Source organism: Triplophysa rosa, linkage group LG10 (genome assembly GCF_024868665.1).
Source record: "Triplophysa rosa linkage group LG10, Trosa_1v2, whole genome shotgun sequence".
Lineage (NCBI taxonomy): Eukaryota > Metazoa > Chordata > Actinopteri > Cypriniformes > Nemacheilidae > Triplophysa > Triplophysa rosa.
The window spans coordinates 12,733,815-12,805,903 of record NC_079899.1 but is presented as its reverse complement, the minus strand read 5'-3'; the positions used below and the strand labels follow the sequence as shown (position 1 = coordinate 12,805,903).

General features: G+C 37.6%; 4 protein-coding genes across 6 annotated transcripts; all 4 read right to left on the bottom strand.

The window, feature by feature from the left end:
- Positions 1 to 3,917: 3,917 nt before the first annotated feature.
- LOC130560327 (sterile alpha motif domain-containing protein 3-like) lies at positions 3,918 to 10,917 on the bottom strand. 2 transcript variants are annotated; one of them, XM_057344042.1, is made up of 5 exons: positions 10,642 to 10,917; positions 6,091 to 7,162; positions 5,858 to 6,013; positions 5,303 to 5,395; positions 3,918 to 4,977 (listed from the first exon to the last, which is right to left on the bottom strand). In XM_057344042.1, exons 2-3 carry the CDS (start codon positions 7,150 to 7,152, stop codon positions 5,909 to 5,911), a joined length of 1,167 nt encoding a protein of 388 aa, XP_057200025.1. In that variant the 5' UTR covers positions 7,153 to 7,162; positions 10,642 to 10,917; the 3' UTR covers positions 3,918 to 4,977; positions 5,303 to 5,395; positions 5,858 to 5,908. The 2 variants fall into 2 exon arrangements, with proteins under 2 accessions (XP_057200025.1, XP_057200026.1); XM_057344043.1 differs by having other exon boundaries at positions 3,918 to 4,970.
- Positions 10,918 to 12,480: 1,563 nt separating this feature from the next.
- On the bottom strand, positions 12,481 to 29,603 carry kcnk2a (potassium channel, subfamily K, member 2a). The gene is made up of 7 exons (XM_057343129.1): positions 29,336 to 29,603; positions 28,216 to 28,526; positions 24,729 to 24,846; positions 20,195 to 20,355; positions 15,752 to 15,938; positions 15,348 to 15,487; positions 12,481 to 13,877 (listed from the first exon to the last, which is right to left on the bottom strand). Coding segments are annotated over exons 1-7 (1,239 nt in total). The 5' UTR covers positions 29,337 to 29,603; the 3' UTR covers positions 12,481 to 13,556.
- Positions 29,604 to 36,162: 6,559 nt separating this feature from the next.
- On the bottom strand, positions 36,163 to 54,173 carry cenpf (centromere protein F). 2 transcript variants are annotated; one of them, XM_057344659.1, is made up of 20 exons: positions 53,704 to 54,173; positions 52,977 to 53,182; positions 52,689 to 52,885; positions 52,426 to 52,538; positions 52,236 to 52,327; positions 51,888 to 52,143; positions 51,566 to 51,768; positions 48,749 to 48,874; positions 48,510 to 48,638; positions 48,278 to 48,400; positions 47,971 to 48,106; positions 44,716 to 47,867; positions 42,549 to 44,522; positions 41,581 to 41,733; positions 41,344 to 41,478; positions 40,781 to 40,942; positions 40,426 to 40,588; positions 39,845 to 40,276; positions 39,502 to 39,677; positions 36,163 to 37,495 (listed from the first exon to the last, which is right to left on the bottom strand). In XM_057344659.1, exons 2-20 carry the CDS (start codon positions 53,136 to 53,138, stop codon positions 37,304 to 37,306), a joined length of 8,076 nt encoding a protein of 2,691 aa, XP_057200642.1. In that variant the 5' UTR covers positions 53,139 to 53,182; positions 53,704 to 54,173; the 3' UTR covers positions 36,163 to 37,303. The 2 variants fall into 2 exon arrangements, with proteins under 2 accessions (XP_057200642.1, XP_057200643.1); XM_057344660.1 differs by having other exon boundaries at positions 39,845 to 40,273.
- Positions 54,174 to 54,456: 283 nt separating this feature from the next.
- smyd2a (SET and MYND domain containing 2a) lies at positions 54,457 to 64,530 on the bottom strand. The gene is made up of 12 exons (XM_057344653.1): positions 64,160 to 64,530; positions 63,493 to 63,556; positions 61,632 to 61,742; positions 58,199 to 58,259; positions 57,693 to 57,817; positions 57,288 to 57,355; positions 57,048 to 57,150; positions 56,586 to 56,696; positions 56,137 to 56,260; positions 55,592 to 55,766; positions 55,393 to 55,501; positions 54,457 to 55,161 (listed from the first exon to the last, which is right to left on the bottom strand). The coding sequence occupies exons 1-12, from the start codon at positions 64,414 to 64,416 to the stop codon at positions 55,078 to 55,080; spliced, it is 1,392 nt and encodes a 463-aa protein (XP_057200636.1). The 5' UTR covers positions 64,417 to 64,530; the 3' UTR covers positions 54,457 to 55,077.
- Positions 64,531 to 72,089: the final 7,559 nt, after the last annotated feature.

Here is a 72,089-nt window from a genome sequence, read left to right as displayed (position 1 = left end):
CTATTGCAAGTATGCTTCAGGTACACTTTAAATGTCTTGCATTGAAAATTTGATTTTATTTAAAAAAATCGTAAAATCCTTATCAAAAGTGACATTAGAACACATTTTTATTTAAACACAGGCTTAATATGAAGAAATGTGCATTGTGTATAAATAGTACTCCAAATAAAGTTTAATTATAATTTTATATCAGTAAGGAATGTCAGTAAATATGTTAATACATTTAAAGTATACTTAATAAATGCATTTTAAATGAATTGTTTTTTTCTAGGGCAACTACTAGTTCTTTAGTAACTATTCAACTAATTATATGCAGCTGGCACCAGAAGACAAAGCTGATACATAAATGAGACATGTAAGAGAATAATCAGCCGTTAGTACCCTGAACTAAGATAAATCCCTATCAGAAACGCTTTGCTTAGTAGACAGAGTCTGAAGGGCATAATTGACAAGCGTTTACTTTCTCGTCGGGAGGAGCTTGTCTGAAGTTTAAACTCATTGGTGTACCCGTAAGCCAATCACATAACGTTTGGTTATGACGTATGTTATGCGCTGGCTCAGCCGCCTCGTGCTTCCGCTGTAAACACAGGTATGTGCGGCGAAAACAAAACCATCGAGCGAAATACCGGAGTTAAGATGGCTGTGAACGACTCATGTGAAGTAAATCTATGCATCCACGGTACAATAAGTGCATCTAAACTAATATTTGACAGTAGAGACAAACAAAAAATATTTGCAGCCAACTGTCAAAGTTAGGATTAGTTCTTTTAAACACAGCTCTTCGTTCATTTCGAGTCTGTCGGAAATGCTGCAATTTAATTGCAAGATTACAGCATGACATGACAATATTCAAGGCCTGGAAAAGAAAGGAGACACTGACCTGTCAAAAGGGTGCCAGTTCGAGCTCGACAGATAAAAGAGACCGAGACACACCCTCTAAAACTCCAAGGAGCCGAGGAAATCACCTCCATTCAAAATGTGAGCCAAACACTCTTCTTGTTCGGGCTTCAGTTGGCAAATGCCGGGAATATTCTCCACAACAGAGCGAATAGCATCCCGTGTCTCCATGTCCGCTGTCGTTTTAGATTTCCCTAACTAACTACAATCTTAAATTCGGCGCTTAGCGTCTACGTCACGGCTCTCAGCCCGCCCTCTGTTCGTTGGTTGGGCGGCTGGTATGGAGCCGGAGATGGTTTGCTATATCAGACTGAGTACAGAACCGAAATTGAGCGAAAGTACGAAGTCTGACGTAGTCAGGCTAACCTCAGGCAGCATGAGTTCGAATCCCAGCTAAAGGTGCTTTCCTTTTCCCTTTCTGTCTCTCGTCCTACGGTCATGTCCAATGAATGTGAAAAACAATATCATCATTATCATAAAAAAGCACAACAATAAACAAAACCTCTGTTGCATGATGTTGGCTCAGGGTAACCCCTCTTGCTTTTCTTTGCATGTGCATGATATAAGAGACGGCAGTGAAATGGTTAATAGGTGACTAATGATTTCAAATGAAGCATTACAAAACGTTTCTGGGTAACACTATGTCATTTTACAACAGTGTTTTTCTGCTGTGGTGCACAATATGGACAGCACATATTTTTGTTTTCACCAATCAAAACTAAAAATCACACCTTAGAGAATAAACTATGTTTACTGAGAATTGTCTTAAATGTTAAAATGTTTCCAATTTTGTATGATAGTGGTATAGATATAGATGCAGCCACTGTAGAGCATATTACATTTTAGGATATTTTTGTGTGTATATTTATATTATAAAACATACATAATGTGAATATATATATTTATAAAGACATATTGGTAACACTTTACAATAACGTTGTATTTGTTAACGAACATGAACTAACAACGAGCAATATAGTTTTTCAGCATGCATTAATCCTGGTTAATGTCAATACAGTTATTTCATTGTGCATTAACTAATCTTAACAGTGACAATGTTAGATTTTAATAATATATTTGTAAATGCTGAAATTAACATGAACTAAGATTAATAAGTGCTTTAGAAGTATTGTTCTACATTGTTATTTCATAGCTAATGCGTTAACTAATTGTTAACAAATACATCCTTATTATAAGTGTTACAGTAAAAGTTAAAGATAAACATTAAGCTAGGAGTGAATTATAATACATTCAATGTAGCAATAAATGTAAAGTGTTTATAGCTACATTCAAGCTGTACTTTATGACTAATGTATGCACATTCCTTGGGAATTAAACCCAAGACCCCAATTTTGCAAACAGTCTTCAATAAGTAGAGATAAAAAAATCCACTCAATATTGCCACATTGGTTGTTGTACTAAAACATCAAATACCTGGAGAAGCCCTCAGAGGTATCTCTCCCTTGGTCCATGAATTTGCAATTTGCCATGCACAGAGTACTGGCTCAGAATATTGGCCTGTAAGAACAATACTTGACCTGAATGCAGCATCCCTTTGTAAAACATTTCGGACTAAGGTGCTGGACCATTATTCATTTGCTCATTTCTATGCTCCTCAGTCCACAACAGGTTTCCCACACAGAAGCCTGATATAGACCTATCTAGATGTTTTTAAAGCACACGAGTTCATACATGGCAATATATCCGACTTGAGTATTCCTGAGTCTTATACACTCAACCCAGGGCAATTGAATTACACATGAGAGGAGACATATGCAGCTTGATATTTGGCATCCCCTTTCTTTCAACATTCAGCCTTCATCTTTGTATATTCCTTCCTGATGAATGGATGATGGACAGATAGATCATAGTTCTGTTTACAGATATAAAGTGTACTGGTGTTTTCGTTCTGCTGGGTATGTTGTTCACCATTTTACCCTAATGGCACTATAGTGGCATAGCAAGAGGATTTATTGAGTGGGAATGTTCTTTCACACTGCGCTCTTGTTTTATTTGGACCTTCAGACATGCTTGCATAACATCTGCTCATATTTGAAGTGCACAGTACTGATTGGCTCATCATGACGGTAAGATTTATTGTCAACTGACTGTATCAGGCTCCTTGGTGCAATGAGTATGGGAGATGTCTGAGAGTGTGTATGCTGTAGTTGCAGTAGAATCAGCACTTGTTTAGGGTGGAATTGATGTTTCCCACAAGCTCTCAATCCTCAGCAACCTTGGAAGCTGAGTGGGATTGATTTTGCTACAGAAATGATAAAGGCATGACCACTGCAAATTCCTAAATCACCTTAAATCTGCAATTTAAAAATATTGTTTTTAGTTGTTGTTCTGTATTCTGTTTTACGTGCAAACAGTAAGATGTAAAACCATTTCGAAACATTACAAATCATTAGAGATGCACCAATACAGTAGGGGAACATTACGTGACAATAATATTTCAGTTGTAAGAATACGTTCCCCCATCCATCATGCACAAAGGTTGCAATAAAAGGTGGGAAATTTCAGAATTTTTGGGTAAAAACTCAGCAGTGTAAGTTTGATACATGTATGTAGTGAGACTCTACAGTCTGTACCACACTGAAAAAAATGATACTTTAAACTTTATTAAATTATGGACAGTGGTTCCACATAACCCAATTGGTTTTTATTAACATTAAAGGGTTGTTTTCAATCTATGTCAAATTCTTGTGTTGCTGCAACACAATTGAATGATGTAGAATTCATTTGAAATGGTAATGTTAAACAAAATCGGCTTAATTGCTTCCCCTTAACTTAAGATAATTAAGTTTTCTGAACATGTGTTTATTTTATAAAAACTCATCAAATATTTTTTGTTTGTACAACTAAAGAATATTTAATTTAAACAACTCATTTAAATTATGGACAGTGGTTCCATCCAATTACTTTTAGTTACTTTAACACAATGGTTTCTATTTCAAGTTACATCACACAGAAAAGTATGGATTACTGCACAGATTGTGACAAACTGTATATAGCATTCATTTTATTTATAAAAGAATTTCAGACACCAGTTCTTCAAGCAATGTTTATTGCACTTAAATTACAGATACCCTAAAGGATAATTGTAATATTCAGTGACAAATGAGATGCACTGATCAACTTTTAAGGCTTGCAAAGTTTTTTCAAATTGGACAACAATGGAACAACATTACAAACTTTTAACATTTACTGACAAATGAAATGCACCAATCACCATTCAGGTGGCTTCCAAAGTTTTTTTTCAAGAACGCCAGATAATTACAATTAAACATTGTAATAGCATTACACAACTGTAATGTTTACTGACTAAACAAGATGCACTCCGCACCATTCGGGGAGCTTGCACACGGCTTGCAAAGCTTTTACAAACTTTGGACAATTGAAAGTAAATTCTGTAAAAACATTACAAAACTGTAAAGTTTATTGCAAATAAGATGCACTCAGCACCTTTCTCGGAAATTTCACAAGGCTTGCAGAGCTTTTTCAGGAACTTTGGGATAATTACAGTTAAACGTTACTGTAACAACATTATAAACGTTAACATTACTGACAAATTAAGATGCACTCAGCACCATTTAAGTACAGCTTACAATGTTTTAACAACTCTGAATAAATCTAATTAAACAATACTTTAACCTCATAAAATAAATTTAAGACACTGCTTACGTTTCTGAATGTACTGCCATTTTCTGAAACATGGAATTTACATGTGAAAAATTACAACATTCCTTACTCATAAACATCTGAGAATAGCTTGGTCTTCAGCGTCTGAACTTTCTGAGATAGTTTCTTCCCATCTAGCTCCAGAAACAACTTCTGCAGTACTTCAAAAGTGTACCTGAGTTCAGGAGGGTAGCTCAAGTTCAGTGTATATATCAGTCCCATCAGCATGGCTGTCGCATACGATACGTTGTTCAGGTCTTCAAGAACTCTCACGCCCTCCAATACCACTCCAACATCTGCTGGGCTGTCTTCGATGTCTGAACCTTCAATTTTTACAACAAACACTCCCATCACAGTCTTCTGGATCGCCTCCTGAGTACTGGGTGCATCTGTATCCTGCAGGTGAGAATAACAATGGTAAAGTTCCTTAAAATTAATGTCCTTTATTAAGAAGTTCACAAAAATCTATTATTTATTCACTATTTAATGTCATTCAAAACTAATATATCACTTGATTCTGTACAACAGACAAAAAAAAGTCAATGGGGCCCAGTGTTGTTTTGTTACCAACATTATTTAAAATATCTTGTTTTCTGCAGGAGAAAGAAACTCGAACAGGTTTGAAATGACATGAGTGGGGAAAAGATTAAATAAATTAAGTTATTCCACACAATTTCACTTCCTTGATAATACAGCAAAGTATATACGCACATATACTTACCAAATACTCATTCATTAGATTGCTCGGGTCTTCATTCAGGTAGACACAGAGAGATCGGAGTATGCACTCTCGCCTCACATCAATGTTGTCTGTCTAAGTATAAAATAATTTTAATGAATTGTAGCCTTCACAATCTCAGGTAAACATTTACTTTTATTTTTAGATTTTTATGCAAAATATCTCATGTAAGTGGACTTTAAATGTGACGACTTTTTCTTTTGTTTTCTAAAGGCGGGGTGTCCGATTTTTCTTAGCCGTTTTTGATGTTCAAATCACCAAAACAGACACACCCCTACCCCCATCTTTTGCTTTTGTCAGCGCTCGGCTCGACGAATGTCCGTCCTGTGCACCTTACTGCAGATTGGCTACAAGGTTGTGTTGTTACTCGGCCCGACTTTGTCTAAACAAGCGTAACTTGGAAATCGGACACCCCGCCTTTAACTGTGACTATGTTTCTTTCTTTAGAACTTCTAGAAAACTTCTAATTACAAGCTGTGGCATTGATGCAGAAATGAAGCTATACTACAAGGTTTTGATGAGTGCAGTTCTTCATACCTGTGTTGTGGGAACCAGCAGGTTTTTAATTCTTTGTCCATTGATTCCTCCTCACTTTGCATAGATCTTCATAAGTTTAGCAGAATATCGATCCATCTTCGCAAAGTATGTAGACACCAATGGGACTGTTGTGATTCTTTCAAACTCTGCACAAATCTACAAAACACAATGAATTATTGTTACCACAAAACCCATAAAGTTGAACATAAATGACTCAAAAACGTTTCACCCACCTCTTCTGTTCTGAAAAGAGCAGGCCATCTAGTTTTGAAATCTGCTATTGGAGGTGATTCCTTGACCACCTCATGTCTCCGGATTGAAAAGGTCTTGTCCATCAGCATTCGTAATGTTTTCTCATTGTTCTTCTTTTTTATTTCAGACAGAAGTGTTACTCTGACTTCTTCAAGTGTTTCGGGTGTTTCTCCTAATGGATGGGAAGGGCAGTAGTTCACCTCAGCTTTGCGAGGTTTTTTTATATTGTAAGCAGGACTGGAAATTCCAGCTGGTTTGTGCTTGAGCGAGTTGACTGTAACTTCAGTATAGCCAATGTTTCTTAGTTTTGTTCTATAGTTGGCAAGTTTGTACTTTAAACTTGCTTTCCATCCGCTGTAACCATTGGCAGAACCCCTTTCTTTTAAACAAGGGTGCTTTTCAATGAGGGCTTCAGCCACCTGATTGAACTCTGTATTTGTAGGGTAGACTTTGTATCTCACAATTTCTTCAGCAAGCCCATCTAGTATTGATATTTTCAGCTTTGGGTCAGGACTGAGAAAAGTGCCGTGTGTTTTGAAGGCTGCATTACCTTGATCTAATTTGAGCTCAGCGTCATATGCAAAACGGGGAACAGTGAAAACGGCTGGCCATGCAGAAGACTTAATTCTTGAAGATGACTCAGGAGACACACTTGCAACACAGCCAGAGCTTGCTGAAGTAGATGGGGATGACAAAATCAGTGTGTCACAGGATGAAAGTGATAGAGCTGGGGATGAGCAGGTACTCCTACTTTGAGATGTATCCAGTTGTGGTGTAGGCGAGTTGTCACGGTCACTTGGTGTTGTCGGAAATACCACTTTTAGGGTACTTTTGTCTTGAATTTCAGATGTGGACATGAGATTCATAAACTCATTGTCAAAGTCAGGATCCATGAACTGCAGCCTAAAATGTCCTTTTAGGTTACATTGTTTTTCGATTTCCTTTGACAGGTCACTCAGTGAAGTAGGGATGCCATGCTGAAGGATCACCTTTTGTGAGTTTTGCTCTCCAAGAATGATTCTTAGCCGGACTGGAGAAGTCATTGTGGTAAGACTGTGAAAAACAGGAGAAACGTAGTTAGTTTGTGAAATTAATTGTGAGTATGGTAATAAATAAAAAATACCATGGTTAAAAAAAATCATTAACTTGTGAAGTGTACATTTTTTAAATAGAAAATGAAAGCATATATTACCATCTATGCGTGGACTTGTCTTTTCAAAGTCACTAAACGCAAAGGACCAACCATATAATCAACCAATGGATAATCGTCAGCTAAAGCACAGTGTTCTACAAAGAACACTTCTCTTGTTGGTGAGGCACTTAGCTCAAATGCCCTAAAGTGCTCCCTGTACCAGCCACACAGTCGTCTCATTATGAAGCACAAAGTCTTTTGAACAATACAAATCTGGACAATTTCTCCAAATTCCGGGAGGCCACTTGTCATTTCATGTGCCAGGATCATACCATTTCGGAATTTCAAACCCTTGCTAGCGACACACTTAGCAATATGAACTTCCAAAACATCTGGGTACTTTTCTTTGATCACCTGAGCTACCTCTGTTCGCAAAACATCAAGAGGAACTGTTGAGGCATCAGAAACATCCAGTGTACATTTTTCAGTAGTTTTCAAGTGGTATGAAATCATGAGTTGATGTTTCACAGCAAGTGAGAGGGGAATGTTTTTAAAGCAATTTGTGTGGCGCACAATCTGCTTAAAAAAGCTGTGCTTTGCTTCGAACCGCATGGTCCATAAACCAACAAGAGGACCAAAAGATTTCAACATCTCAGGGTAATGTTCCAAGTAATGGTGCTTTGGAAGAAGCTTGACACCAGGGAAAAGTTCCTGGTACCTTTGGCGGTGTTCAGAAATTTTCATCTCAAGGTAGGCTATGGACTCATCTGTGTGTACTGGTGAAACCACCAACTCAACAATATCCTTGAGGTCCATTAGGACTTGCCATGCAGGATCATCTTCAGGCACAACATGCCCAATGAAAAATGGAAGAAACCTTATCAAACTCCAATTTTCATGGGCATTTCCACCGATTGTATTGCGTCTTGAAAATGTACAAGTAATTGCATGAGGCTTGTTTTTCTGGTCTTCCCACTTGTAGGGGAATTTAAGAATACATTTATTGAGGCTTTCCAATGTAAAGTACTTCTTTGATATTAGCAAAGTCAGGCAACGTGCAAGTTCAACAGGCACCACACCCTCTAAAACATCATGCAGCACATCTGGTGGATAAGCAGACAGCACATTGAAATGAGAAAGGTGCTTAGTAAAAACGCATTCTCTTTTCACTCCACAACAGTGTGTGCCATTTTCCTGCGCAGTTTTCACATGATCTTTATGAAGATCTTTATTTCTGAGGCTGAATGCACCAGACCCAACTTCTTTTGACTGCACATCCGAACTATTCCCCAAACAAAACCGACAAAAATATTCTCCTGAAAAGCTTTCAACAAAGCCAGCCATACCATGAGCTGCCAAGTTGTCTGCCACCACGCAATAAACAGTACCTTTAACAAAGGTTCCAAGTAGAGGAATGAATACACCATTTTGCTCGAGAATCGAGACGTCAAACAAAAGAGGCTCCAATACTTTCACATACCCATAGTTCTTCAAATCATCACTTTTGCAAAGGAGTGCCAAATAGATTGATGTGAGTGATGAGTGGGAACCAGGGGGCAAGTTGCTCAAAATCCAGTAAACTGCAAAAAGCTTGTGCTTCTTTCGAGATGTGCCTAGAGGGTTACACACCTCGAAATCATCTGCATATAAAGTCAATGAAATTGTCAAGTCTTTCCCAGACAGTAAATTATTTTCTTTAAAATATGTACCATCCTGAAAAGACCTATAACATTGGTTGTCGTGACTCACAGGACTAGTCCTTGCTTTGTGATTGTCAACAACTTTGTCTATAAAGTCTTTATTAGCAAAGACCTGTTGTAGAGATTTCAAAATTGGAACATACTGAAAGGTGTGTAGCTGTTTTTCATCAAGAAAGTATTCGATGGGTTCCACAACATTAAATTTGTCCTTGTAAAACTGCTTGCGCTTATGAGCAGTACCTAAGGGGCCATCTTTGCCAATGGCTGTGTGTAAAGGGTTAGATGTAGAGATGGTAGTGGTCATTTCCTTCATGACAGATTCATCAACATTTATATTATGTTTCTCAAGTACATGCTGTACTCCGGCAACTGAGATAGGCACTGACACAGACTTTAACAGGTAATGCAGTTCACCTAAAAAATCATCAATAGCTGAAGAGGGAACATGTGACAGATGCTCTAGTTTTAACAACAGTGAACCTAAATTCTGAACAACCACATCTGTTAAGTCTTCAGGCATTTCACTTAAGTCCTGTACTAAAGCATCACTGGCCACATCACTGGCCTCATCACCATCAAAACCTTCGGGGTCCTGTAATACTTCAGCAATGGTAACTATACCAGGCTTAAAATCACTCAGTGAATGCTGGTTGTGTTTTCTGTTTTTGTGTGATTTAAAAGTTCCATAGACATTTGATTGGTAATCACAACCAGAAAACATGCAATGGACCGTTTCACTCTTCTTTAAGTGACTGTTTATGTGAGCAAAGTATTCTTTTTCTGATGAAAGTGCACTGCATGCACACAAATGACAAGTTAAAGTGGGCCTTTGTCCGTCATGTAATTTCAAATCCGTAGCATGATTTCTACTTAAATGAATAAGTAGAGCATTCCATGTCTTGAATGTATTTGGACAATTGGAATATGTACAAGGATATCTCTGATATCCATAACGCACGTGCTGCAGTCTGTAATGTTTCAGTAGTTTAGATCGTGCTGAAACCCCAAGTCCACAAATTTTACATTTCCACATATCTTTCAGAAAATATTCATTTAGAGTTAACAAAAACTAAACTTTAAGAACCGCTTGAGAAAAAGCACTGACTAAACTGAAGCAAAAGACGTTTCAAAAGCACCACGATCACCCGAAAAAACGTTCAAGGCTACCAACTAAACACGACGGAAAAGCTAATTTAAACGCACCTCTTGCTAACATAAAGCAATCCATTAATTTTGAAACGCACAAATCCTACACTTTACATCACTACTGCTTAAAACACTAAAAATGACTCGACACTGAAGAACAAGTTCAATACGGTTTAAACACAACAGAAAAGCTAAATGCACCTCGTGAAGAATTTGAAACTAACAAATCATAAACTTTACATCTCTGCCACATAACACACTAAAACGTAACTTATCCAAAAATAGAATAACACGTTCAATACTTATTAAACAAGATGGAAAAGCCAAGTAAAAACGCACCTCGTGCAACCACGAAAAGCAATATGAATTGTAACACGAACAAATCTCACACTTTAACGTTACATCACTGCTGCATAAAAATTACACAAGTTAAAGAACAAGTTCAATGCTACCGCGTGAAATAATCACCATCAAACACAACCCTGGACAGCCACATAACATATAATTGTGTTTTAAGATGGACTGAGGAAGAAAACAATCTTAAGATTTCTTACCGGATACTTCACACCATCTCATGCGCCCGCCGTCTTCTCGAGATTCGCGCCGTCTTCATGAGAGTCGTTAGAAAACGTCACATCCGGTTGTTTTGAATTGCAAAATTAAAACAGTTACGTTAGTTTAAAGATTGGTAGTTAAGTAAACCAGAGAGTAGAACAATTTGATTTAGCATAACACAATACACTTATGTTTTGTCTTAAAACGAAATATGTATGTGTTATTGTAACAAAAAATATTTGGGTAAAATGAACACTGCCACAAAACCCATTTTTTGAGTGCAGAGGGGAAACGGTATCTGACAGTAACTTTCTCAGCTGTCAGATACCGTTGAAATGAGATATAGCAAGCTCTAAATCCAAGGACAGCCTTGTCTGATCTCCTGTGGTACATTTACATTTATGCATTTGGCAGACGCTTTTATCCAAAGCGACTTACATCGCATTATACTATACATTTGAGTTGTTAGCTGCTGTGTGTTTGCATACTAGAGGTCCTAGGTTCTGAGCCTGGTTTTCTGACCTTTCTTTTCTGACAGTAACATTTTAGTTGTCAGAATACGTTCCCCCATCTATCATGCACAAATGTTGTGATAAAAGGCTGAAAATCTCAGAATTTATTTGTTTTGGGGTAAAAATTCAGCATTGTTAGGTTGAGACATTTATGAAGTGTAACTTTAATGAAACAGAGGGGGAACGGTATCTGACAACTGAGGAAGTTACTGTCAGATACCCTTCACCCTCTTTTTCATGTTGAATTGATCATCCATTATGCACAAACGTTGCTATAAAAGGTTCAACATCTCAGAAATTACTTGTTTTGGGTTAAAAAAATCTGCGTTGTAAGTTTGAGACATGTATGAAGTGTGAATCAAATGAAACAGAGTGGAACAATATCTGACAGCTGAGAAAGTTACTGTCAGATACCGTTTCCCCTCTGGTTCCATTGAATTCTGTTGAATTGAGACATAGCAAGGTCTAAATCCGTTTTTTTCTGGTCTTCAGTGGTTGAGTGGTTTGCTTCTGTGTGTTCATGTCACAGAGGTCCTAGGTTCTGGGACTGGTTTTCTGACCTTTTTCTCTTTTAAAACATAGGGGAACCTTGTTTGACTATCGATCATGCACAGATGTTGCGATAACAGGTTCAACAGGTCAGAAATGCATTTAAGAGAAAAGCTCTAAATGCAATGAATTTGTGCTCTGTATTTAGGAAATGTTAAGAAACATCACCAGTTTGATGTTCAATATTAAAAGTCATTATATGAATTACTAACATTCATAAAGTTAAGAAATAATCTTCAGAATCGGTATTAGCAGATATCACATCGGCTATCGGTGGAGAAATTTAGTATCGGTGCATCTCTACAATATATTGTCTAAAAAATGTAATGGTCATATAAATGCTGAAGAAAGAAATGACAGATATCGGCATAACAAAAGGAAAATCAGCATAATAACCCAGAATCTTAGCATAGTTTCAAGATATGGATTAAACTACAGAGTATGTGGTTAAGACAAAGACAGAATGTCCCCACAACTCTTCTGAGATCAGTTGACCCCTCAAAAGTCATATTTTATTTAATCTAAATTCCAAGATTGTGTAGAAAAGATTATTATCCAGTTTCTCACTGAAATGTCTTGCTCAGACACAAGCATTATTTTAAATGAATAAAGTATAATATTTCATGTTTAATTCTAGTGTCAAAAATAGAAACTAAAACACTAAAACTGTTTTCGTGCACTAGATGTATCTTATAAAGGTTATTCAACATGTCTGAATTCTCTTTTTCTGATCTGTAATTCACTCCGCATTAAGACAATACAGGCATTTTACAGAACATTCATCTTTAATCCATTTAATCCAGAAATTACTTCATTATGGCATTATGTTATTAATAAAAATTACAGTTGCTTAAAATAATATACATTGCAGCTGAACAGTCCCAAAAGCCATAGCTCATGTCTACAGCAGAGATTAAACATTTCTCTTTGGCCATTCTTCTCTGTATCTGTTTCCACAGTTTATCCAGTTACATTTGGCTTTAACTATGTTACACTGAATTAAAACCATGTGCAGGCTAAAGGCAAACAGATGTGAGACAGTATAATACAAGGTATCAAGCTTTATGCAGCCAGAGGTAGGCTGCTGCATTCAAACAACTTTCTTGTTACAGTAGACATAAATTAACAAAATGCCATCTCATGACAAAATGAATGAATGCTTAGTGATAAAGATATAAAACTCAAATTCATATCAGGAATAGAAAATCTGAACTAGTAGTAAAAAGCCATTGTGCCACTCTAAAAATACAATGAAACTTCAATAGGTGATATACTTAGTCATGTTCATTCACAATGTAGATTAAAAAATAACGTGCAAATGCATAATATAAACTAAGCTGGTGAGCCACAGGAGAACAGCTGTGTCCATATCATAAACAGTCACCCATTCCTGCTTGATACCCTGTAAGAGATGCAGAACAGACGCTCGCACATGCTGTGTTCGAGATAAACACCCAAAAAGCAATTCAATTCCTCAGTGTTTGGACACGATGATCAAATTTGGGTGGTTCATTCTCTAAAAAACGAACCTCAATTTCATTTCTTTGTATCACTCAACAAGTAACAGCTGCTAGAAAGTTCCCATTCCTCGTGATATTTAAGGCACAAATATGATTCACCGTATATTAAAAGCTCCTTACCTGTTTTGCTAAAGAATACAGACTTTATCAAATATCATCTTAATCCCTACAAAATGCAGACAGATTAATTTCACAAGGCATAAATGTCCCTCCCAATGATTCTAATACATTGATAAAGGTGACAGCACATTCACATACATCCAAAAAAGATTTGATACAACTTCTTGATACAAGTAAACTTATTGATACAAATCTTCAGTTGATCACTGAGCCTTATTTAAGACGCTCAATAATGGAAATCTCCCCACAGTCAGGGAAATCCGGAGTAAGTCCATTCAGATACATACTGCCATTTTTGGTCAAGGCAGGCGGTTCTTTTTCGAGTTCATCTGTGAAGTTTACAGACAGGGTCCTCTTGCATGACATCAAGTCCTGACCAGGGTTTTGTCCGAGCTCAGACGACAGCTTGCGCTTGATGTATGTTGCCCTCTGAAACTTGTCGTAAATTTCCACGCTCAGTCGGCGCCGCGTTTCTTTAAACTCCGCCGACACATTAGCTGTCCATTCTGCAGCGTGCGCACGGAACTCTCCAACCTAACAAGAGTGGAAAATTCAGTGGGTCAACACCAAAGAAATCAAGTGTGACGGATATGTTTAGTAATGTGATGTATATAAATATATTCAGCAATTTGTCAAAACAGATTTTTTCATGGATTATCTACTTAAAAATTCATCATGCTGATAAAAAATAAATAAATAAGTGGAAACCTAAGAAATGTTGTTACAAAGAAATAACTAAGCCTCTTAACATGCATTTTAGTCTATTTAAAAAAAAATGTATATAGTTCACCATGAGCCAATGTTGTCAAGACGGCTTGCAAGGGTGAACTGCAAAAACAATCATTCTTGTAGTATAGATATACACTCTTAAAAAGGTGCTTCAAAAGGTTCTCCGATGCCATAGACGAACCTTTTAGTACTTTATGATTCTGTTTTACAAAGGTTCTTCAGATTATAAACAGCAAGAAAGAGATGGTTCTTTAAAGAACCTTTGAATAAATGGTTCTTTGTGGAACCAAAAATGGTTCTTTCTACAGCATCGTGAAGAACCTTTTAAGCACCTTGATTTTTAATAGTGTATACTAAATAAATGAAGTTACTTCTTTCTAATGAAGTCTATAGATTGGGAGCTGGTGCGTTCTGACACCTGAATAAGTTTGTTCATGATGCAAAATGCAGAAAGCAAAGAAGCGAGTGTTCCACACAGCACCATGGCAACATTTACAGGGCCTGAACACTGATGTATTATAGATGAGAATCAGGTTGAACTGGGTCATTCAGACCTGTTACTCCAAACCTGTACTTTACTTTTCACCTATTTTCCTTTTCACCTATTTTTCACTAAATGTGTTAACGGACTTCAGTGCAAGTCATTTTCAGCTTCACATTTACAGTTCTCTGCTATTAAATACAGTCAGTTCATTGAGCTGCTGCGGACATAAAGGCCTAGATACCTACATTTCCCTTTTTGTGAAAGCCTCGCACATTCTTGAAAGGGAACTCCTAAATTTAATATAGAGGATAATATCAGAAAATTGCGCTTACATGACCTCACAAGAAATGCACAATGGGTTGAGAAGAAAACCCTTAATTTGTGGTTCAAACAAAGCAGGCCTTCTGTTCAGGCTAATTTAAGAACATAATTCTCCACTGTGACACAAATTCATTCACTGCGCAGTAAATGTAAACAGGGCTGAATAGCAATTGGTTTTCATCACATTGGACCTTTATTGTGAATTACCCACAAAACAATTCAACAAAACCACGTAATAAACTCTACATGACCTGAAAACGTTAATGCAGGGAGCTTTATAAAATATATACGGTGCTTATACAAACAAAACATGCCTTTATATAGCATATTAGAAATATAGCTCAGTACACATTAACCATTTCATACATCACAAATGTGAGGAAAAATGTGCTGTAACTTCTTGGCAAATGTTAGTTAGAACAGAACAAGGTCTTGTGCAGTTTAATTAAGGATAGGTTTTAACGACATACCTCTTCTTTGGTCTTCTTGGAAATGACCCGAAGCCAGTCTCCGATCATGCTGAGAACTGCTGCAAAGTAGGCTAGACCCACCAGGATCCAGAACCACACTAAAGGCTTATAATAGTCCAGATATTCAATCTCAGATCCTCCTTGGTTAAAAAGAAAACAGACAATGAGTCATTCACATCAATAAACTGAATCGTAACTAAAAATAAATATCATATCCATGAAACTAGACAAACCAGTATCAGATGTCATTTTATGATAGTAAGTGGATTTAATATACTGTATGTTTTATGCTAACAATGTATTTTACTTTAGTTTAGTTTATGATGTTGATGCGCTTGAAAAAAGGAAAACATTATTGATTAAGATGCAGAGCGAGGCTGCCAAACAGCGACTTCAATCACTACCTGCCACAAAGTCTCCAAATCCAATAGTGGTTAATGTAATGACAACAAAGTAGATGGATTCCAGAGTACTCCAGCCCTCGATGTGCTGGAAGATGAGCGCGGGAATGGCCACAAACAACAGGCACCCAAACAGGATGAACAGCACCGTGGATGTCACACGTATTTTGGTTTGGCTCACATTCCATTTCTGGAGGAAAAGACAAACAGAATGGAGGTGAGAACAGAGGGCTGACATTATATTCACTGCTGAGAGAACACAGTTACACAATGCCCACTATCTGTAAATATTCACTCTTCTGCAACAGCTAACCAATGTGAGACTCCCACAAAGAAAAAAAAAGTAAATGTATAATTTTTGTTAAACATATGACATCTCATTTTCTACCTGTTAATAAAACCCACATTTCCCTTATCTCTGACAGATTTCCATTATTGATCATCTTAAATATAAGACTTTACAGATACAGTATCTTGAAAAGAAAAATACAGTTTCTTTTTGATTCCAAAGTTACAGCAAAAACTTTCTTACTTTCTATTACACAGGTACCAGCATATCACTATATATGTTCATGGAAAGTCCTTAAATCAGATGCAGCTTTTTTATTTTCTATCTATGAAAATATCTTTGATTTGTATCAGCCAGGTAGACAGACTTATTGGCTAAAACTAATAACCATAAAATAGTCAAATATGAAACAATTACTATGTACTTTACTTAGGATAATGTTACATAGAATAGAACCGAATTTGTCATCATGTTCAGGGCAATGTTTTCTAGCTGATAAACAAAAAAAAAACATTGATAGCCAATCAAAATCGAATCCAATTTAAAGGACTCTACTTAGAATAATCCATAACATTATTGTCTGTTGATGTGGATGCTAATTATTTATCGTCCTTGGTGTGAACAGGCCTTAAAACATTTATTCCATTAAAAATCAGAACTAAATCACGAGCACACAATACATCATCGCATTATTTCTGCAAGTTTGTGTTGTTTACATAATGACTGCCAAAACACAGACATTTGACCCAGTTTGACTTACCGCCTGCAGCAACTTTGAAATGCCGTGAACAAACAAACACACCTCAACTTCTCTCACTATCGCAAGAGTAACGAGCTGCAGCTGCAGGCCCACAGCGCAGCCAATCTTGACGCAGTGCAGCCAATCTTGATGGTAATTAGGTCTTCCTATCGCTCTTCGGTTGACACGTGGCGGGCTATTTTTTCACCTTGCCGTGGGCATGCTTTTCCGGGAGAGAAGTTGTTACGAAACAGATTTTCATGTTCGGAAAAACATTTCCGAAACATATGAGAACCTAGGGGGTGTAGGGGATTTACAGTAAAAGACCCGTAGACCAGTTATGATGAATGAAGACAAGAAGTCAAGAATGCAATTAATAGAAGAAATTTTACTTAAGAAAAATAGTTTAAAAATAGAAAAAAAGTCTAGCCTGGTAATACCAAACTCTGCTACTTCGTTTTGCTTAGTAGACAGAGTCTGGAAGGGCATAATTGACAAGCGTTTACTTTCTCGTGGGGGGGAGCTTGTCTGAAGTTTGAAATCATTGGTGTACCCGTAAGCCAATCACATAACGTTTGGTTATGACGTATGTTATGCGCTGGCTCAGCCGCCTCGTGCTTCCGCTGTAAACACAGGTATGTGCGGCGAAAACAAAACCATCGAGCGAAATACCGGAGTTAAGATGGCTGTGAACGACTCATGTGAAGTAAATCTATGCATCCACGGTACAATAAGTGCATCTAAACTAATATTTGACAGTAGAGACAAACAAAAACATATTTGCAGCCAACTGTCAAAGTTAGGATTAGTTCTTTTAAACACAGCTCTTCGTTCATTTCGAGTCTGTCGGAAATGCTGCAATTTAATTGCAAGATTACAGCATGACATGGCAATATTCAAGGACTGGAAAAGAAAGGAGACACTGACCTGTCAAAAGGGTGCCAGTTCGAGCTCGACAGATAAAAGAGACCGAGATACACCCTCTAAAACTCCAAGGACCATAAAAGAGCTGAGGAAATCACCTCCATTCAAAATGTGAGCCAAACACTCTTCTTGTTCGGGCTTCAGTTGGTAAATGCCGGGAATATTCTCCACAACAGAGCGAATAGCATCCCGTGTCTCCATGTCCGCTGTCGTTTTAGATTTCCCTAACTAACTACAATCTCATCCCGCCCTCTGTTCGTTGGTTGGACAGCTGGTATGGAGCCGGAGATGGTTTGCTATATCAGACTGAGTACAGAAGCAAACTGAAATTGAGCGGAAGTACGAAGTCTGACGTAGTCAAGCTAGCAGAAGTCAGCTTCAGCACTCTCAAAGAGCTCCACAGGCCGACCTGCCTTACATCCAAAATGCAGTAGTATTTAAGCTAACAGAGTCAACTAACTATGTCATTACTTTGGTAAATCAAGCTCACATGATTGGTTATCAATAGATAAACAAGAACACAAAGCTCTCAAACACTTCTGGAGTCATGACACAGGACATATACTGTGCTAACAGAAGATGCTTTTCAAACATGATGATAAGATGTCCCTTTTCACAGTAACGCTGACCTAGCAGGAAGAGAGAGCCTTAGCATTCATTAGATACTTAAACCATGAATTATTCTCTATTTTCTGTAGTTTACATCAAAGGTTAGTGTTAATCATGCTTTAATCATCAATTTAAAATAAGATACTGCTGAATAATAATTGATTAATGTTTGTCAAAACCACACAAAAGTATTTATATTTGAAGTAAGGTGAAGCCACGGCACCCGTCCCTTCAGGGGAGTGTATCGAGCGAAAAGCAAAATAAATACTACGCAATACGTCCAACTCGTTTTTGACAAGTTGACCATGTTAAGCATGAGAAGACCGCTCGTTTAACATTGTAAAGAAGTAAGAATGCAAGAAACACCGTTGCTTGCCCCCTTTAATGCTGCAGAATAGAATAAATGCACCATCAATAAATAATTCACTATACTGCATTGACTCCTGACAAAGAAATATTGCATTGTGTTTTTCATAGAAAACATCCACATTCAAGTTGATCCTGCAGTAAGAACAACACAACTCAGCAGAAAATATATGCATGTGTATGTGCAGACAGTGTAAACAAGATCACCAGAGGCACTTAAGTGATTACACTGACAGTGATACTGTCGCACAGGCAATTATTTTAAGGACACAGGGGGTATTGAGAATAAACAATACATTTTAGATTAAAAGGCTTAGTCAGTTTTTAAACCAATATAACGTATGTTCTGCATTCTTTTGTCAGCCCATGTTTTTGGATTGTTAAGGTGTTCTTATAAACATTTCACATAATTAGTCTGGGCCCGTATTCACAAAACATTTTATCTTAACACTAAGAGCTCTCCTAAACCGCAGTAAAAGTTTTTAGTTAAGAGTTTCCACTTAAAACCTATTCACAACGCTGCTGAGAGCAACTTTTACTAAGGAACAGAAATAAATCGTTGCTATGGATGATGTCAGCAGGTTTACTGACTATGACCACAGTGATTGGCTGATAGAGGATGGGTCTCTGTCAGTCATTTAATCATAGAAATATTATAGTATGTGGTCTCATGCTGACATATTTAAATTAAGATCTTAAAACAAAAATGTAGTCATATTCAAATAAAATGTTTTAATATTTATGGCCGTATTCAAATTAAGATGATAAAATATACACTAAATTACTAATTCAACAAGTGAAGAGTTCATTTACAAGAACAGATTAGTCCATTTTTTTCAAAATTCAAGTTTTTATTGTGCATTCCAATTAATATTAATCAAATTGGTTGTTTTTTATTGTTTTTTATTAAGTAACAATAACTTTAAAAAATACAGCTAACAAATACAACAAAACACAATAAACAACATTATTTTTGAATTATTTAAAAAAAGGAGTTATCTTGTGCAAATAAACTATATGTTCATATAAAGTAAATGTTCAGCTAATTGTAAGCATTTTGCCAGTCTCTCATAAACAGTTAGCAGATATCAGTAGTCTTTATGGTTGAGCTCATTGTCATGAAATCTTTCTAAAATGTTTAAGTTTCAAGGTAGACTGCCGGTGTTACAGCCATTTTAGGATTGTTGTGAGTTGGTCTTCGTGACTTAGGAGTCCTCTTCACTACTCCTAACGTCTCACAGGTTTAGGAGCTAGTTTTAGCGCTAAAACGCTTTGTGAAATACTCTTAGCACAAAAAATTAGGAGTCCTAAAATTAGGACAGACAAACCTTTTATTTTTAAGAGTTTCTCCTAAATCAGCAAGTTAGGAGCTACTTTTAGCCTTAAGATGTTTTGTGAATACGGGCCCTGATCTGTATTTTTTATTTATTTTTTCCTCTTTCAATTAAAAAGAAAAGGTAAACTATGCCGAGTCAGAAAGCAAGAGTAACGTTGAGGCTTGTTTTAATAAAACACTCACCACAAACATCTTTTCCACTTTTGCAATTCCTTTTCCAAATATGGTTCCCAGCTGATCGCCCACTCCAGCCAAGAGAAAGCCAAAGAGAGGAATCCCCAGCAGAGCGTAGATAATGCAGAAGATCCTGCCTCCCTCCGTGTGTGGAGAGATGTTTCCAAACCCTGCCAAAAAAAAATTCTGTAAGACTATAATCATACTACATGCAAGAAGTGACAATCTGGCAGAAGAATAAGGCTTAAAATAACATATTTCTTTAAAACATTGTAGACCACCATGTTTCATTATTTATTTCAGTAATGTATCTCGCATATTGGTGAAAAGCTAACAATGTGTTTCAGAAGAGCATAATTTGATTCAGTCTGCAGACAGTTCTATGAGAATACAGGTTGAGACAGGAAAGATTAGGACTACATTATGCAGGTCAGGGAGTGTCTTCTTGAATTCAAAGAAAATAGTTTCTAAATTTAGCCAGAAGAGGTATATAACCAGTCAGAAAACATTTACATGGTAATATGATTTATTTTAGGTATACAAATATAGGTATACATTTTAAAGGGATGGTTCACCCAAAACTTCTGTCATCATTTACTCAACCTCAGATTGTTCCAAACCTGTATGCATTTCTTTGTTCTGCTAAACACAAAGGAATATATTTGGACAAATGTCAGTAACCGAGCAGATCTCTTGCCCCGTTGACTCGTATAGTATTTATTTTCCCTACTATGGCAGTAAATGGGGGACGAGATCTGCTCAGTTACTGACATTCTTCCAAAAATCTTCCCTTGTGTTTAGCAGAACAAACAATTTTTTTTGTAACAATCTGAGGGTGAGTCAATGATGACAGAATTTTCATTTTTGAAATGAAAAAAAAATCACTTTAATCCAGAATTAAAATATAAGAGCATGAAAAATAAGTGCAAATGCACATTACCCAGACAGTATCACTGTCAGGTGAGATGAATTATAAATCAGATTCAGCTAGGAGAACTATTCCTAAAACCATGTTTTTCAATTTAAAATTCAAGAATAAATCTTAGAAAGTCTCATTTTAATGAGCAGTTTAAAGAATTCAAACTTAAGATGCATTACTATAATATGTAAATATGTTTAATTATTTTAGTGTACTGCTGTTGCTGGCTGAGACACTTTTTGGAGACATGACCGTGCAGAGGATGACTCAAAGTTATACTTTCTAAATAAAGTGACTTCTATTGCTACACAATAGCAATAGTTGTGGGTACCAGGAACACACCAAGAAGAAATTTAAACAATTATAAATCCGTGGACAGGCCCACCCTAGTGAAGTATAACAGTGGGGGGGGGGGGGGGCACAAGAGCTTCCATCCAATTATGTCCCAGTTGCTTGAAGCTCATTAAAATGGTCAATCGCTCATCGTGCAATCTGTCTTTAAAGCCTAATTAAATAAAAAACCTTGAAAATGCCATGCCTTCCTGTGAAACAACCATAATTGGACAAAGCGGAGACAAGTAACAGTGTCTCTACACACTGTCTTGTACTCGGAAAAGTAATACACATCTGTTAATGGTTGAACAGACGCAGTGTATTTATTCCAGTAGATTAACTGTGATCTAATACCATTTTACTTCGTAAGCAGGGAAATCTGTAACTTGTGTCAGCAGCTCAAGATTATCAATTATGATTATTATAAGAAGCATAATAATAACAGTTCTATGCAAAAAAACTGTCTAAATTGTTATTTAGATGTCACATGTTTTATCTCAGCACAACACAAGGCAGTCTTACTCATAAAGCAACACATGCCTCCCTCATTAAAGAAACAGCTATTTTATGAACGACTGATGTAAACCTCATGTAACATTGCTGTCTAATTGAGTCTAATGAGCACACAAGTGATTCTTCTGAGAGCCCGAGCGAGGGCAAATGTTCTTGTTCTGCGCCCAACTGATTTCTGTGTATTAGTGAATATAGCGTTCTCACAAACAGATGGCCAGATAAGCACTCTCCAAAGTGTCTGTGCTTGTGTTTGTTTTTGGTGATGGAGGTGACAGGGGTTCACAGGGGGTACTGACAGGTTCATTCAAAGACAAAACCATGCCCTTTATTGTCATATCTAGTTGACTAAAATGAATAATTACTTGGTCCCTATTAAACAGCAAATTAGCAGTTTTGAAGGCCAAGCCTGTGAATGACTTCTGTGGTTGAAACTGTGGGATTACAAATTTATACAATGTTATATCGTTATGTACATTATGTTTCACATTTTGAGGTAAAGATGACATTCTAAGAAGATCAAGTCAGGCAGCCCAGGTGTCTGAGACATTACCTTTTTGTCTTCATGCACTTCCTGACCATTGGGCAGGGTCCCAAGTTAAAGTTGAATGCTAAACTCAAGGCACAGCTAAGCCTTTGTCTCTATGATAATGTGAAGGTATGGGCAATACTGTCAGGCTGATTGGATTAGCACCTATGCATTTGAATGACACTGTTATGCTGATGAGACCTTGGCTGGGACAATTCCGGTAACGGGCTGATTCCTGTATTGCATTTGCATGTTTATGTAAATCATCTCCACCTCTATGTGTCCCGCCCCCTTGAAAGGTATAAAACTCTACTGTGCTGAACTAAAAGTCAGACTTGGATTACTACAGCGACGCACAGCGAGTCCTCAATAAAGAGAACTTCTGTATGAAAGATATCCCAACGTCTCCTGGTGTCTGCTTCGACGAGGAAAAAGTTTCCTACAAAACAAAGGAGAGAGTGTGGGAAGGTGTGGATTCATGCTGTTAAACCCACTGTAGCAAAAGCAATTAATGTGCAAAAAAGCAATTAAACCAAATTAAGCAATGCCTATTTTTTCCACTAAATATGAGTTAAAGCGACACAGACTAAAGTTGGCTTAAATCTACAGGAAAATAATAATGATTTGAATCTCAGCATGTCAACGTCAACAGCGTGTTCTCTGCCTATACTAGCGTTACTGACTTTTTCGAGAACATTTAGCAATTTTTTTTAATGTACTTTTTAATGTTTTGTTATAAAATAAAAAAATGAAACTTGTAAAAATATGGGACATTTTTTTCTGAATGTTGCAGAATGTTTGTCTGAAACAGTGGAATCTACAATCTGCTTTTACCCAACGGAGCCCATTCAGTAAATAGCCTACTGATGATGATTTTTTAAACAGCCAAATGGAACTTTACAATTCCTCCCAAAGCGAAATACTGTATGCAAGAACATCTTTGTTGGTCTTTCTAAAAAACTACCTTTAATGTCAATATCAACATTTGCGCTAATGTTAGTGTAAAATAACACAATAACGCTAATATAATCATTCAAAACAACATCCTTAAACAGCACAGCAAAGATGGATGTCAACCGACTTAGGTTCTAAGCTGTCATTTTCAAAAATGTATGTCATTTAGAGGTCTAACAGACATTAATTAGGATCAATTGTATTTTATGTGCAACACCAAATAATCTTATGAATTAGTTATAGTCATAAAAATATTCTGAAACAGTATTTTCACCCCTCTGCTATATTTGATATCATATCACCATGATCAGCTGCATCTACAACCTGAAGAAGTCATGTGAAGTGGAACAATCTAAGACCTCGATGTCGTTCAGCTCAAAATAAAAGGTCAAACTATCAGGCGTGCTTGATTCATTAATTGCATTTTACACTTCACATCCTACAAAGGATAGACGGGGGAGCTGTTTGTGGGGAGGTATGCGCTTAAATCCAATACTTGGCTTTGCTCCAGCAGGTTTCAAAGGTGTTGCACACATGTATTCCAAAACGGTCAAAGCTACATCAAAAGGATTGGTTATTGTTCATAATTAGGCTTATTAAATAACGCTAACACAATTTTCTGCATATCCTTGTTGTTGATTAATTCTATTTCTAAATCAAAGCTATACTGATTATTTTCAGAGAATCTTTCAGAGCAAACTGTATGTCTATTACATCTCATTTTCATACTAATCTAATTAAATATGGCTATACACTGGCCAAGATTCAATAACATTTCAATAAATTGGAAAAAAATATTACCGTGTAGTTATACTATAAGTTGGTCATTATGAAATATTTAGTTTAATATTTAATGCAGAGTTGTTTTAACCCATTGTTGGGACACATTTTCTGGGTTAATTTACCCCAACGGCAGGGTTTGTCCCTTTTTTACCCACCGCTGGGTTCAAAAATCCTATCATTCCAGAGTGTATTTAGAGTGTTAAAGGGATAGTTCACCCAAAAATAAAACAGTGCCGGCACCCATTCACTTCTATTAGATGGACACAAAACCAATGCAAGTGAACGGGTGCTACCGCTGTTCGGTTCAAAATATTTCATCAAAATATCTTCTTTTGTGTTCTGCAGAAGAAAGAAAGTCATACAGTTTGAAATGACAAGTGGAATGAAAATGTTCATTTTTGGGTGAACTTTTTGGGTGAACTATCACTTGAAGTTTTACATCTTAATAAATGACTGATCTAAAACAACTCATTGTGAAGGTATCATGCTGATAAAGATCAAAGTAAAGCTGTTACCTATGGTGGTAATGACAGTCCCTGCAAAGAAGAAGGAGCTACTGAAGTCCCACATGCTTGTCTCATTGGAGGGGTGACCTGAAGGATTGACCCCCGCACGAATGGCAGCCACCACTTGCTGTGGATGACAGAATTGGCCTGTCAAATTTTGTCATAATTTACTAGCCCTCATGTAATTATGCACAGTAGTATTGAAACATACAGTATATACTTGGAATATAGTGCACACATTTTAAACGACATTTATGGCCCTTTTGTGTATTTTGGCAGCGTTAAACAACATTTCGTTTCCCATGGAAAAGTGCAGCTTTGACTTTTGGCCTAAAATGTCTTTTACGGTTTCACAAAATAAAGAAAACAACACAAAGTCAAAATTACCCACATGTAAATAATGTCAAAATTGAGTTTATTTAGAAACTGAGAGCCATATTTCCTGCTTCCCCTCGCTGAATCACATTCAGCGCTGCATTGCTATTCCTGTATTGCAATTAAGCTTCACTTGCTATTATGAGGAGCAACCAAAACACATTTGAATTGGAAGCAGACAGCATGTCTCTGAATGAGCAGGATGGCTGGCTCCAGTTGCATTCTACGTTGCAAACAAAGGCACAGATCTGTTCTTTATCAGTGTTCCACAGCATCTCTGGATTTTACGTCCCACATAACTGCATCGTCTGCTAGTTTAGAGAAAGTTGATCAGTAATTTCATTTCTTATAGTAAACGGCTGCCTTGTCAAATGTTTGGGCTTCTGTGTGTGCGTCTGTGCAATTACTTGTACTTCAGACTTTCAGGATCTTGACACAACTGAAATCTATATTCTGATTGTTGGTTCTAGATGGGATAAAAGTCCTCTGAATCTGGGCCAGATGTTTATCTTTCTATGACCTCTATATGTCTTTTTTCAACAGGTCATAACCTTATTCACTGTCTAAGTGCACATTTATGATTGTATCATATACAATTCCTTTTCTGACGACATCACTAAGCTTGTGTCGGCTACTGGATAATATGAAAAAAACATATAGCTAAACTTGCATTTAGAGTTTGACTTCATTTAGAATGTAACACCCTCCATCCAATGACATTTTGATTGATAAATGTATTAAATGATGTTTTATTAACAAAGTTCAGGAGGAGCATGTGCAGATAACTAACCCGGCTGGCTTGCTATGACCAATCTCACCATTCAGATAACTAACCCGGCTGGCTTCCTATAACCAATCTCACCAATCATCTTTTAGCCCGGGAGAAAAACCCCTAAAAATAGACAAGACTCCTTACCCTCATTCTCTCTACATTTTTGCAGCATCCCTCCTCCAGCCCAACTCCTCACCATCGGCGTATTTTTACCGCAGTATAACAGGGGGGAACGACCTGAGCACACACCGGACCCGGGGCCCTGACCCCAGACAAGGGGCGGGTGCTCCGAGTTCGGAGGAACCACCTAGCTTGGAGCCCTCTCCCCGGGACAGCACGCCAAATAAGCATAATATTCATCCCCTATCTGTAGTTATTATATGCGAGGCAAACTCGTGAAATATCCTGTTTCACTAATAGTTCAAGGGGTCACATGGCGCGAATACGTGTTTTTCTATGTCTTTGGTGTGTTATAAGTTGCCCATGCATGTATTAGACACATAAAATTGCAAAAATTAAATGAATGCTCACCCAGACCTGAAACGCCTCGTGTAACCACACCCCCACAAATCTACGTCAGTTCGTGGTATGATTTGACTAAGACCGCCTAAATGTATATGCAAGTAAGGTGGGCGTACCTGTCAGTCCAATTGCTTTGGAACCTGATGTTCCAAATATGGTAAGAGGCGTTGCATTTCCGTCACACGCTTGCAGTATTCGACCAATCACTACGCACTGGTTAACTGGCCAATCATAGCACACCTCGCTTTTCAGAGCGATGAGCTTTGTAAAAAATCCACGCGTTTCAGAGAGGCGGGGCAAAGAGGAGATACAAACATGCACGATATGTTGAAAATACAGCGGTTTTGAACCTTAAATCGTGTATACACACATTGCATTACATCTAAAACAAACGATAATATTCGTTTTAGCCGTGTCATATGACTCCTTTCAAGTAAAATAGTTTGCAAATGGCAATTAACATTTACTTTAAAATTAACTTACGGCAGAAAAAGAAAACAGCTTTACAGGACGAAAATCTGCTGAAGTTATTTTGCTCTCATTTCAAAAGTATACTGGCCATGGCTTACATATTTCATAAACCAAAATAAGCAAAGAGCGAGGCTCGGTGCTGTCCATGGTCCTTAACATTTTACACACAGTATCCACACATCAGGATGCTCTCCCCAAACCTCCGCAAAGTTCTGTTTTAAAGGTGGTCAAAGCACATTTCTGCAACTCAATCAGTAAAACAAATAAACATCTGCACATGAGCGTGCAGGTCCTCCTGACCTACGTACTGCAGAGATGCTGAAAGAGCCCGCAGTGTATCACATCTGCTTCCTCAATGCCTACAGCTCCCAGCTGGCCATGGGACAACCCAGCCAAAACAGAGTCAAAGAGCGGCCAATATATCCACGGTGAAGTTTCTTTTGACTCAACACCTTTTACGGAACACTTACTGTACTAAGTGCTGCTTCAATCACTATTAGACTAACTGTGATTATAAAGATTGGAAGTAGTGTGTTGTGGATTGGAAGGGGCAGGAGGACGGATTTGAGTGGTGTCCCGGGGCTCAAATTATAGGCTGTCAAAGCGCTACAATGATATTTCTCGATGGGATGTTGCTTTGACGTTTCGTGGTGCATTAAACCACATGCAGCACATGATGTGCATTGTCTCAAATGTGACAACATAAAGCATGCCTTAGCACCAGGAATTGTAATTGAAAACTCTGCAAGAGAATTATTTCACTTTATTGAATCTGACTATAACATACATGTAAATCCACCAGGCTTCAGCAAGCAGAGCAAATTAGGGATGTAATACTGTATCAGGAGCAGATTTAATTACCCCACAGATAAAATAGTCTTAAATGAAATCACTACAGCTAAATTAAAAAGAAAATCTAATTGGCAAGAACCCTCCTTTGGGAGAACAGATAAGTGTGAATTATGTGTCATTTAATTATTACACCAATGCAGTGAGAGTGAGTCTGAAATTTAAGGCTCTGATATGTGATGCTGGAAATCTTTTCTATCCCTCTAATTTTAAATTAATTGCATCTCATTTCACAAATGTAAATCCAATAGGCTTTGGATTATTAGTATTTATTTTATTAGTATTTTTAGACTATTTTCCCCTTTTGTACAAAAATAAGATAGCAAACTGTTTCTGGCTAAATGAAATGATCTTATTGATTGCCTATTGATCTTGACAAAGATTAGTTTATCTACTCAACATCCCACAAACAAAATCGGCACGTTTTGAATCGATATCCAGAAGAGTCCTTTCTACAGACTCAAATAAATACTTTTCATTCTCATGTTGAACGACTAGAGTTCATACCTTCACCAGATCCTCCAGCTCAGAGGTGTTGACACAGGCGTGCCTGGAGAGGAAGTTCATTTTCTCCTTCACGATGAGGTACTTCTGCGAGCTCTCCTGGGGCCGTTCCAGGGCTTTGAACACGGTGGCTCCAATGATCAGGTACAGAACTACCAACAGGAAGATTAACAGTACCGTTTTCCACTTCATTACGGTGGTGATGGTGTCACAGTCATCTCCCGAGTTAAAGACGATGGGTTTGGAGGAAAACGACAGCCGTGGTTTGGTGTTGTGCGTTGCTGATTTGGGATCTAAAAGATCAGGTGCGGCCACTGGGGAGAACAAAGGGAGAGAGAGAGGAAAGATGGGGGCGAGTGAGGGAAGAGTTTAAAAATGTCAGCGTTTAAAGAAGCCAGTGATGATGAGGCAATAGTAATTCTAAAGCTGTCCGTTTGTACAACCCTTGTATACATCGTGGACATTTTATGTGTTTATTTTTTCATGTGTCCTTGCATTTGAGCAAACACATTCATCATTTTTCCAAAGGGCTCTATTAATAAATAATAGCTGCTGTGAAAAGCAGACAGCTGCAAGGTTTGGTTTAGTTTAATATATTGTTATCTGAATCAGTATAGCATTGATCTCTATGAAAAAGGGAAATGTTTTTGTCATTGTGATTTACAATTAAGGCTATTTGGAGGAAAGTTTATTTTTTATTTTAAACGTACGTTATAGAAGATGTGGACTAGAACATTTGCAAACTGGCCCCTCTGTCACGATGATAATTCTGTTCTTTCTCACTGTCCAACCTGTCTTTTCAGTGTTCCAGCCAAGAGTGCAAACCCTCTCTAGCAAACCAGTGATAAAGTGAGCGCAATATTCTCACCAGGTTCTAGTATGCGAGCGCGTGGAGCTGTGATCTTGCGCAGGGTAGCATAAGTTTCAGCACAAACGTGACACCGAAAATGTTCCCTGAGCGCATAATTAAAAATCACGATCTATCAGTTTTTGAATCCAAGAAACACTTAAGCATTGCAAGTCCACCTTTATCCAACTCAAAGAATAGCAGGAACTTCTGAGCAGACTGTCAAACGTAATATGCAAAACGCTAAAATGATGCAAAAACACATTGCGCACTTACTACTTTGTCAAATCTCTTCTTCTTGCTGCCTCTCATCAGCTTTGAGTTGCTTCACGTGAGTTTCTGTCTTGTCTTTGCTCATAAACGCAGGAGCGCGATCAGGCTGTTATTCACGACACCAAACGCATTCGCATCTCTCCGTCGCCTCTTCTGGACAAGCATGGCTCGGTCCGGTTTTAAATCTCCACCCGGCCAGTACTTTGGAGTTGGGCGCTGGATTTCGTGGTTGAGTAAGCATTGAAGTGAGAAGGGAGTGTCCGACGGTGGCACACGCATAATTGGACGGGGCTGTTCTCATCAAGCGCGCGCTCACAGTCCGGCTTCGCTCTCGCAGGCGCGCTCTCTTTGCAGCAGGTCGTATCGCGAGTAAATAAATAACAGCTCTACTTTTTGTTACTTGTTCAGACATAAGGCTCTGTCATGATGTGTTTGAGAGTCGTGATTTTTCTAGTATTAGAAAGTTAAATGGCGAGATGTGCATACAAATGAATAGCAATTATCTCAATTATTGGTTCGAGTAACGAAGAACACATATGCCCATAAGATATGTCAATTATATGCACTATAGGTCGCTTTGGATAAATAAATCGAGTGCGTAAATCGAGAATTTTGAAAGTTGACAGCTGAAGCAGCAACTTTTTTATTTTTAATGCTGAGTGTATCCATCAGTGCTGAACATCATCTGGTGCAGTTTCGAAAACAACAGATGGGAGGTATCGCTATGTTCTCCATCAGCATGTGTATACAATGTGAACGTTTCCAGTACAATGAGTTTGAATTTCAAATCTTTCAACTTGCATTGACTAAAACATTTTCTTCTTATGTGTAATTCTACGTTAAGTCATTAATCAGTAAAGCAAAATGTCCATATTGGCCTTTTGATGTGTGGAATGTTCCAGCTGTTTAATACATTACATTCCAAATAAACATTCCTATTAGTAACCAAGCGATTTCATTGAAAATATGTGCCTCACATATCACATAAACAGTTAGAACTTCATCAATTACATATGATGATAAATGCCACTGGTTTGCAATTGACACACAAAAAATGAAGTATTAGGGAGCTGACATACTATTTAAAAATCCAGCTGTTGTTTGAGGAAAAATCACACCAGATTTCATTTCCTATATACCCTGTCTTCTGTTTCCTTTTTCCTTCACCATTGTCTTTTCACCTTGGCGGTAGCACTTTCTCTCAGTAAAGTAGCTAAAATTATTGTTCCTCTGGGCAATGACAGACCTGCATCAAAGGAACACGTGCATTCCAAACACTTGCCCATTTCATATATACAGGGTTCACCGACTTCCTCCATCACTCTCTGTTATTTTCTGACTGTTAAAATCACCTTATCAAACTATAAAACAGACATGGAGTTTATTTCAAACAATCCGATAAATGGGTTGTAAGTATTTAGTAGCATTTTTATGGTTTGGTTAGGAGTAAAGTTTGCTCACAATTAGGAAACAAGTTAATCCAAAATGTCTCTTTTACATATACTTCTTTCTGTTTTGTCAGCTGTTTTGTGACATAATTTAAGAATCAGTAAAGAAGTCATTCTGGTAATGTCACAAATCGGAACAAAAAACATAAACATTACTCAATCACAAAGTTGATCGATATAGCTTAATTATGAGTACATTTTATCTCACACAAACCACAAAAATGCATTATGAATAATCTTTCATTTGTCATCTAATGGATGCTAATGTATATGTGGTTTTGTTTTTGACTTAAAGATCATCTAATATCAACATTTATCAGTGCATCTGATCGTCTTTAAGAACCAGTAATGCAGTAGGGGTGTGTAGGAAGTGACCATTGACTTCAGTCAATTTACTTTAATGACCTGTGCATACAAAAGCCCTCATTAAAAAAAGTCCCTGTAGAGAAGCATGTTTACAATGTTCTTGCTCCTAATTAGACATCATTTTTTGGCAAAGAAATTGACTTAAAGTCTTATTCTACTGTAGCCTACATCAATCCAGATGCAGTGACCGGAAAAATGATTTTAACTATGTGATTCTGTTCGGCTGGAATATGAGACTGTATAGGCCAAACAACCAGCACTAAGCAGTGAACACATTCAAGCAAGGGTCTTGTGCTACCACTCATGCATTCTGAATATATTGAAACAGTAGTTAAAATGAAAGAACAGTTCAATCTTGTCTGTGTGTATTTGTGGCTAAAAACATGCTGGCAATGTACAGTATATTTATTCACTGTATGCCCGAATAACAGTATTATTACAGATATTCAGCACCCCTGCTTGTGTAATATTGCAACAGATGCTGCTACTTTGGTGAAGATATTAAAAAAAAAAAAAAACAATAAAAACCAAAGGTGAACCAAAAGCTTTGGTTCAGGTCAAAGGGCACAGGAACTCAGGGACATACTTTTTATTTATAGCACACATCCTTCCTCTCAGTGCTCTGAGAATGACATTGCTGCATAACTGATGATGTTGTGGCTTTGCATGGGTAACACTGGGTTTTTATGTATTATTTATTAGCTATGGTTCATTAAAGTAAGCAAATATGCCTAACATGGTCTAAAACACGAGTAATGCCTAAAACAGTCAATCACTCAAAAAAGGGATATTCTTAGCTTCTTATACTGTGATAGGCTAACTGAGACCAGTTTTACTGCACCTATGCATTGTTGTTCTTTTGTTTCACATATTGCTTCTATTGTTTTCCCCTACTTTGTAAGTCGCTTTGGATAAAAGCGTCTGCTAAATGACTAAATGTAAATGTAAATGATCATAGCTGCCAATTGTCATTTCACCATAAAAGATTTTGACATCCTTCCACTCTCAAAATTAAATATATAAATTTGAGTTCACAGCACATAATGGTTTAATGTCATCTGTTTACAAAATTCTTTCAAAAATGACTTGGGTCAAATGTTAATGCTGAATTAGTCAGCATCTCTGTGACTGACAGAGTGAACATCCCTCAGCCTTTGAAAATAAAACAGTGCCTATTCTTTTTTGGGGGTGGCAGTATATAAATAGAGGACCGTTGTTTTTATCTAGCTATATAGATAACGTTGTTGTAATCCATGTTACGTAACATTTTGTGCCCCAGCCTCTTGACCCAGTGTGAAAATATTTAGCTTGTGTTCGCCGTGCACGTGAATGAGCTTATGCTATGCCATAGAAAAACACGGACAGGGTGACCGCACAGTTTGGGGAGTGGGAAAGTTCTCACGAAACGTTGAGTTCAACCATGTCAGTCTGTGACAACGTCAAAACACATTACATTGAAACTGGTGACAGAGGTGAAATATTTGGTACCTTTGTTATGTACTTACAGAGAATATAGATTGATATAGTGTAGAATAATCTCACTTCCATAGTGCCACTATATGAGTTGTTTTAAATTGCACAAAGTTACATTTCTTTTGTCGATTAATCGCATCCAGAATAAAAGTTTGTGTTTATATAATAAATGTCTGTGTACTGTGCATACTAATTTTGTATTTATAAAAACATACACATACACGCATATATTTAAGAAACATATAAAAATCAATTAACATTTATATACTGTATAAGTTAAATTATTGGTAAATATAAATAAATGCACATGTTAATATTTCCTAAATATGTATTCATCTATGTGTATGTGTATATAAATACAAAATTAATATGCAGAGCACACAGACATATATTATGTAAACACAAACTTTTATTCTGGATGTGATTAATCGTTTGACAGCCCTAGTTTTGACAAATAAACCATATTTTCATTATATACCACAACCATCTAGTGTTTTAAAACAAAAAGTGTGTTTTCAATTAAACAAGTGCTGTATAACAAGTGAGATCACAAAACCGAAGCAAAGCTAAAAATAAAAACTATAGGAACACAGTGTTTTAAAACACTTCAACCATCAACTTTAACAAGCTCCGGATGTGCAGAACTTTTTGTAAGAGCACAGATTTTCCTCGAGCAGATGTATTGCAATTTTCAACAAACCTTCTCTTCTCAAGGACAATCTCTGGCTGCATCCTTTGACAGACAAAAAAAGACAACACAAAAAGAAAGTTTTACCAGTAAATTTCACATAGCCATTATCTTATCAGTCCTTGCACCACTTTAGCAAAGCAAAATGACTGAAATGTAAGTGGACTTAAATAATGCCCCATTTGGATGATTTATAGATATAGAGCAGGGGTCTTCAACTACTTTTCTTTGAGGGCCAGATTCCAAAAGTATAAATAGGATGCGGGCCAGTTTTTTACCATATTCTCATTTCTTCTGTTATTTTGTTTTTCTGTTATTTATTGCGTTTCGTTCCTTTTATACTGTTTTTGTTGCTGTTACTTATAGGCCATATATTAAAACATGCACACAGATATTGCATCCAGTATTTGTGCCTTTTCATGATATTAAATTAAAAGGGATATTGTCTTTTTAATTGTATTTTATATTCCTTCATGCGTTACTTTACCCCAAAATTGCTACTAATTTACTCACCCACAGTCCTCCAGTACATCGAGATGTGGGTGGCATTGTTTTTTCAAGAAGATATTTGGTTGAATTAATTAAAGTTAAATCAATAAAAGTAAAAAACGCAAATACATTCAACACAAATGTAATCCCTGCCCCTTGTGACGTTAAATTAGCTTCTTATAAAGCGAGTCAATTGATCTGTGCAAGAAACCGAACGCTATTATCACATCTTCGGGTGAATTCCAACCGCATTCATGTGCTCCACGCACTTATAGGGCAGAGCCTTTGTATAGTGCGAGTTCTGGGGGAGATGAACAGCTGTTTTTCGTAAATATAGCATCACTTTGCAAAGCAGTTTAGAGACTTGAACAAGCCAGCCCCCTATAGGAAACCTCCCCACAGAACATGATAGCCTTGAATATGAACTGTAAATACACCCTAACTTCCAAAAAGTACTTTGTCTTGTTTGTTTGGTGGTAAAGAACAGTTGGATTCTGGAAGAAATGTTGTCATTCTGAAACATTTAGATTTGTCACTTCTGCCTGAGCTTTAGGATATGAGACTTATCAGGAACCCCCAGTTACTGTCACTCTCTGCATATCTACAGCTACATAAGGAAATTCTTATGTATGAAATATGGACTAGGATGGAGATTTGCTGGCACATCTGGTGTTGAAAGTGATGTGGAATTGGCAAATGCTGTTTGACTATGCCAACAACAGTCAAGGATAATCCCATGAAACAGCATGACAAACTTGACTGCTGCTAAACCTCAAAAGACAAGAGACTCACAAAAGACAAGGAAAGAAAAACGAAATCTGTGTTCATCAGAACAAAGAAATTTACACAGATTTGGAACAACTCAAGGCTGAGTAAATGATGATGGTTTTTTTGCTTTTGCGTGAACTGTTCCTTTGACATTGTCTCACATCGTGTTCACGTTTGTCAAGATACTTCTATTTTTCCAAGGTTAAATCTGAGCTGTATGCTGTGAACATAATTTAAAAAACGATTTATAATCTTTTGGTGTGTCAGTAACTGTCTTTGGTGCTTATGTTTAGTTCTCATAAAGACTAGCTACTAACTTAGTACCTAAATGAAACATTTATGAGAAGTCCGTTAGGTAAAACGAGCAATAAAATCCTTCACAGCTGCTATATGGCTGGCTACTCCATGTTTCTTCATTTTCTCGCTGACATTCACACACAATTTTTGTGTGTATTTATTTACTTGTTGCTTTTATCCCTATTTTAGGAAAGTGTCTGGCAGGAATCCCAGGTAGAAGCAAGGGAGGTTGAAAGTGTTTAAATTAATTGAGCATTTCATTGACCCCTTACTAGGGTGAGCCTTCTATTTTTAGTATGGATGGATGTGTTGGCTCAGCATCAATTGGTTTTCTCTCAAGATGTTGCTGACTGAGAGGGAGGTATGGGGGAGCATTTTAATGAGAGGTAGAAATAAAATATCAATGAGAACCTGAAACAGAGGCAGCAGCAGGGATAAGGGAAGTACATTCTCACTTTCTGTGAACTGAATGCAAATGAATTAAAGCCACTGTGGACTTGAACTCTGAGCTTCGGAGACTACGAAATGTGTAGGGTTATTTCTAAAACATCAATATCAAAAGGAACCTTAAAGTTTTAAAATGTGCATAAAACTACAAAATGTAACTTTGCAGACTATCTTTGAGGGTTTTTAATTACAAGTGGTTTGCGTTGTTACAGAGGGAAAATCTTATCCAGACTGAGTAAATTCAATATATCTTTCATTTAGGAATCAAACTGTTCTTCTGGATATTGAATTATGTCACATATTTTAGCGTGCACAGACTGAGATATCTAAAATTAAACTAATCGTCACTCCCGCAGAAAGACCAACTACAGGGTACAATAAAACCAAAATGAAAAAAAGGCATCTTTCCTGTTTAAAGGTTGGAGCTGCCCATACGGTACATTCATGTCATTCCAAAACTGTATGACTTTCCTTCTTCTGATGAACACAAAAGAATATATTGAAGAAGATATTTTGAAGAACAGTGGTAACCAAACAACACTGATCTCATTTGACTTCTATTGTATGGATACAAAACCACTGAGACATTACTCAAAATATCTTCTCTTGTGATCCATAGAAAAAACAATCATATACAGGTTTTAAACGATATGAGGGTGAATAAATGAGGACATTTTTATGTGAACTGTGTATGAAGGGCTTATCAAGATCCCTGTTTCTATTATGAGTGTATGCTCTAATAGGTTTCACAGCATATCTTTTTTCAGTTTTGTGCGGGCAATGTCAAAATATAATCAGATAAGCCTGTGCATAGTCATCAAAATAAAAACAGCAATTATTGATTTTTTACCTATAGTTAATTTATATATTGGCAACTCCAATAGAGCAAAAGACAAACTCAGCAGTGATCTGATCAAGGGCTTTGCCAGCTGCCAGTTTGGGGACCTTCTTGACATGAAAGTACAGGCTCAGCCTACAATTTTTTCCTCCAGTGTAAAATCTATACAAATATGTAGTGATTAATTCTACAGGTGATCCTCAGAATCTCTGACTTTGATCAAGAAATCATTCCCGGCACAGTCAGTCATGTAATGGAATTTTCACCAGGTGCACTATACTAGAGCATCATTTAGTTTAATTTCCAGCACTGGTGGTATGGGACCTCAGTAGAGTGCTTACGATAGAGTAATTTTTTAGTATATGCTATTACAATAAATTTGGGAATAGAGTGGGATCTTTGTATGAACTTTCATGAGAAATACATCAAAGGTAGTTATTAATGAACAGTGCATGCTAGATAGAGACAATGCATCATCGGAGGAGAGCTGAGGTAAGCTTTTCATATGCCTTTATGCTAAAATGTGAATGAAACAAAAAGTTTAAATCTAATCGAATCAACTCAAAAACATTTGTACACGTCGTCTGTCCATCCATCCTAGGAGACATTGTGTCTAGTTGGAACCTGAACAAAATGAATCGCATTCCTGCTGGAATATTATGTGCCCATTAAAAAATAATAATAATAATAATATCTAGATCTACAAACAGCTTAATGTTTGCATGATCAACTACACTACATTATTGATTACCAATAAATTCTGTGATAAATTTTTAGACAACACAAATACAGAAACACTAGGGTGAACTTTAGTAGTGAAGGAAGCGCAATGGCATAAGGTAAACATGGAGTGTGTTTTTTTTTACATAAAACAAAACTGAAGAAAATAAAATCAGATCAATATAATACATACAAAAAGAAAAACAATGAGTTAATAACGACAAAAACACAGTTGTTTTGTGATTAAAATAGCAAAGATAAAAAAAACTAATTGAAGAAAGTGAAAATGCAACAGAAAACAAGAATGAATATAATACAGCTGCCCTAGAATATTATATACAAAAGCTAAAAAGCCAGTGCATGAATCAAATGTCAAAAACATTCTGCAGATTATAGAAATGATATAACTCTGGAAAGTAACATGGCATCGCGGCCAATCACTGGACTTGACAGTTGTCGTTTTGCTGCCCTGAGACGTTGACCCTTTTCTCAGGGGATTTCCTGATGCTGCGAGAACGTCTGGACAACATCTTCTCTGCACCAGTCACAGAATTTTCACAGGTCTTTGCTTGAGGACTGTTAGAGACTGAAGTCAAAACAGCAGCACTGTTCTGGACTGCCTCAGGCACCTGGCTCAGAAAGAAGAACACGATGTTAGCAGACTGCAATACTGGACTGACTGCACAACACATACATCTCTAGAGGAAGTGCAAAGCAGTGGACAAGCAAAAATGTATAAACACAGGATGCTTGCTATCAATCAACCAACCAACCAATCAATCAGTCATCGGCTCCCTCCACACTTACAGTATATATTAATTATACATCCCTTTAAGACCGTGTTTTCTCAGGCATTTATCTTTTTCAAGAACAAAACAAAACACTGTAGGCATTACATGCATGACACAAACATATATTTTCCAAATTAAACTTTGTATGAGCTAGACAATGTCATTATATCTGGGTAATCCGGAAGCTGCTATTGAATTCTGTATCGTTACATATTTCTGGATGAAATGGGATAATGAATGAGAAAGAAAAAAGAGAAAAAAAAATTCCCTAGTGAAAACCCTGTAAAATATACTGTATTTGTTGATTATTTTGAACTAGATTTTGACTATACATTTTCTTTCTTACAGTGGTCTTTCCAGACACAACATACATCAAGATATCCTCAAGAGGCAAAAAATGATTTATAACCAGCATGTTTTTTCAGGACAAGAACCAATAGTGCATACTGCTTGAAAATTGGCTTCGCTGTGAGCTGACTAATGTTGCCCTCATCCCCTCCTGCACCCTGCCAATCTGTTCAACTCCAAGTATACTTGTTAATTGAGAAACTTCAATTCTTCTGTGATGTTAAAACTCAAACAGTTTAAAATGTATTCACAGGCCTTGATAAAATGTTAAACGTCGTCTCTATAAAGGGTCTCTGGGACATTAGAGAGTTACTTTGCAGCATGTGGTCCTAGCCTCCTTTTGAATTCTTGAAGGATAAATGGGCAAATATCCAAGAAATTCAGACCCAGGGTAAGGTGACATGAGGAGAGTGGAGAAGGAAGTGAGATGACAGGTGAGCTTTAATGCCTCACAGCACTTAAAGGCTTTCCATCTAATCTGAAATGTCATGTGCCGATTTCATACAGTCAACCGGTCATTATCGCAAAAATGAAGCCCGATGGACAAGAGAGAAGACATAGTTTTTGTCATGGCAACCAGATTTGTAGCTTTTCTATCTCGGCAAGTGATTAGAAATAACAGATACAAATATATTGTGGATATTCTAAGTTAAAGAATAAATCCGTGAGCGTCTGGTCACCTAATGCAAAGACAGTGAAGGTCTATGGCGCCCTGCTGTGGTGAAAGACTGTTTTCAGCCATTTCATAACACTGGGAGTTTGTAATATTGCATATAGTATGTGTCTTGTTTAACAACATTAAAAAAAAAATTAAAAGGGGACAATGCACATTTATTAACATGAACACTTAAGTACATGTAAATATGCCAGATTTAGCCATACAGGCTAATTTTCATCCATAGTCCCAGGCAGGTTGATGGTAAATGTCCATAGATTCATACAAATATCTAATTTCCAATAAACAATCATCATTTTCCAATAAGCATAGTCATAACCAGCAAAAAGCACTACATCTCATGAAGACATATTTGATTATCCAATAGCCACTGTTTAACAGATGCAGAAAAGAAGCAAAAGGTGCAATCGTTCTTATCTCTGTAGGTACAGTATTCCATATGTGTACAGCTCTATAAGAAAAAGCTGACTGCATTAAGCGTTTATTCTTAATTTCATACTATTGCAGCCACAATGTCATGAATTTTGTTAAGTTCTATCATAAATATACATATATTTCTCACTGAAAAGTAGATCTTACATTATTGTTGGAACATCGGTATAATAAGGTTAATATTTCCCTTAAGGTATCAACTAAATATAAGGTTGGGTTTATAATCAATGAATTTTATGCATTTGAAACCCCACCTGTGAAAACCAGATTAATGGTATATTTTTACAACTCATCCTGCATACAGTAAAGCATATTCTATGTTCGAAAACAGAAAATCACAAAAAATGGTTTTCACATTCACAGGCAAGGTCATGGGTTCTTTTCTCACCGTCTTTGATGTGCTGCCCTCTGCTGTCCGTTTGGAGATTTGCACAGATGGTTCAGTGGAAGTTGGACTCTGCTGAGTTGCAGCGGTCCGGGCAGCCAGGCGAGGGCTGCATCGCTGCTCTGTGGTTCTCCGTATGATGAATGGGCTCATCTCTCCAACAGGAATATCTCCAAAACCTGAGCAGAAACAAAACATTGCTGTTATGCAGATGCCTGTAAAAACAGCAACCATTGGTGTAAAATTCAATCCAACGTTGAAAAATGCATCACACACTGCGTCTAGCAATCAAAAGACTAGTTGAAACCAACAGCTGATTGATGCTAACTGTGATAATGTTTCTCACCTTTCAGCACCAATTCGGGCAAACCCTCTGGTCTAAAGTCCTCATCATCTTGGACGGCTTTGGGTGTTGCTGCTGCAGCTTTGAGTCTTTTAGTGATGTTGTGTAGAGCCTCTTGCGCTTTGTTTGGAGTGTCATCTGCTCTTTGTCTTTTCACCGCTGGCATACTGTCTGCACGCTCCACGGGCTTACTGTTCTCCAGGCCATTCTTCTCAGACCTGAGGGACCTTCTGCTCTTGGAGGTTTTTGCCTGGGCGGTCAGCTGTTTAACCTGGTTCTTGAGGCTTTCGTTGGTCTCTTCTAGCTTGTGAACTTTGACCATGAGGCTACAGTATCTGTCCATGCTTTCATCAGATTCGCGGCTCTTCTCCTCCAGAGCTTCTCTCAGTTCTTGCAGCTCCTCCTGCAGAGCATCACTGCTGCTGTTGTCACCTGCTAACAAGACAGATGCTGTTAAGTCCAACTTCTGACAATTCTTTTTAAATATAAATTAGGTTGATATATTTGCAGAGTGGATGAGGCTTAAAGGTCTAAGACCACAAGTGAAGTGATTAATATGCTGTGAATGAAGGTTCGGCTCATACCTTGTCTCTGTGGAGGCTGAAGTGCTAATGTCTTCTCAAGTTCGCCCTGCAGTGCCTGTTTCTCACTCTCCAGCCGCTTGCATGACTTCATCCACAAACTGATCTTACTCATAGCACTGTCTTTCTCCTTGGATAAGCTTACAAACTTTGAGTCCAACTCTGCCTACAGGGATCAAAAAGAAAACAAAAAGTTAATATTTTTATAAATGAAAACTAAATATTTTGTGCTGGTATTTAATTTTTTTGTATTAATGTTTTAAAGTTACTACACTTCTGTGCATACACATAACATACAATACGTGCTACAACCTTGTCTGACCATGTCCTACAGAAAAAAAACAATCGCAAACAATACCTTGTCTTTTTCACAAGTTTCCAATTTGATCTGCAATTCCTTTAAGGCAGACACCACATCTGCATCCTGAGACCTGCAGCTGTTCAGCTCTGACAGATACTGTGCAGACTTTTCCTCAACTGCTGTCATTTTCTCCTTCAATGCACTGACGTCCATCTCATTCTGTAGAAGATAAATAACTTGGTCACATATTTGTCACATCTGTATGTGTGTAATTATTTGCAAAGCAAACAGAAAGAGAGAAATGGGATCAAGTCAAGTTTATTGTCATTGTCGTCAACAACTCCAACCACTTCGATAAACCATAAAAAGAAAGCAAATACACAAACAACACCCAATACAAGGCTGCATATCACTGTAAACACTCATATATTGTCTTATAATGTAACCACCAGGTATAAAAAAGTCATACTCTGCCTTTCAGTTATTTAAAACTCCATTTAAATTCAACAAACTTTAATAATGACAAATAACACTAAAAATCTAAAACATTAGATATAAATAGATTGCTGCAAAAACACCATTCATGTTGCAAACAAAAACGGATAAACTGATCTACCCACCTGTTGCTGTACCTGTTTCAGGTTCTCCTCATATCTCCTGTTGTTCTCCAGCACCTGAACATCATGAGTTTCTTGGATCTCGGACAGTTGTTTCTCTAGGCCATGTTTCTTTAATGTCAGAGCTTCTAAACTGACCTAAAAAGTGCCATGAATATTGTTTAGTGTAAGCAGAACTGAGCAATCACAAATTCCCTGAAAATCATCCAAATAGTAAATCATGATGAAGAAAATGATTACCTTGTATGCCTCAGCTTGTTGTTGAGCCTCCTGCAGTTGACAAGTCAATAGATTTTGATTATTCTCCAGGGCGTTTTGCTTTTCGTTTGCCTCGCAAAGTTGTCGCTGATGTTGCATCTGAAGTTGCAAACTGCTTTTATTCAGCGCATTTAACTGAAAAATAAAAAACAACTATGAATTCATGAGCAAAACTATGCTAAATTAAAGTTCCCCCAGAACTGTTTGCTTTCCTAAATTCTTCAAAATATCTCATTTTGTGTTCAACAGAACAAAAAAATATATACAATATTTATTTTCTACTATGGTAGTGACTGATGTCCCAGAATGGAAAATTGCTGACAATTTTCCAAATATCTTTCTCTGTGTTCAAAAGAACAAAGAAATTTATACAGGTTTGGAACAACTTGAGGGCGAGTAAATGGTGACAGAATTTTCCTTTTTGGGTAAAAAACAGAACAACAGCTTAGACTGGTTTAAGGTGGCTTTTACACTTGACGTTTAGTTCGGAACGGGGCACGGTTCGCATGAAAAATCACTAATGTGAAAGCTGTCATGCGAACCCGGGTGCGCACCTGGCTAACGAACCCGAGACTACCTGAATGAGGTGGTCTGAGTTCGGTTGCTCTCGAACTGTGGCACGGTTTGTATGGATATTAAAGCAACAAGGACCCGGGTGCGTACTTGATGAGGAAGTAAAGTGACCTGCGCATGTGTTTAAGCCGATTGCGATGTATTTCCTTCAATAAAACACATGTAAGAGATGATAGTGTTGATGACATTTTTGATGACGTAAGATGAAATGCAAATGCACCAGGGTTTGGCAGAATCAAGTTGAGTGTGAAACCAAACCAAAGCTGCGGGAGGCACTGGGAAAAATCGCACTCAAGTTCATACCGCAGCAAACGAGCCCAATCTGAAAACGGCTTAAATTAGTATCTATAAGTAGGAACATTAACAGGCAAAATTACCTTTTGGGTCAGTTCTGAGTTCATGAGCTGCATAGCATTGAGTTGGTTCTCCAGAGATGTAACACTTGTCTGCGTGTCCTCAATCCTTGCAGACTGCATCTGTGCATTCTTCTCCAACTGTGCAATAGTAGACTGCAGTATAACCTTCTCATTTTGCAGCTGATCTCTCTCCTCCCGAACTAAAGATAATGCCTGCAGTTCAGTGACTTGTGACTGAAGTTGTGCCTTTTCTTTGCTGAACTCCTCTTGCCTGATTTCGAGGTCTTTCATGAGTAACTGGTTGGATGAATGGAGCTCCGTCTGACACTTTTCATATTCAAGGACTCTCTGTGCAAACTGGCTATTTTCAGATTGTAATGACAGCAACTGATAGGCGAGATCCTGAACTTTACGATCACTAGATTCTAGCTCATTTCTACAGCATAGAAGTTCCTCCTCCATGGCACCAACTTTATACTGGAAATCCTGTATTGCTTGTTGTTGACTCACTGTCGCCTCTTCCATGGCCTGTTCAATGGATTTAAGTTTCTCAGAAGCTTCTCGATTGGACAACTCCGACTCCTCAATGAGTGTGTTCTTTCGCTGAAGTTCTTGCTCAAGCTTGCATTTATCCTCCTTGAGGTCTCTTAGCTCATTGGTCATCTCCTCAATTTTCTTGGTGAGCTCTTGTTGTTCGGCCTGTAGCTCCTCGAGCTCAGCTTTGGTGGTCTCTGCCTGCAGAAATGCGTCTTCTAGATTCTGCTCGGAAATATCTTTTTCTCTCTCAAGCTGTTCAATATTGTCCTGAAGGGCATCCGCCTTCCTCTGTGCATCCTTGAGCAGCTGACTCATGTGGTTTTTCTTCCTCTCATCGGATTCGATTCGAACCTTTAGTTTTTCAATTCCCCGCCTCATCTGAGCCACCTCCTCCTGAGTAGAAATCAACCTGGAGGCTATTTCGCCCTTCTCCAAGAGGGAGGATTCCAGGGATTGGGATACCCTGACATTCTCGTTCTCAAGAGAATGGATTTTAGAAGACAGATTTTCAGACTCTCTTGAGGCACAATTATCACTGTTCTTTAAATTGTTCAATTCGCTTAACAAATTTGTATTCTCTTCCTTCAACAGAGTCATTGTATTCTCAATGTGTTCTGATTGTTGCATAACCTGCTCTTTTTCTTTAAGCAGGACATTGATTTGTTCAGACGTCACTTCGATTTGTCTCTTTCCAGCCCTAATGTCGTCTTCTAGCACTTTTATAAGTTCTCGTGCATCAGCATCTCTATTCTCTAGCAGCTCAGCCTTTTCTTTCCACTTCAGTAGCGAGTGCAATTCACTCTCCCTCTCCTCGGCCCAAAGAACAAGCTCTTCTTTAAGCTGGCCACCCTCTTCCACAGAGGCACGGAGTTGCTGTTCAAGGCTACAATTTGTCCTCCTTGATGCTTCAAGCTCCACTGCCAGTTTCTGTTTTTGGTCTTGCATTTCCTCGATGTCAGCCTCCATGGACAGGATGTGCTTCTCCAGATTGGCTTTCTCTGACCGCACCCGTTTGAGTTCGCTCTCGGTCTGGAAGTACTTCTCATTCCACTCACCTTTAGCGACCTGCAAGCTTTCCATCATCTCCATAACATCTGACAGCTGGCATTTGGAGGTCTGCAGTTGTAATGTCAATGAATCAATCTCATTCGTCAATTCTACAATGTAGTCGTTCAGTTTTTGGTTCGCCTGAGTGATGGATGTAACCTTGACTGTGCAGTTTTCCTTTTCTACTTCCATTTCACAGACTTTTCCCTCCAGCTCAGAGCACAAATCTCTTCTAATCGTCATTTCAGATGTCAAAAGTTCAAACTGAGACTGCAAATGTAGAAGCTCCTCTTCTCGCTTCTCTAGAGTTTCCTTAATTGTTGTAAGTTCCACAAGTGTTTTTTCACTTGAGTCTGACTGATCAGGATTCTGTATGTTATCTTGTTCGTCAGATTTATTAGTTTTCACTCCCTGTAAAAAAGAACAAATATTTAAATAAATATAAAAATTATATATGCATTGACTAAGAGATTATATCAAATATACTTTTCAATGTGTTGTCAACAGTGCTATAACCCAATAATCACTTAAAAATAGAATGATTTAGGTTAAAACTCTGATATAATGCATATGTAACAAGAAATGACAACACAAAGTACGTTACCTCTGAGGTTTCAGGTGCCAGCAAGGAGGATGACGCAAGGTCCAATTCCTGCAGTTGTTGCATGGTCGCCTCCAGTTGTGAGGACAAGATTTCTGTGTGCTGTTGTTTATCCCTAAGCTTGGCCTCCAACTCATTTTTGATCATGAGCATTTGCTCTTCCATTTTCTTGATCTCCTCAGCGTGCTGCAATTTCACTTGCTCTATTTTAACCCCCATCTGCTCCTCCATAGTTCTGACAGTCTCTTCAAGAACATGAGATACCTCCTCAAGGTCGGTGGTCTTATTTTGCTTTTCTAGCTGTAAATGTTGGCCTTCCTCAACTGTTGACAAGTCTGTGGCCTCTTTTTGCGAAGCTGGTTGTTCATCATCAATAGAGGAAATACGCACGAGTGCAGCATCTTCTTCAAAAGGCAAAATAGACGTGTTTGCAAATGGCATTTCACAAATATCTTGCGACACATCTGGGTCATTCTCATATGCAGTAGGCTCTTTGTCTGGGTCAGAGTTTACTGCAAGAGTCCTCTCAGATTGAAGCTGTTCAATGTGAGACTGGAGTTGAGCAATCTCACACACCAGACATTCATTTCTCTGCTTGAGGCTATCCATTTTCCCTTGAGTATTCTGTGCATCTGCTTTTAATTCCTTGAAAGCCGATTCCAATTTATTCTTCTGCTCCACCAGATTATTATACATTGCTTCAAGGTTTGCCTGCTTACATGTTTCTTGCTCTAGGGAAACTTTCAGTTTTTCATTGGTTACCTGGAGAGACTCTATCTCAGCGACTAATGCAGAACTACATTGTTGTTCCTTCTGCGTTTCCTCCAAACATGCAGATAGCTGTGACACTTCAAGGATGCTCTTCTTATAGTCTTCTTTAACCGACTTCAGTTCTGTTTGTAAAGTGGATTTCTGGGCTTCGCTTTCACCTAAGTTTGCTTCAAGAACACTGATGTTGCCACGTAGCTCCTCTACTTGTGCATCAAATGCATTAAGGCAGGTTTCATTGTCTTCAAGGTCCATTTGCAACATTTCAAGCTGCACTTCGATTTTACTTATGTTTATGTTTTTCTCTTTCAGTGCCTCTAAGCCTTTAGCTTGCTCAGATTGTGCTTCCTGAAGTTTTTCCTTTAATGTTTTAATTTCACTGGATTTTGCTTCCTCTTGGCTCTTCAATACTGTCAGTGCAGCTTTAAGATTTTCTATTTCCGGCATGTTTGGCAATACATTTAGTTGTACATTTTCGAGTTCCTTTGAAACTTTCTGATAGGATTCAGTTACCTCATTGAGTTTTTCATTAGATAAGCCAAGATCTTCCATCAACTTTGCCTTCTCTAGAGCAACCACTTCTAGTTTTTCAGAAGCATTTCTGACCTCCATACGTTTGCTCTCCAATTCTGCACCAAGAATATTAAAGTGCTCTTCCAAACCTTTTTGTTTCTTCACATGAGCTTCCATTTCAGAGACAAAACCTTCAGTCTCCCTGCTATGTCTTTCAGTGAGCTCCTTGAGGCGTGTCTCTAATAAAGCTTGTTCCTCAGATCTGTCTTGTAAAGTTTTTTCCAGACTTACATTTAGCTCGATTGAAGAATCGTACAGTTTCTGAAGACTCTGTAGTGAATTCTTAAGAGTGATGCACAACTGATTTGAGGTCTCAAGCTCGGTTCGTATTTCAGCAAAATTTTCGATCAAGGCATCTTTTTCAGCAAGTGCTTCTGAAAGCATGGATACCTGATTAAGATGGTTTTCTTTCTCTTGGCAAACAACACTGTGGAGTTTTTGGAGACTGTCATACTTTTCTGACACATCTTTTGCTTCATTTTCAAACTTCTGTAGCTTCACTTTAAGTTGTGTATTATCCTCCTCTAAGATTGAGGCCTTTCTTTGTTCTTCCTCTACATGATTTGCAAGAGTCTCTGCTATTGTCTTCTGACTTGCTAACTCAGAAGCTGTCTGAACTTGCAGCTCATTTATTTTTTCGAGAGCATTTCTAGTGTTTTCTTCCTCAGCCACAAGAGTATTAAACTGCTCTTCAAGAGAACTGAAAGACTTGCACTTTTGTAGCAGAGCTTCAACTTCATTAACAAGCTCCTTTTCCCTCTTTTCTGCTAAAAACACTTTCTCTACAAGATCCTCGTTGAGTTTAGAAAGATCATCATATTTTCCTTGAATATCTGTATTTGAACTTTTTTGGGTTGCCAGGTCTGATTCCAGGGACGCAATCTTATCAAGCACTTCCTGTTGGCATTGTTCTATGCTCCACTTAGCCTCCTCCAACTCTTTGTTTCGGGCAAGACTGTCTTCATATTCTTTTGCCAATGTACATTTCTCGTCTCTACACTTCTCAAACTCCTGCTCTCGTGAAGAAATAGATTCCTGAAGATGTGTAATCTCGGTTCGGTTCATCTCAATAATGGAGTCCTTTGACTTAGCCAAGTCACATGCGCTTTCATACTCTGCAAGGAGTTGACCATGGGCCTGTTCCATTTCCTTAACCTTGTTTATTTCCTGATGCAGTTTAGCTTCGAGTTCGCTCACCTGTCCATGCATTTGAGAAATCTGCCGTTTCAAATTTTCCATCTCCTTAGTATGTTTTTGATCCGTCTCACTGAACTGATGTTGCAGCTCCTCATACGCTCTCCCTTTCTCCTCCATCTCCACACACTTGTTAAGAAGCTCCCCTTTGAGTGCATCAATCTGACCAGAGATGCAAAGCTTATCATTTTCTGAATCTTGCAGCTTGTTGGCGAGACTATCGTGAGCGCCATTCAGAGTGGCCAAATCTCTCTCCAGATCTGCAATTTTACTCAGCATTTCCTCACGGTTTGATTCAGCATTACTGATTAGCTGTTCTTTTTCAGTTTTCCACTCGAGGAGTGTCTCGTATTCTTTCTTCGTCTCAGCAACTTCTTTCTGACAGGAGTTTGTGGTCATTTTGAGGTTCTCGTTTTCTTTCTCCAAAGCACATATCTTATTAGCTTTCATTTCAATCTCATTAACAAATTTTTGGAACTCAGCCTGAGTCTTCATGTTTTTCATTTCAATTTCAGCAAGGTTTTTCTTGGCATGTTCCAGCTCCTGAGCAGACGACACACTCTGACGGTCCATCTTTTTGCGAATTTCAGTCAGTTCTTCACTCTGAGTTTGTGTCTTAACTGAAAAAGAAATTACATAAATTAATTCTTCAGGTTTGTTCCATTCTAAATGTAATGGTTATTTTGCAGATTTATTATAATGCAGAGATACATAAAAACAAACCTTTTAAATCATCCACCATTGTACGGTTTTTGGCAAGGTTTTGCTCAATATTTTGTTTTTCTTCTTCAAGTTGTTTAACCCTCTTCAGTCCTTGTTCTAACTGACAACTGAGAGTATTCTTTTCTTTTTGCATTTCCTACGAGGAGCACATACTTCAGTCAAAAATATTATTATTAAATTTAATAATAATAAAATAATAATATTATATTATAATTATTAGCTAACCATTAGCAAATATTTTATCTAAATCAATTAACAATACAGTAAGCTGTTCTTTTCAGACGTATGTTCTACACAAGCAACTCACATCAAACTTCTTCTTTATCTCAGTCTCTTTCGTCTGAGTAGCCTGAAGGGCCTGCTCAGACCTGAGATGTTTCTGCTTCAGCTCATCCAGGTCTTTCTCCAGTCGATTCTTCAAAGCAGTTACCTGTGATACCAAAGATACAGTTGTCATAAGCATTCGGTTAGGAAAAGGAATTAAAAACAAACAACCAAGTAAAACAATGCTCTTAAAAGTGTTGAGGTATTCACACTACCTTATCCATTTCAGATTGCAAAACATTGTTGTCTTTTTTGGCTTGTTGGATCTCCATACTCATTTTATTTTTCACCTGGTTAAACTGTTGATCAAGAGTTTGATGTGAGCTTTGAAGTTGTGCGAGTTCCTGAAATCAGAACATATGTTGTTTACACAAGACCATCCAATATCCTAAAATATACATCAATCTGTCCACAAGCTATATTTGACTTAAAAAAAGAGAGACGGTAGGGAGACCTTCTGACTCTCTCTCTCCTGGTCTTTGATCTTCTGCTCCAGAGATCGATGCATCATTTCCGAGTTGTGTCTCTGACAGTTCATTTCTTCCGTTACTTGCTTCAGCTTCTGCTCAACTGATGAACACTGAAAAAACCAAAGCAACCAAATATAAATGACTATACTCAAAATAAGTTCAATTTTCAACAAATGTTGAGAAACATGACACGTAAATATTAAAGGAACAGTTCACCTAAGCCTGTATAACTTCCTTTTGCAGAACACAAAAGAAGATATTTTGAATAATATTGGCAGCATTGACTTCTGTTGTATGTACACAGAAAACTTTCCTAAATTATCTTCTTTTGTGTTTCACAGAAAAAAGAAATTCATACAGGTTTTGAATGACAGGTTTTTGAGGGTGAATTAATGATCGCAGAATGAAGATCCAAATGAAATGTATATACTATAATGAAGTCATAAGTAAGGGACATCCAAATCTTCATTTAGGTTATGTTCACATTTGACTTCTTTTTTTAAGCTGCTAGCGTCTGTTTTACATTATAATCCTATGGAGTAAACCGTGTTTTCCGGAGCGCTTTTTTAAACACCAGCGACGGAATCTTTTTCTGCAGCTTTGAGTGTCTTTTGAAGTTGAAAAAAGTTAGACTTTTGAAAAAGAAAAAAACCTATTTCAAGCATCTTTTTCACAGCTAACCAGTGACAAGCGAGTAGCGAGACTTGTTGTTTCCATAACAACATGCAAGGAAGGTGATTGGTTGAACAGGATCAAGCTCGAAAAACTAAAATGGCAGTCAAAAACGCAGTTTGGAGCATAGTTTTGTATAAATGTAAGTTTAATTTTCACTTTCAATCATTTTTGATTGCATTTCTAGCGAGAAATTAGCATTGTAGTTTTTAAATATGTGATTAGTTATTGCAAAGACACTCTCTGGTTATAATTCAAATAGAATGCTGTTACGCTGGCTATGAAGCCTGTCTCTCAGAGCTGCCTTCGTGGACAAATGCTGCCTCTGAACATTGCCGGCTGCTATTTGTAACCACAACGCTGCAAGCTTTTTTTTTTTTTAACTAAAAAAGCACCATTGTTAACTTTTTCTAGTCAAATGTGAACATAGCCATTGTACTGTATACTATTTTATATCAAGGAACAGTCAAACACATTAAAGGGATACTTTACTACCAAATCAAAATTTCCCCATGTTTTACTCACCCTCAAGGCATCCTAACTGAATATGGTTTTCTTCTTGAAGAATAATGAAGTCGGAGTTATAATACCACGTATCATTTTACTTCAAAGCGGTAGAATGGGAGTGAATGGGTGTTGACTTAATTGAAGCTTCAAAAAGTGCATCCATCGATCAAAGAACTGCTCGACACGGCTCCGTGGTCTTAACAAAGGTCTTCTGAAGCGAATCGATGCGTTTGTTTAAGAGAAATATCCATATTGACAATGCTATTAAAGGGGTCATATGGCGCGAATACGTGTTTTTCTGTGTCTTTGGTGTGTTATAATTTGCCCATGCATGTATTAGACACGTAAAATTGCAAAAATTAAAGTGTCGGAACAAAAGATGCATTCTATCTAAAAGCAAATGCTCACCCAGACCTGCCTGAAATGCCTCGTTTAACCACACCCCCACGATTCTACGACTAACGCGAGTTGAGTTTGTCGTGTGGTTGTAGTGCATGTTGTTTCTTTCTGTGATCTGCAGAAAGTTGAGTCGCGACAAGACAAGGCGTAACACTGGTTGATCACTAACGGCAAATCTTTATAACGTCGTATATAAATAAAAATCATGAGAAAAAATATATCACAATATATTTTTTAAAAACCTTACCAATACTTTACACCCTGCTCAAGTCACGCTGGCAAAGTTGATGTATCGGCTTGATCATCTTCATTTTCCGGATCAGATTCGGGCTCGAATTGATAAGGAAAGTACAGATGACATTTTATCACCTGTCAGTACAATTGCTTGGGAACATGATGTCCGAATATGGTAAGAGGCGTTACATTTCAGTCACACACTTGCAGTATTCGACCAATCACTACACACTGGTTAACTGGCCAATCATAGCACACCTCGCTTTTCAGAGCGATGAGCTTTGTAAAAAATCTGCGCGTTTCAGAGAGGCAGGGCAAAGAGGAGATACAAACATGCACGCTATGTGGAAAATACAGCGTTTTTTAACCTTAAATCGTGTATACACATTGTATTACATCTAAAACAAACGATAATATTCGTTTCAGCCGTGTCATATGACTCCTTTAACGTTGATGTCTAGCTTCCGTCATCTCTCGAATGCGCGTGAACCAGAGGCTTGTTTTTCCGGCAAATGACAGTGACGAAAGCTCCCACCAGAGTAGACGCTATCCTATTGGAACAAAATGAAAAATGCAGCATTCGTCACTGGAACTTACAACACGCCTGCGTCATCTACCGGAAAAACAAGCCTCTGGTTCACACGCATTCGAGAGATGACGGAAGCTAGACATAAACGTTAATAGCGTTGTCAATATGGATATTTCTCTTAAACAAACGCATCGATTCGCTTCAGAAGACCTTTGTTAAGACCACGGAGCCATGACGAACAGTTCTTTGATCGATGGATGCACTTTTTGGAGCTTCAAAAAATCCCCACCCATTCACGCCCATTCTACTGCTTGGAAGTAAAATGATTTGTGGTATTATAACTCTGACTGCATTATTCTTCAAGAATATCCATATTCAGTTAGGATGCCTTGAGGGTGAGTAAAACATGGGGAAATTTTGATTTGGTAGTAAAGTATCCCTTTAATCCAACCAACATTACCTTTGAAACTGACTGCTCATATTGGCCTGTTGCCTTTGTGAGTTCATCTCTGGACTTGCTCAGGAGTTTGTCTTTCTCTGCCAGATCTTTCCTAGCCATCTCGAGTTGACTTTGAATTTCACTGAACTTATTGATCTGATTCTTCACATCTTTCTCTTGAGCCTGAAGACGGAGCTCTAACTCCGAAACCTTTGCCCTGAGATCTAGGCAGCACAAGAAAGCAAAAAAGACAGATATGATAATTTTATCATAAGGAAAATCACCAAAGTGCATATCTTCATTTATATAATAAAATTAAATCCCTCTGAAAGGTCAGATCAACCTTGATTTATATTCTTAATCTGTTCCATCTGCTGCGAGCCAGCGGTGTCATTCTGAGTCCCTGATGTGAACTGCTGAAGAGGCTTTATTGGTGTGTCATCATAAGACCATGAGGGTCCATTTCTTCTTCTAGAGGGGGTCTCCATCATAGTCAGTGACTGATGACTGTGTGTTTGTTCTTGTTGCCAGGGAAAAATAGAGGAGCCTGACTGTTGTCGTGCAATGTCTTTATGGCTCATTGATGACTGATTGAGAAGCTTTAAAATGTTACAAGAGAGAGTGCATTGTTTTTACTATATAGTAAATAAATGTAATGACTAGATTTATAGCAGCAATATTCTTGTCTTACTTTAACATGCATGACTTTGATTTCTGCTTCCAACCTCTTCCGCTCCTCAACTTCTCGATTGTATTTTTCCTGTAAGTCACCTATTCTTGAGTCTGAAGATGCAATGTTACAGTGTTAAAATGTGTTGGACTGATTTTCAATTTGTATCTTTTTTATATTATATTTATATTTGCCAAGAATCATATCTTACCCTGTTGCCAGTGATTCGGTGTTGCTGGGGTTGCAAACGTTTTTTGTGGTGTATTGAACTGTGGGATTTCTGCCGCATGTGACGTTTGGGACCGTTCAAATTCACTTTTGTATCTAAATGAAAAACAAGAGTTTCAGTTCAAATAAATTCGGACAGTTTATTACACTGCAAAGTTATTAAAGCACTGCAAAGTTATATAAATGACTTAATGCTGTTAAACATTGAATAAAAGCAACGCAAAATATTAAACACAAACTACTTACCTTTTGACGTCTTGTTCCAGTCTGTCAATTTGCTTCTTGCTCGAGTTGAGTTGCCCCTCCAAATAATTCACCTGCTGCTCCTTCACTTGAAGGTCATGTGCAAGTTTCTGTTTGGTCTTATCCAGACTTTCACAAGACTCAACTAAAGACTGGTTTTCCCTTTTAAGGGAAGCGGCTTCACTTTTCTCACTGTCCATCTACAGGTAAACACAACACACAAATAATACAAATCTTTCACTCATCAAGATGATGCATGAGGAAATCTTGATTTCTTCCCATGTAACTGACCTTTTGCCTCTGTTTCTGTAAAGTAGCTTCGAGGGAATCCATCTGAAACTGCTTCTGTTGTCTTTCCTTCTTTAACTTGTCCAGTTGACTTTCCATCTCCTGGATCTTTTGTAATGCCTTTCCTGGAAGGCCATCCTTCCATTCTTCCACAGCCCAACTCATGGTTATTGAAGATGCTGTTGCTTCTCACAATAAACTAGCATTATCTGAAAAAGGCAATAAAGGTGTCCTTTTGTATGCGAAGCATAAGTGTAAATCCACATACTGATAAGACATTAACCTGAATGCACTTAAAAGTCATTTCGTCTGCCAAATGCGTCAGTGTAATGTGAGTGCATTCTTACACATAATGCCTGTAGCTTTAATTCAAGTTGCTACTTAAATTTTAACTGCTAACGTTAGTAGTCATTTACATGCGAGTAATGTCTTCAGCCGCTATAGTTTCTGTAAAACAAAGTCTAAAACAAACCCAAGGCATAATATTTATGCAAAACAGACTGATTAACAAAACCATTCATCAACTAGATAAAACATAATAAAACGTAACTCTTTGCATACGTGCTAAAATGCCATTAGTAGGCTAACAACGCGACCGGACACCGATAAGAAAGGATTCAAAGAACAAATTACTTTTCAACAGTTAAAACATTCGGATGTCCCAATGTCGATAATAAGATACTACATACTGCATTACATTCAACACATTAGATTACCGTAAGTTACTTACCTAAAAAATATTAGCAAGCCCTTACGGGTATTACGCAGTATGTGTTTTTTGCGTTCTTCTGTTGCAGGGGAAATTTCAAAAAACGTTCAACGTTGTTGATCATTTGAACGTAGCACCGTCATTGGCCGGTCTGGCGCATGACGTAGACAAAGCAGGCTTTCGATTGGATGTTCTTGTACGTTCGAATTAAACTCCGCCCATTATGTCCTATTTCAATTCTTCATGATTTCTGATTCTGAGCTGAAATGAATGACTAATAATCAGGTGTGGACAACGCGGTGTTCCTAAAAAAAATCTATCTTAACGCACGCTTGCAAGCAAATAAACGTTCATACAACTCCTGACCTTTATATTTAAACTGGTTTAAAACGTATAATAGTGCCTCATTGACATCTCAAATTAGGCTTGGAGATAATTTAGGAGACTGACGTTCTAATTATTCGCAGTTTATGCATCTGTTCCTGGCTGTTTGTCTTTCTGGAAGTCTACGTGACGATCTGCTGGAAGGTGGATGGTAACACGTGCTCTAGGTTACAGCAGATGGTATGAGAGCCATATAGGGATTTCATCACCATGGTTACTGCCAGGGATACGGACAATAGCAGATGATTAGGATATAACGTATTGAATGTAATCAGTGATGCATTCAACAATTGTTATTTTGATGTTGTTCGGCAGCTTGTAAAAATGTAAGAATTCAGTTTGTGTTCCACTATAGAGGATTTGATTGAAAATGTTGAGTCAATTTTTCCCTTCAGGATTTTATTACTGTAGCGTTTTTACAATAAATTTCAAGCATGTGGCAGGATATGCATTCATTTCTTTTTTGCCCATGCTACCAGTCAAAATTGCACAATAACAAACAAGAAGCATTTAAAGACACAAACAGTTATGAACATAACATTTTGACCGAAATGTAATGAAAGATTGGAAGTCCAATATTTTAACAGCATCAATGACTCTGACCTATGCAGAATGACAACCATGCAACAATCTATTAAACAGACCAGTAAAATAGAGTCAGGGATCTTTCACCTTTTTTTGAGAATATATAAATGATTTACATTCATTAGTTACTCAAAACAGCAATATTGTTGCTACATGATAGGGCAAAATAGATTTGAAAACCTGGCATATATGATATGATTCTTAAATGTTAGCCCTTTTTCTCCAAAAAAGACAGATCAGCACATTTTTTTCCAAAGTGCGGATGAAACAAACAACAAAATATCTGGGCCATCTATTTACAAATCTAAAATTTGTTTAAATGACATCTCAGATCAACAAACAATTTTGACATCACTTTTGTTTTAATATTCCAGGGAGAGGTATAAGACATGCCAGCATTGATGCATATTTCTCCTCCTCGTCGCATTATTTCTGATCTTCTATTTCCTTCTTAACCTCCAAGATGTATGGATGGTCTTTACCGTGGGCAATATCCATGATCGCAAGAGCCTGTGGAAATTGTATTAAGTTCAGTCACACACAATTATATTATTTAAACACTTAAAGGTATTATTTTAACATTCTGAGGACAAAATCCATATCTAAAATGACCTGAAATAGCCACTTGATTTATAAATATTGTTTTATGCTTCAGATTTTCTTTATTTTTGATCAACCTGTATGTTTAAGGACAAGTCCTATTTGCAGTAGCTATCTCTTGTTAGGACGCTAACACCCTACCTTCTTTAAAGCTTTAACCCCTTGTGTCTTCTTTTCAAGTCCTAGGTACAATCTTCCAAGTTTCAGGTACATAGAGGCCACATTCAGTGAGTAAGGAGGATAGTGCACACTGGAAAGGTATAATAAAATCTATTAATAAAATGAACACATAAATCCTTTATTATTACAAATGAAACAGACTAACAAAACTCTGCATTACCTGTAGGGCTGGATAATTTTCTCGCCATACTTCATTGCTCCATCCCAGTCCTGCATGTAGAGACAGACGCCCATTGCCTGGTACATCATGTGTAGCATATAGACATTGGTGTCTGCAAAGATTGAACCCATTTTGTCCAGACTCAGTTCACAAATTTCCAGCAGTTCACTGGGGGGTACTTTGAAGTCAAAGAAAATCAATGTCTCATAAAACCATTTTTAATTAAAAAAAATGCGTAAGGTTCACATTTTTGTAGGTTAAATTTGACTCCGAACACTCTAGATCCTACTTCCTTGCAGGAATTGTAAATTTCACAAACACTACAGACTTGTTTTGTGACGGGATCTATCCTAAAGGTTAATATGGCTTAGTCAGGTGGGGACTAAATATAACCCACTGCTCTGGATTGCTGTCACATATACATTAAATATTACCCTTCAGCAAATAAAGTAAGTACAAATGTTTGCACACACACACACACACACACACACACACACACACACACACGCTAATTGTACATTATTGAAAAGGCCAGTGAAGGATATTTTTGTAGTGCTTGGCTCTCCTGAACTCCTCAATGACATTTCTAGAGTATGCCACCATCTGTCTGATTTCATCAGCTTCTGGAAGTGTGCTGAGCTTTTGACGGATCTCCATTTTGGCCTTGTCCTTAAAAACATGAGGGTGTCATTTCACATACACTGACTTTTATTTCTTTATTTGTTCATTTTAGTCTTTTATCTCTATTCTGGTTCAACATATAAAGACGATAAGTCTTTTGTAGATTGAAAAAGTGTTCTGTGTGCTATCAAATCACTGTTAAGCAACAACATTAGCTAAACTAATGAGTCGTACAGAGATTCTAGTTGGTGACACTTATAACACAAAATACTTCAGCAAAAGCACGTCAACACTATTATCATTTATTCATAGGTGATAATTATTTCACTCTCTTTAGAATAAACCGTATTAAAACATTTAAACTTAAACTCACCTTTGATTTCGAGGTGCATTCTTTGCAGTCACAGGTAAAGAAATAAGAATCACTCAACCTTTCAATTCTATCCTCTGTTGGATACAAGAGGTCTATATAACTGTTGAAAATCTGTTTAAAAGATAAAATAAATCTATTTCAAAGAAGCAGTTATTTGGATGCAGTAAATGTTATTGTAATTAAATTAACAGTGGGTGATTACATACTATTTTTAAATTATATATTCAGATCATTTTCAGATCATTACAAAACAATGATAATGCACTTACAACAAACGCTACTTGAATATAGGGCTATTTATTTCTAAATTTAGCATTACTTAGAAGTATTTTGTCCCTTTCTACTGAAGAACAATGTGAAAAGCAGCGCTACATTATATTGTGTTAGTGGAACTGTCCCTTTAAATGACTCATAGGGAATGAGTCATCATGGAGCATGTTTACATGTGTTCCCGTATCTCACCTCTTCTCCAGGGCTGATCTCCTGCACGGCCCTCACCTCAGCCACCGTACCTTTATATGTCACAATCACATTGGGACTACAGCTGTGGTTCATAAGAGCAACGCTAAAACCAAAAAGATGAAAAGGTTTGAGAATCTCTGTGTGACACAGGAGGTGTGTCCAGATGTTTGTACATTCAACAACAATCAAATTTCTGCTTTATTATTTTCGTGTGATGATTTTGAATTCTAAAAGGTTTACTCTGGAAATACAGCAGAACCCAGATGTGACAGCTCCTCATCTTCAATAGTGAAGCCATTACAGTTCACCTGTGATGCAGAAATAAAGAAGCATCATTGTTATTGCACAGCAAACATTAGGCAGCATGTTTTATTTTAAATAGCTTTATGACTGTGACCTGAGAATGTATGAATGTGATGAATAAAAATCACCAGCACAGACAGAAAGAGAGAGAGAGAGAGAGAGAGAGAATGGCACAATGTCAGACCCTTTTAATAGCAAGGACAGGGTGGGTTTAATTGATTGAATACCTCACTTTTGATCAAATGGTTATAATGACACATCAGGTAGAGTCAGAAACAGCGATATTTGACTATACTGAACCTACATGTGAACGACAATTGCAGTAAAAGCAGTCGACAGTACCTGGGAGAAGAGCTCGGTAAGTGCCGCATTGTCAGGAAAATCAAGGTGCCGGCTGTAAAAGTGGTGTAACGCAGCAATGTCTGTGTCGTTCATCTCATTCTTTTCATTATCCAGCTTGTCCAGATCTGACAACACACAAAACAGACAATTAGGATTTCCTCTGAACAAAAGCTCAAAGGTTCCATATTAATCAAGGCTATGCTTTCACAGAAGAATAATACAAAAATTATAATTTGGCAAATTCAGCTCTCTTTTTATTAAAGTGATTTCATGACGTCTTCATCTGTCTCTGCCAGTCACACTCTGAGACACAGATGAAGAGATTTAGCTCTAGTTCTAGGCGTCATATATCTGAGACGGCTAACAGGGCAGCTGGTTAGGGTCATTAAACAGGTGTGCAAAGCCATTGGCTTTAATTGCAGTTGGATCTCTGTTTTAACCAAAAGACAGAGCGTTCCTCTTTCTAACTTTAATTTGTTGGTTTATTAGCGAGCAACTCAACTTACGTGCTTCCAATTCTGTAAGAGTCAAAACTTTTTCTGATGGAGTGCTTTCTGTCAGGTACTTCTGTAAAACAAGAAAGTAATAAGAAAAGCTTTCCTGTAGCTCAGTGGTTAGATTAGTGCGCTAGCAACGCCAAGGGTCATGGGTTCGATCCCAGAGGATTGCAGAAAGTCAGAAACAAATGTATTAGGCCTGTGACGATATATATCGCGATTCACACTAATTATACCTGTCTATGTCGATTCTGAAATCGCAAAGGCTTCGATTCTGTTTTATGCACAGCTCTTCCGTGAACTACGGCTCTTTGATCAGTAGGAAGTACCGCTCGATTTAAAATCACTACGGCTGCGTTCGAAATGGCATTCTTCCTTGCTATATAGTAGGCAAAAAGTAGTAGGTGAATGAATAGTATGTCCGATCCGTCAGTATTCATAAATCAGTAGGCGAGAAATATCTGGGTGGTGGAGAATTTCTCTTGAGATTCGGATGTGCGTATACTAATGTTGTGTCCTAATACGCCTACTCGAGAGCGCCCTCTGGCTTTCGGATGTGGCGGCGTTTAACCGTAATCCATTGAGAAACTGAGCATAAAAATTACTCTATATATCGTCCCATCCCTAAAATGTATAGTATAATGCAATGTAAGTCGCTTTGGCTAAAAGCGTCTGCCAAATGCATGAATGTAAATGTAAAAAAGATGATAGCTTAACCAAATTTAAAAATTACACATTTGTCATTAAATAGGTTGAGAGGAATCAAATTTCCCTTGCACTTTAGACCTATAAGCTGTCTTGGCATTAAAAATACATCCTGCTAGTTTAAACTTAAAATATCTTCCTTACCAATAACGAAAGCATTATTGTTCACTTTAAAATGACAATTTCATGATAATTCACTCACCCACATTCCTTTAATGTAATCGTTTACCGGAAAAACACGAACTTAAAATAGCTAGATATGTGACAGAATATTCGGATTCATATGACCTACCCTACAGCAAGATTACAACAACTACTTGATCACATTGTTGGCTCCGCCTACTAACAATCAGCCTGAGGAGCGAGTGGATCTCGAGAGTAGTTGTTTACATTCACGAGGCTTCTAATAACAGTAAGACTGACTGACAGTCAACACCCTGTCTACAAAAGACTATAAAAGCCATTATAAACAGAATTTCTATTCCCACCGGATGTGGCACGACAAACGGTTTGTTCCCAATGGTTCCTGTTGTCTATTGTTGCGTTACATCACGTCACTCGCGTGAAGTGTAGAAAGGACGTAAGTAAGACAAACTTTGTGTAGGCCTCTGAGATCTGATAACGCTATACACTATATATACACAAGCAAGTGTGCTAGAAACATGTTAGTTTCAATAATCTGTAATGATATTTGTTTGCAGTAACTGCACTATTTAGGGAACAAACCCACATTTAATAGAGTAAAAAAAGCAGTTTGGGTGAACCGCTCCTTTAAAAAGATTCACATTTAAATTAGATCTGACATGACCTGTTGACAAACTGTCAAGCATGCAACACAATGCACAGAATTTCAGTCGCATTCACAGAAACCTTGTTTCATTGTTTGATGAGATGTAGCAGTTTTCTGGCCAACTGTCTCACAGTGCTAGCAGTGTGACACAAAGCTCCATGTGCTTGCTGAGTGAGTCAAAGATAGAGCCGCTGCGACTGACGCATCCGGTGAAAAAAGACATCTATGAGAAACACATGGAGGCACCATATGTGCCAGAGCAGTGCTGCAAATCCTGCATCTAAACCTGATTTTAGCCTAACCATCAGCTTTACATTAAATACATGCATTGTAGACATTTGATTGTCACCTTGCTGCGAATTTAACTGCATTTTAGGCCTGAATATTACTATACATGACTTTTGTTCCAGAATCTCCAAATAAGGGAAACTACCCATCTGTTTTCACACCTGTTAAAGTTTGTCAGCTGTGCAGCTGACAGGTGCGGAAGAAAAGATCCAAGTTCCGTCAGAGAAAACCAAAAGAGACACCAAATGAGACATTTGACTGCACACATTGCTCAGATTATGTGTTCTTCGAAGTCCATTTCAAAATCTATGATCTTTGATTTGGTTTATGCTCTAGAGGAGACACACAAGACCACTAAGGTGTTTAACCTTAAAAACATATCCAAAGGTCTCCATTTGCTCTCCACTTAAGCGTCCAGGAGAAAGAATCGAGACAAAACATCTACGCAACATCTTCCCTCAAACAGCAACATATACAGTATTATGACTTCTAAATGTAAAATCAACACTCTTCAACTTCACTCTTTTTAAACCAGCAGCCTATTTTCTGACCTCTGTATAACAGCTTCTATTTTCTGTTGCTAAGATTTTTTTCTGCTTTTAGGCATTAAGAGAAAAATAATCAATACCGATATCTTTCATGTAGGGCAGCTGGATCTTTCGGCACTCAGCTAATTCAAACTTAAATGTTATTCAACCACTGGAAGTGAAGTTACAACACTGTAGCGCTGCTGTGTTTTAACACTCGAGCGAGGAATGTTACTGCACTAGACCTCTCTGACTCTATGAACTCGAGTACTTGTGAGTCAATTGGCTCTAGCTATAGACGGTATTAAAGTAGAACAGCTAGAGCCAAAATTCCTTTTAAGTTCTATTAAGCAGTATACAGACACTCAAAAACCTGTTATCATTTTGGAGTAAATCTTCATTAAACATCGAACTACGCACAAAATCATACTTAAAGGGACAGTTCACCCAAAAATTTCTGTAAAAAATTACAATGGCAGTCAAAAGTGATCCAGAACTGTTTGCTTTCCTACATTCTTCAACTCTTCATCTTTTTTTTGTGTTCAACAGTACAAAGAAATTTATAAAGCACATTTTCCTACTATAATAGTCAATGGTTGCCAAGAACTGTTTGGTTACAAGCATTTTTTCAAATATCTTTCTCTGAACAAAGACATTTATACAGATTTGGAACAACTCGAGGGTGAGTAAATGACGACAGAATTTTCATTTTTGGGCGAAGTGTTTCTTTAAAACGCCCATTCAATGGTCTGCTATGTAACACAAGCCTGGACTATACAATGACCCGAAGCATAATAAAACCTTTTTGTAAAAGATATACAAAAAGTAAAACACATATTCTTAACGTATATGATCATAACAACAAAAGTGAAGAAAAAGAATACAGATTTACTACAGAAACAGCCATGTTAAAAATGTATACCACACCCAACGCAAATATTGAATACAGCTTAGACTGAGCGCTATGAAGATATATACCACCGCGATGGTCTAAAATGTCACTGCAACCGATTTCCATTCTGCGTACAAATACGTGGGCGTGGCTAACTGCATGTGTGACAGCATGTCCTAATCAGACGCATCACAAAAATCATGCAAACAATCATGCCAATAAAACACAAGTCACCCTCACCTGTTTCTGAATGATTCTGGCAACCAGTCGCACTGTCTCTGATGGACACCAGTTCTCCCCGTGAGCGCACATGGCCGAGCACTCCAGCTTGTGCATGGACCAGTCTCCTTTCTGATGGAAGTACAAGGTTTATTTCACATCAAAACAAACATCTCCCACTTATAATCAAAATCTTTAATGCGCTTGAGATGGATTGTCATAGCAACAGCGAGGTTAGACCGCCTTCCAGCTCAATTTAGGAAACAAGCAACACCCAAGTTCCTTTAAATAAACAGATTACATAGACTTGATGGTAAACACTGTTTCACTACCAAAACAAGGCTGTTTTTTTGGACTTGGCACGATGGCACAAGTTTGGGGTGGTCGTGCCACTTGTAATAAGCCGTTAAGCAAGGAAAACAATAAAGTGCAACAGTTTGTAGTTAAATATAAAACAGTAAATGCTTCAATATTTAGCAATAAACTTAATCAATGACTACAGTTTAATACTTAAACATCATACCATTAGTTTTTTGTCAGTGATGAAATTTGCAAAGTTTTATGAGGTTAAAGGTCATTCACTCATAGAACATGACTACTTGGTGAGACTTGAACATGCTCAAACTGATTGGTTTGCGTTAGAGCTTAGAACTCTTTATTGAAGAAACCCTTTTCTTTTTATATCTTGCAATGTAAGTCGCTATGGATAAAAGTGTCTGCCAAATGCATAAATGTAAATGGGTAACATCCATCCATAACCAAACAACTGCAGAAAAAGAACAGTTCTATTACCACCAGTTGCACAGAAATTAGTCATTTTTATTGAATGCCACTGTACATTTAATGTAGTCAAAAGCCTTCATATCAAATTAGTGCTTATAATATATAATTTTCACTTGCAGGATCTTAAATGAAATAGATCAAGGTGAACAGATGTAACTTAGCAATTTAGTTAAAGCAGACAAGCCATGATCCACAGAGAAACAAGTCAGAATGGGGCACTGCACACTTATGATGATGGATAGGCTGATTCTAATGCCACAACTTGTACATTGTACAAAAACAGCAGGGACCTGATAGAACGGCCTTGTGGTAGAGTGCAAATGGATTATTGATGATCTTTGTTTTCTGTGCTGGATTTATAACCGAGCTTGGAACTCACCAGCAAAATCAATTTCAAGACTGTTGTTTTGGCTGTGGTCTCTCGCTGTGAGCACTATTCCTGTTCCTGATCCTCAAGAATTTACTCATACACGGGGAAATGAGTCAGTTATGCTGTACTTGTGTCATTCATCTATATTTAGAACGTAAATAAACCTTGTGTTTGACTAATGTTGTTGTGCTACAGTCATACACGATGTCAACCTTGTCTAAGTCAAACCCTGTCCATTACTAAAAATATGTAGAATCATAATTAAATATATTAATACGGACCTCAAATGGTTGTGCAGCGAAGACACAATGGTTGCAGGTTAGAGGAAGACTTTGGCCCATAACCATACATAAGAAAAGCACTTAAACTTGAGTTGCTCCATTGGGACCTTCCTTGCAATTAGACTACCCCAGCGTAGGTACTAAGCTTAGGGAAAAAGCTTTCTTGCTATATGCTGACACTGACAGAGAAAAAATTACCTATTTGCCAACACCCAATGGCATGCTTAAAGGAACAGTTCACCCCAAAACTAAAATTCTGTTTATGGTTAACCTCTTCGAGGCCAAAAAGGTACATTCACGTTTGTTCCACAAACAGAATATGGATGTGACTGCATTAAGAGTACATTAAAGGTTTTGCTTTTGTGGGTGAACTGTTTCTTTAATAAAGATAATGCAGCTCATCAATCACAAATACTACAATGACAGCACAAACATGCTGTGGGCTTACCTGACATTCTACATTGCAGTAGTAGGCCTGTTTACATTTTCCACATTTTGAAAGCGCTTCTCTCCTGTGAATTAAACCATCAAATAGTTATAAGACAAGTTGCCAACCATTTATTTATAGGGCCCATAATAAAGTGTTAAAAATACTAGGAACCCATTTATTTGTATAATCTTAAAAAGAGACATGGTGCAGTCATGCATTTAAAAGCATAATACAATAAATGTATGTTGTCTGCTTTGTCCGTCCATATAATTCATGGATAGCACTCAACATGGAGTACATTCTGCAACATTTTGAGACCTGGATCTGTTGGATCACTGCATAAAGTGGGTCAGCCTTCAGAGTGCATGACCCAGCAGCATTTAAATACAGTGTGAATAGAATACAATTGCCAGCCATCTTTAATACAAACCGGATAATTCAGATTAACGTTACATGACTCCTGTTCAGGAGTACATGCATGCAAAATTGATCTTGAAGTATTATAAAAGTTAACATTAATTATTATTGTTTATTATACAATAAGGTGCTTAAAGCTGAAATCGCGTATGCACATCATGTAAACATTCATGTAGCCTACAAGTCAGCAGGGATTGAAGTCTTATGCATAGCAGAGACACAAAGTGTAGCCGAGTGACTTGTATGGATCCTGATATGGAGCGCTGACCTGGTAAAGCAGAATTCGCAGTGTCCGCCTCTCTCGTTCACTGTCAGCACGTACGCATACGCCGGACAGGCGAACACGAGATCACCAACTTTAAAATGCTTTATGGCTCTGAGTCCCCGGCCTTTACCAGGGCTCATAAACCGTTCAGTACCCTCGATCCCCTCGGTTTTCATAGCTCTCGACTCTTGCACGTGTTTCACTTCCTGTGGTCTCTGACTTTCACTCTGTGCTCGATGTAAGCGATATGTCTCTCTCATTTGATTCTGTCACCGACTGCTGCAAGTATAGTGACGCCACCGCCACACCACATGTTCGGCAGAAAGACTCCTCCGAACAACCAGCAGCAAAAGCAGACAGACGGCTTACGGCAATACAACACACAGGCCGAGCGGTCCTAACACCCGTCGGATTCACGATAATGAGCGACAGACAGCCACCACAGACTTGGTCTCGTGGCGCCATCGCGTGGTCATCTTGCCAAAGTGCAAGTCGTGACCATTAAATAATCGGAGATTCAATTTCTGAGAATAAATAAATAACCTTTATTTTGTTGTTCATATATAAAACAACAGAAATACCAAACAACATTTTTTACCAAACAAACATTAAGCACGCAAACAAACAGAAATACTGACAGACAGGCTGAGATAGGCCGGTATACAGATATAAATAAATAAGCAAGTACGTGAATAAGTAGACCTATATGAATTAATACAAAAATAAATTTCCAGAAACAGTATTTATTTTTCTGTTATCCATATCTTACATAATTGGGAAAAAAACCTAATTCGCATCATAAATTGTTACATCGTATATATATACAAATACATTTTAACACTGTCTTTGTTGATTTCATAAACATTACAATTGAGAAGTAATTTCAAAGCAAAGAAGTAAGCAAAAGGGGAAAAATATGTTATATATACACATCACGTCAAAACATTGGTACATTAATTGATATAATGAAGCGTGACGCTACACAGATACTATATCTATATTTAAATACTGTATGTTACAAAGCACATTGCTTTGAAGCTGGGCATATTTTTTTTATCAAAGTTTATGTAGGCCTATACTATTGATCCAACAGTTGTTCATAATACACTTGACTTCGTGGCTCTTTTATGTCTGCTGCCATCTACTGACTTGTTTTATGTATTGCACAAACAGCTAAATGTCATCCAATGCCTCCATCTGCTGGTAACAGGGAGTAACACTCAATGAGAGGGACAAACAATTGAAAATGTTTTCTCATGTCCTGGATATTGTGCTTAAGTATTATGAATAAAAAAACATGTTTATCACCTCAGATGAAAATTGAACCTGAACGGATTTATCTTCAAAAAAAGATTAGTTGTTTTGTTGTGAAAAACACGAACGTTGTTTTCCATATCGATCTGAATGCATTTTGGCAAAGAATTGTGTTTGGAGAAATTATTCTAATAACAATGAGGAAAATGAGCCAAATGGTTAATACCCGCATGGCAAAAAAAATCTAACCACAACATCAATGAGGTATTTTAAAAAAAGAAACCCTAAAAACAAAGATGTTCTAGCTTTTTATTTCAGAATGGTTCTAGCTGTTCCTGCATTAAAGGGTGGTAAATGTAAGGCCAGTATTCACATGCAAATCGTCAATTAGTCCAATTGGCAAAGTTACAGAATAGCTCTTTGTGTTAAGTTATCATCACAGTGGGATAGAAGAGTTGAATTATTCATCACAATTGTCCTTTTTTTTGTCACAAAAGCTGTTGCTTTTGGCTCCTAAATCAAATATATTTATTTTGTGTAGATGTTGCAACATTACATACCGTGAATGTGCTCAGTAATATTGTCAAACTTTTTCCTTTTGCTATCACATTCATGTTTCCTTAACTGTTATCTTATGTCAATGTTGCCATAACATTTTTAGACCCATGGGGAGGTCTTTGTCAAGGAAATCCTCTACAAATGAGGTCCTTTTAGTAATCATTTAATAATGTAAAAGCTCAGAATTTCTTATAATAAAATGATTATTAATAATAACACCATTTCTGTCATCAATTGATAAAGCATCACATTTTACTGTGTTATCTGAAAGTCAAGTGCATGTGAATAGAACCTCCTGAAGCTAAAAGATTTATTTGTAAAACTTGTCCTGAGCTCTTTAAGGATTAAAGGTTACCAATGACTCATAAAAGTACCACCCTTCTCCGTATTTAAATTCATATTATATAAAATCACCTTTTGGATAAATATAAGAATATGACAAACATGCACCAGATGCAACGGATTTATCCAACCCCGCTGCCCTGCTTTCCCAGTTAAAATCTTTTTATTTGTTATTAGTTTTAATCTAAAGACACAAACCATTTAATACCATCAGGGCAAAGAAGTATACACCTAACTTTTTGTGAATAATACTGTCATTTCAATGTCTTGCCTTGATTAATGTGTGACCCAGTGTTTCTTGGAACACAACCCCCCTCCGTTTGGCATCCCCCTAGTCAACATGTCCCAAATCCTAAATCATTTTTGATATTGGCAAGGGCAGAGCCTATGGGAATAATATTTTTTCTAATAAAAGGAAGATGGATTAGATAGTCCGGATTGTCATTTCCAATGAAAGAAAATGATAAGGAATGAAAAAAATACAAGTAGATTTAGTTCTCAAGGAGACTCAGATATGATAAAAAAATGCTTCAATCAGCGCAGATCAAAGACAACAGTCTGAACCCTTAAATCTCTCAGTGACAAACACGTAGGGCTTAACGCTATAAGAGCTCATTTAGCTTGGACCCTGAATGCAAGGATATTTTTTCCTTTGTTTTCTAATCTTTCCTCTTTAATCTTCTCCACTTGTTGTTACCATATCAAATTTAAATCAAAAAGTTTTAGTGCAAAATATATTTGGGAAAAAAACCACGGATAGCCTATAATTAAAAGTCAGATATAGCTATTTTTTATCGGTTGTGTAAAGTGACCGCTATTCACAAAAGTGCCTCTAAAAATTCCCATCTTACTTTCACACACTCTTCTGCCACGGTTCCTTTAGGGCACATCTTAGTTTCATAGAATTATAATAGCAGCTGTTGTAGACATGAGTAATGTGCAATTGTTGGCCCATAAAGCGCTTTAAGAAAATTCCCCACACTGCTCTGTTATTAGTATGCGCTTAGATTGAGTGCCAAGCCTGTGGTCTTGTATCAGCACACTGATCTTTGCTTTCACTGTAGAGCCCTGAATTTAACTGTCTGATTCCCTCAAGACAGGTGCAAAACTGATCTCAAACAAGCTGGTGATGGTCTCAGTTCCTACATCTATCGATACACTCTAAAACAAAAATAGTGCTAATAGCACTAAAAGTGGTTCTTTGCTCGCAATTATAGGGGAACCCCTTTTAGTGCTGTATAGAACCATATTTTGGTGCTTCAGTGGTTCTTCAGCAGTTCTTTGGGAAGACTTAGGTGCTATATAGAACCGCTGAAGGACCATACGTTGGTATATAGCACCTCGGTCACCCCAGAGAACCTCTGAAGAACCAAGATAGGGTGCTATATAGCACTAAAAGTGGTTCCCCTATGATCACGAATATAACCACTTTTAGTGCTAAATAGCACCATTTTTTTTTGAGTGTACAACATTTTCTTACTTAAGGTAAGCCATTGTAGATGTATATATCTAGTTGTCTCTGGGCTCTGTAAAGCTGAACAACACAGCTTCTGTATTACAGAGATATATTAAATAACAACATATATGCATATTTAGAACACATTAAGTATAGTGTATACAAATAAATAAATATACATAAGCAGTTGCATTTATGTCATGCCAAACGAATGCATTACAAACATAACTTTCTATTGCATAATGCTCGGGTGGCATATCAACATATGAAATACAGAACTATAAAAACAGGCAGCTCCTGTCCCAATTCTCCCAAATAACAACAATGGGACAAGTGTGGTCGACTTCACGCGGCGCTGCGCAAGACTGATCAGCGAATGACTACATAGTGCCGCGAGAGTGATTAGAAAGCACCGCTTGCTCTTTCCGGCGTGATGACCTCAAGTCTGTCCCAAAATGCACTCCTACTTACCCTTGTGGACTCGTGCCTAGTGCCCTATAGGTCTGCACTTCCTGACGTCACCAAGTGTGGACTCGGAGGAGGTCCACAAGACCGGAGTGCGCCATTTGGGACAGGGCCTCAAATGACTTAAATCAGGGGTCTTCAACGTTTTTCGGGGCAAGGACCCCTTAGATGAGAGATGCGTGGAGCAGGGACCCCCTTATACTAAATGTGTAAATGGAGCTATTTAAATAGAAACAACCCTATTGTCACAGCAATATTATGTTAAGACATTACATTAGCACTATGTTATTGTTGCACACAGGCTAAATACTTTTCTGTCATGGCTCTGCTTCCTTAGTCATGTTTTTCTTGGTCCTGTAGCAGAGCCATGACAAAGTCTTTGGTTATGTGTGGAGAGAAACATATTATTGTCCTTTTGACAATAATATACGTTCTCTCCAGTGTCTTGTCATTGGCTCCGCTCCTCTCGTTTCCTTGTGATCTTTCCCTGAGTGTTTGATTACCCACACCTGCCCCGTGTCGTTATCCCTCGTTTGTCTTCCCTATAAATGCCCTCATGTTTCTTTGTCCCGTGCTCGTGTATTGTATGTGTATCGTATGTGTATCGTGCCTGTCAGTGTTCCTGTGATCCTGTTTTGCTGTTTAAAGAACCCAGTCCAGTATTAGTAGGTGTTTAGTTTGTCAAGTTATGTTTAGTTAAGTGTTATGTTAGTTTAGTCCAGTCCAGTTTATTTTTTCCTGTCAAAGTTGGTGTATTATTTATTCTGTTACTGTCGGTTTTTCCCCCATTGTGGGGTTTTTGTTTTGTAAGAATAAAGATCGTTTTAACCCCTTCATCCACTGCCTGCCTGCGCTTGGGTTCTTCTCTCCACGCTCCATTCGTGACACTTTTCTGTGTATTATTTTTGTTTTTAATATAGATTGCTTGATTATTTTAAGGGATTTGCAGCATCAAACATTTTCATTTTACTGTGAGATGGACAATTAAACATTTATTTGAACCTTAGTTTTTATTAAGGCTTCAATGTGATGACTGACCCTGGCTAATGGCACAAAGTCTATTCTAGTGGAGGCAGAGGTTGTCTCTGGATGCGAAAGAAATTAGTGCAGATTTTATGCATTCTGCTGTAAAAACAGGCCGTTTGTGTCATTCTTTTTTTCGCTTCTGTGTGTTGCAGAACACAAATTCTGAGCTCCGTTGTCTTTCTCGTGGATCAGCATTGTCGCGGCTGTTACACGAAATTTTATACGAGTTTTTTTTCTGCAGAGCATCATATCAGACTAAGGAGAGCAACTTGATGCAACGAGTCCGCGTTATTTAGTACCACTTGGGTTATTTTCGGGGCAACTTGTTTGACGTGCATCAGTAGCCTACTACACGGTGCGCGTCTCATTGATTTTACACACGTACCATAGTTCTGTCAGAGTTTACAATGCAGAAGCGGTGTGGTGTCATTTGGCTGTCAAATTAGCGCTTTACAGCTTTAACAAATTTAAACAGAAGTTCAGAAACATATGAGAATGCACTTTATTTGCATGCAACTCCTTTCATGCGTACTTTTATCGGAAGGGAGACAGAGAATGCCCTGATTCTAACCCTACCGGTTTTTATGATGCATGTGTAACGTTTCTTCCATCGCTTGCTTCCGCTGCCTGAATGAATGTTTTTGTCTGCACGCACGCAGGTTAAAATTTTAATGCGCGGGAGCTTCAATGAGTCCGCGCGGCCGCGCACGTGCGCAGCTTAAAGAGAACATTGGTTGTAATATTTCTGTACCCATGCTTTACATTTTTAACAAAAAAGTTGCTTGTGAGTAAACAGTAATTAGCGGACCCCTTGCAGTTCCATCGCGGACCCCCGGTTGAAGACCCCTGACTTAAATTATACGGCTTGGGCGGAGCATCGTTAACTCCTCCCATTCATCTGTCAGTCTGCTGCCATCCATTTCAATCAAATCACAGTAAAAAGAACAAGCCACGCACCCACTATTTTTTTCATTCGAAACTTTAGTTGTGTCCCAAATGACATACTATACACTATGCACTTAAACTATGCACTATGCACTCAACCATGTTTGAATTTAAGAAGGGTAGTATCGTCCCAAATAGAATACTTAACGGTTTTATACTAACTGTAAGTATGTGGTTTCCCAGACGAGGGAAAATGACGTCAATCACACAATACAATGCGAGACCATATAATTAAGTTGTACATTGTAAATTTAATGGAATTTCCAGTTGTTTCGCCCGACATTACTTCAGTCCCCATCAGATTGTAGCGTAATCACTCCGCAAGAGAACTTTGCACAAGCAGCATCTGATAGCCCCGCCTCATTTCCGCTACGTAGTTGAAACTGCGACCGTTAAGTGCGTGAAGTGTTGAATGGGTGCATCATCCGGGTACTTACAGTAAAGTGCACTTCTTTTTTGAGAATTTTCAATGTGAACGCACTACTCACCAGTGTTGAGTGTAACTAGTTACTAAGTAATTAGTTACTGTAATTCAATTACTTTTCCCTTGAAAAAGTAAAGTAAGGGATTACTCTTATTTTTTCTGTAATTTAATTATAGTTACTTCTGATGTAATTAAACTAAATACTGTGTGTAATCTATATGTGTGAAATAGTAGAATTGACATAAAAAATCAAAGTCTAACTTTAAAATCTGCGCTTTAATGTATAATTCTCACATTTGTAATAATTTGGTCAGTTAATAATACTACTTTATGAAGTTTTATATTATTTATTTGAATGAATTAAAAGAGCCGTTTCATGTCTATCCTTGAATCACTATTGATATAGGATATAGAAAGTAATTAATGATAAGTAATTAAATTTTTGGAGAAAGTAATTTGTACAGTAATCTAATTATACTTTTGAATATGTAATTAGTAACTAATTAATTTCTTTTTCAGAGTAATTTGCCCAACACTGCTACTCACACTATTTATACAAAATGGTGTAGAAAAGTGCATAAGTGCATGATTTGGGACGCACCTTTCGTTTCACTTAGAAATGAGTCGGAATACATAAGTAAAAACGATAGCAACTTCCGGTTCACAGGGAGTTTAACATCCGGCCTGTGTTGGTTATAATATAAAAATGTATTTTGTATTTCATTTATATTAATATTAATTAATATTAATATTTTATTGTATATGAATTGTATTAAATTCAAATTGTATTGAGTAAATTGTACTCAACAGTTATCGATTCTTTGCAGAGGTCTAGCAGAAGTTAAGTCTGGACAGTGTTTGTTGTTGCCGCTGAAATATAGTAGGTTTTAATTTCGATCTCTAATAGTAAATTTAAGGCAAATGTATAGAAGCCCTGCTGAGTTTCTACAAGACCCAACAATGCTGAGCTGATGAGAGCAGTTTTCTTTCATTCTTCCACCACAATCATTTTATTAATATGGGTAAAACGGGACATCTGGACATTTAAATGTGAGCCATTATGTGTGCTAAACAGATGCTGTTTTATAGCCATTTACAGATGTTCCTGTGACCTGTTTCATATGGATGAGGATATTTCTAGTTTTACAAGATCAAAACTGGGAGTAAATAATTTCTAACCATTAAGACGGCAAATTTGTTCCTCAGATAAATATTTTCTTACGATTAAAATGGACAGTTTTTTATTCAAACGATTTCTTCTCATTTTAATGGCACTTCTGTCTCGTGGTTCACATGAGGAGCAGTCAAGCATGATTTGTTGTTCTTGCTTTAAAGCGTTAGGCTTGTTCCAAAAATCATCCCATCATGAAGTAGACAGACCTAATATTATTGAACTGGTCCTAGCGTACAGATTTGATGAATTGACCATGTTCTTGTGTGCTTATCTTTTGATTGAATGGAAA

Coding starts and splice junctions, on each gene's coding strand:
- LOC130560327 (XM_057344042.1), bottom strand. CDS start 7,152: ATGACTTCTCCAGTCCGGCTAAGAATCATTCTTGGAGAGCAAAACTCA. Junction 6,014..6,090: donor CTCTTTTCAGAACAGAAGAG/GTGGGTGAAACG, acceptor TGTGTTTTGTAG/ATTTGTGCAGAGTTTGAAAG.
- kcnk2a (XM_057343129.1), bottom strand. Junction 20,356..24,728: donor GACTGTCATTACCACCATAG/GTAACAGCTTTA, acceptor TTTTTTTGGCAG/GGTTTGGAAACATCTCTCCA. Junction 13,878..15,347: donor CCAAGAAGACCAAAGAAGAG/GTATGTCGTTAA, acceptor CACTCTTGTTAG/GTTGGAGAGTTCCGTGCGCA.
- cenpf (XM_057344659.1), bottom strand. CDS start 53,138: ATGAGTTGGGCTGTGGAAGAATGGAAGGATGGCCTTCCAGGAAAGGCA. Junction 41,734..42,548: donor ACTCAGAACTGACCCAAAAG/GTAATTTTGCCT, acceptor TTTATTTTTCAG/TTAAATGCGCTGAATAAAAG. Junction 41,479..41,580: donor AACAAGCTGAGGCATACAAG/GTAATCATTTTC, acceptor GGCACTTTTTAG/GTCAGTTTAGAAGCTCTGAC.
- smyd2a (XM_057344653.1), bottom strand. CDS start 64,416: ATGAGAGAGACATATCGCTTACATCGAGCACAGAGTGAAAGTCAGAGA. Junction 57,356..57,692: donor TTACCGAGCTCTTCTCCCAG/GTACTGTCGACT, acceptor TCTGCATCACAG/GTGAACTGTAATGGCTTCAC. Junction 55,162..55,392: donor GGGTTAAAGCTTTAAAGAAG/GTAGGGTGTTAG, acceptor CAATTTCCACAG/GCTCTTGCGATCATGGATAT.